Source organism: Chenopodium album, chromosome 10 (assembly GCF_948465745.1).
Source record: "Chenopodium album chromosome 10, dcCheAlbu1.1, whole genome shotgun sequence".
In the NCBI taxonomy this organism is placed as follows: Eukaryota; Viridiplantae; Streptophyta; class Magnoliopsida; order Caryophyllales; family Amaranthaceae; genus Chenopodium; species Chenopodium album.
In genome coordinates this window covers 2,647,949-2,719,866 of record NC_137843.1, presented here as the reverse complement: position 1 = coordinate 2,719,866, position 71,918 = coordinate 2,647,949, and the positions used below count along the sequence as shown (strand labels likewise).

Sequence of the window (71,918 nt, the reverse complement as noted above, 5' to 3'; positions counted from 1 at the left end):
ATCTTGCATTTTTCAACAGTGTATATTTCCTAGTATAGTAAACTTAAATTTTACAATTTCATAATGGTATCATTTGTGAAATAGAAAAAAAAACGATAAATAATTCAACAATTGAGAAGCAAGCTGTATAGACTAGTATCACACAACAAATGATTAATTTAATGGAATCTGGCATTGTGCATGTGTGAGTTTTCATTGGGATATCATGCTCAGAAAAATAAAGAAGATGAGAGAGAATGTATGTTTTACGACCCAAAAACTATAAAAAGGTTGCTCTAATTTGCTTTTGGACAGTTTTTTTTTTAAGAAAATCAGAAAATCAGGCTACGCACCTAAATACCTTTAGTCCTTTACCTACAAACAATGCAAAAAACAAAAACAAATGGCATCCAAATTGGAGTCTGCCAAAATGCATGCACGGAAATCTTTGTCGATATCCAATGAAACTTCGAATAAAGTACTCTATTTTATTTTTAGTTTTAAATGTATGCGTATGTTTTAATTGAAAAATTCACAACATATTACGTACTCCTTAAGTATAGTTAAGTATATAAGGTTGAGGTGATGGAATAGTGACATTGTTCTCACCTCATATCTCTAATTTCTAGAGATCTAGTTTTATGGGACTCATTTGAGGGATTTTCCTTATCACCCCCTCCTAAATGAGCCCCCTTCTTACCCAAAAAAAATAAAATAAAATAGCTATATATATATATATATTAATCCATGAAAATAAAAATAAAAGTTACATATATTGTTAATTTGTTATTATATATGTTGGCCATATTTAAAAAGTTACTTGTTTAATTTAATTTATGCTGAAAAATACTTGTGTGAAAGATATCTTTTGAGATGTCATTTTCCTATGAAGCTGGGATATTTATTATCCTTTGGCTCTGATTAAGACTCTAACTTAGGGTTATACTACTTATTTTGAATCTTGCTTTGTACGGGTATACATGAGCCTATTTGTGTTTGTTTATATTAGTGTAGTTAGATGACAATGGATTAGGTTTGAAGTGAATCTTCTTAATCCTAGATTTACATATATACAGAGTTGATATTTTATATACTTGGATCTAGGTTTGACCAAAATTATTATTGGGCCCACATATTCAACTTAAATTAATTAGATCAAATAGATTTAGATACTAATGTTAGAAGACCAAATCATATAGCTAGGACATGAACTACTGCAGAAAGATAGATGTTGATGACCATTATATTTGCTTTTAGATATACTCTACTATAGTAATAAATTAGCCTTTTAACCTGTGCCATGCATGGGTTTTATATGAGAAAATTGAGAAGAAAAAAAATAAACGTTAACAATTTTTTTGTCCTTTGAAATCTAAATGAATGATTTAGGAAAATATTGTATTCGTTGCATGTGTGATTGAAAATCAATCAATTAATCAATTAATTTAATGAAAATTAAGGAGTAAGGGAAGAAAAGAATTACTTGTTTGTGAATTGAATAGGAAAATGTTACTATTAACTAACCGCAAATGGTTATTTTGAAAATTGTTTAAGGACACTCAAATAATTAACGTCTTAAAATATATATATATATATATATATATATATATATATATATATATATATATATATATATATATATATATATATATATATATATATATATATATATATATATATATATATATATATATATATATATATATATAGAAATGTATATTGAAAATTGTAAAATGTTCATTTTATTTTTTACTGAATTAAATTTAGCAAAATCAATTTTAATTTGGTAAATATATTGTGAATCTTGTGTAATCAATATTTATTTAATAATTGGCAATGCAAGTAATTAAAATAAAAGGATAAAGAAAAAAAGAAATCACAATAATGGTTTTGTAGTGAAGAAACAACTACATGTTAAAATTGTATGCAATAGTCTTATTATTAAAAATAGCTAGTATCGCATGTAGTGCAACTTTTATACTCTCTCTGTCTCATAATACTTGACACAGTTTTTATTTTTGTCCGTCTCAAATTACTTGACACGTTACTAAATATAGAATGAGACCACTAATAAAAAAAAAATTCACATTTTCTCTTTCCTCATTTACCCCACTTAATCTTTTCTTACAATATAAAAACACAAAAGAGAATCTTTTATACAATAAACAAATGTTTTAATGGACATACTTGTAGTTTTCTTAAACTACGGCCCTGTTCTCATCAGATTATTTTCAATTCAGTTTAGTTCAGCTCTAATAGGTTCAGTTCAGTTCAGTTCAGCTCCTAATTTCCTTCTCTCATAAAATATTCATTTCAATTCAGTTCAGTTCAGTTTAATTTAGCTCTAATAAGTTCAGTTCAGTTCAGCTCATTTCAGTCAATGATAACAGGCCCTACATGTCCACCCTAACGTCCCAAGTATTATTGGACGAAGGGAGTAAAACTCTAACTCAAAAGTTAAAACTTAGTATGTATCAATTACCAGTGCTTTGTTAAATACAAGGAGGTCTAAACACTACTTAAAAATTTATTGCCGAACACCCCTCCTAATTGCATTTTTGAAGAAATAGACAGATAGTACTGTTTATATATACTTGTTAACTTGTATAACTCTTCTCACACCCAAATTGGCCATATACCAACAACAAATTAAAAAACAGTGGAATTGAATTGCAGCAACTAAAACAGTAGAGTACATAGCACAATTGCATGCATATATCATTATTGTACTTTGATAAAATTTAGGACGATGTAGGTCCAACATTGCTGAAACTTGAGAAAGCTGAAGGATGTACATGTACTTGTACCATACATTATGTTATGTTAGCCTAGTGGTATATTTTAGTCGTATAATATAATTCTACCAGTAACTATTTAATGGTTAGAAAGTCTCCGACTCTTTGGTAAATTTTGGGATAACACGTGAGATGTTGCTCCTTTTATAGTTCAACGATAAACGGCTTACTAGTATATTTATGGGAGAACTTGTTTTGGTAATTTTAGATGCTATTGAGACTTTGAGAGGATAATATGTCAACTTGCCATTTCATGCAGAAAACAGAACTGTACCGTTTTCACCTCTTATGCTACACATTTTTAACGTTGTACTGGTATCTTGCTTACCCTACCCTCCAAGACCAATGCATGCTTTTGAGGTCGTCTTCATACATTCACTGCTTCTAATAAATTCCAATTTTTGAATATAGAGACAAAGATATTTTACTCTTACGGACTCTTATGCTATACTTATACGGTCTTACATCAGAGTTACAGGTTGTACGCGTGATTCTATTTCTTATGTAGAGTATATTAATGTTATTTAAATGTACTTTTTTTTTACCTTTACTTATTAACTAGTGAGTTATACTTTTAAAACTAAAGAAAAAAAACCACTTATATGAGATCAGTTTTACTACTTCAATATTTGAGTATGTAAAATTGTTTTTTTTTTTTTTAGAGAGCCACAAGGGCCAAGATCAGATCTTATGGAATAGGGAAGGAACGAAGCTCTAACTAGTTAAGTATGTAAAATTGATAACTGTGTAGCTAGTATTGTATATAGTAATGTGCCTAGTCCATTTATTGGGTAGAAAAGTATCCTTGAGACCAGCTATCACCATAAAATCATTCAAATTAAATCTAAGTACTTTTTTTTTCAAGGCAAACATACAAATTTACTTTGCAACATTTTAATCATGGTAAATTCAACTAATCAAGCCACCTGAAATAATCAAAATTTTATGATAGATGGAATGTTGGTTGGGTAGAAGTAATGGAAGACTATTAAATGGCTACTATAAAATTGTGCTCATTATAATAATATTAAATCTCAATCCTTTATTTTTAAGAAATGATCTTAACCATTTATTTATGTCAATAAAAAAAATATAAATTAGTTTTGAAAAACAGTAAGAAACACTTTTTTCCCAAGAATTAAACGTTAAATGTATAAAAATAATGTTATTTTTAAACGTCAAGATCAAAAGATTCAAAACTTATACCATCAATGGAAAATCAATGGAAAACTCCATTTCAACCTATATCTGTTTATTAAAAAAATGTCTATACTTAAATATATACAATACATGAGTACTCTGATAGCTCTTGCTGGTCATATTAAATTATCATTCGCTTTGTGTTTTTTCATTTGATTGGTGATTGAATATGAATTTCATGTTAACTGGGTTGAATGATTGATCACAAATTGCAGAGAATTAGTAATGGAAACTTTCGGTAGGAGTAGTTTATTTATTGGGAAAAAGCAATTAAAAGTTTTTTTTTTAATTTTTTTTTTTTTATTTTAAGGTAGTTATTTTGGTCAACTTAATCAATAATACTAATTTATGTAAAAACAATCAAGGGCGTAGATTTCATTGTTATAATGACTACAATTTTATTGTAGCCATTGCAAAACTATCCGAAGTCAATAAAGTATTTAATTTAGAGACTTAATTGCATACATATAACACATCTTTTCACTATATCCTAAGAATGCTAGCTAATTAAAAAATTTATAAAAAGTGGAATGTGATAAATATATTCAAATGATACGGTACGTCTATTCTTACTTTATACCACTATAAAAAAAAATGTACTTAAAGAATTATTTAATTTTGTCCCAAAAACAATAAATATTTGGACAATAATAACGCACTGCTGTAATGTGAATTTTTTGTGTGTAGGGTACGTAGATAAATGTAAATTAGGGTACCCCAAGAATTGTAGGGTAGTAGCCCATCCAAAGAGGGACGAATGCCTAAAATAAAAGAAACAACAAAACGAACCCTAAGCCAGTATTGTTACATTTAGAGGGTGTCTATTATATTGCAGTCACTCTTATGCCGTTATGGTACTCTTTTTCCATTAATGCCCCCATGTGTGCAATGTTTCCTCCCTATTTTATTTATTTTTAAAATATAATTTATTTTTAAAAAAAAATATGTAAAAATATATACAAAGTAAAATTTAAAAGTATATATATATGGAATAATAAAAATGGTAAGTTCAACTTCCTTGCGAAATTTCTATTCATCATACTACAATTTTGTCAATTTCTTCCATGCGTGTGCTACTACCTAGCTATTGTACTTATTATTATTGCTTTATTTCTCAACTAACATGTAAAATTTTTATGTGTTGTTTAATAAGATTGCAATCATACTAATCAAGATGTTTCTTGGGTCCTTAATTAAATATAATTGTTATTGTTAAATACTTAAATGTATCCAATGTAAGTACGGTTGATTATATAATAATGTTTTTATTTTGTTGCATCTATCTTGCATGCAATCTTCATGTTGAATGGATGAAACTAACATCACGTGTAGACTAATAGAGTTTTTATTTTAGCGTTTACTGTTTAATCACAATAATTTACTTTTGTGCGGTCAAATCAAATGAGCTTAGTATACACACAAATCCATTTTTATTCCCTTGATCTGTCTGAAAGAAGTATCACACTTAGTGCTGTCAAATTTCAAACCGAAACCGTTTAACTGCCCGAAACCGACCGACCCAAATGAGAACCGAACCGATTAAAAACCGAATTTTTTGAAATCGAAAACCGACCCGAACCGTATTTTAGTAAACCCGAAACCGAATCGACCCGAGTAATGGTAAACCGTTTAAGAACCGAACCCGTTAACAAACCGAACCGAATATAAACCGAACTGAATGAAAACCGAACCGAAAAAGAATCAAACTGTATCTAAACCGAAACCGGTTCCAACCCGAAACCGTTTAAACTGGCAAAAAAACCGCTTACACCGAACCGTTAGCAAACTGCTACCCATTTGCATCGAACCATTTAAAAACCGAACTTATTGTAAACCGAACTGGTTATAAACCGAACCGTTTATGAACCAAACCGCTTCTAAATCGAACCGTTTACAAACCGTTAGTAATCAAAACTTTACTTGGTGTCATGTTTGCTTTCAGACATCTGAGTTGGTGACTATGAGAAGTGGCTTACCAACTGCTCAGCATGATAAGCACACTGACAGCTGAAAACAGAAAAATCAAGCAGTATGAACTATGAAGTATGATTAATCATGTACTTCATAGTTCATATTACATGTAACATTTGATTAAAAGAAAAAGAGTATTAAGTTACAATCTATATACTCGTATGTAATATTTGGTAGCAAGACATGATTAAAAAAAAGGGGATATATTGAAACATCTGAAAGTTGATCATGTTACGAGTTTTGGAAGCAATTACATACAAATAGTTGGGAAATCTTCCTGCCCAACTAGGTCCTTAGCCTCACAAAAGCCTACACTAAAAATGGCTGTGCTATTTTGCTACAAGCATATATGAAGTCTAACAAAGTCCTAAAACTGTACTATAGCATCGAGACTAGAAATGTAACAAGCAAAATAATAAATCTTCCAGAATCATCTCAGGATCATCTTTGATCAGCTATCAAGACTAAGAAGCAAAACAATGTCTTCCAGGATCATCCCAGGATCATGAATCATGAACACAGCAGAACAGCAGAGACACAGCAGAACAGCAGACACAGCAGCAGCAGACATGGCAAAACAGCAGACACAGCAGAACAGCAGCAGGAGAACAGAAGAGCAGCAGACATGGCAGAACAGCAGACATGGCAGACAAATTGTCTTTGAAACAGCAAAATAAGACTATATAGTATATACTAGTCCAATTCTGTAATTGGGAGTTAGAATCAAGAAATGTAACAAAATCAGATAGATAATAATCATCCAAGATTATGCCAGTTTCACATGATCAAGCTCATAAGTTATTGACAGCAAAATTATTATGGGCTAAGACAACGGGGGATTTAAAGGATCACTAGACTGTGAGATTCAAAGAAATTGGGATAATCCCTGCTTTGATTTTAATGGACAGTGTTCCCTCTTTTGCTTGAACTCCTTTTTCTGAGCTTTTATACTTTTTTCTTGTCAAACAAAAAAATGGAAACAAATTTTGGAAATCCAATCAACCAATCCTGCCTTCCAGACTATTAAATTTTATCAGAAAAGGAGAAAAAAGCATATCTTGTTACCTATGCTATAGTGGAAAAGATACTCATACAGAAAACATAGTTTCTTGTTTCTCACAATAACTAAGCAGCCAAGTAGTGATTTCATGTGGAACAATAAAAAAGTATAAGATGAATTTCAGGAAAAACAGGATACCAATTTGATATCTCAGTATAAATTGAGACTTCCACTAAGTAAACGAAACTAAATTGACCGAGGGTACATCAAAAAATATATGCCAAGTAGTGATTATGCCTCTTATCCATGCAAGGAAATAAGGAATACATTTTGCTCTCCAGTAGACAAATCGATATTGCTCGAGCAGTGGAAACAAAGAAGTCAAAATATTAACAAAAAGTTGATGAAAATGGATTTACCCATGAAGCTTCTAATTTTCCTCTAAATATAATATTTCCTTCTTTCATTAGGTATTAAGCTTTAAAAGAGACTAGATGAATTTACAATTACATTACTGCAGAATCAGTAAACAAAACCAATATATCCTTAATTCCTTATAAACAAAACCCCATTCTTCAACACTTTCAGTCAATTCATCCATTCATCCCCAAATTTACATTTTCAATTGCCATGCATTACAAGAAATACATATACAAAATATAAATAATAAAAAAAAAAAAAAAATACCAATTCATACCATGATACCAACAAAACATATCAATTAAAATCTAGAGAGAGAGTGTGGTTACCTGAATTTGGAGCAAACACCAATGACTCAATGAGAGAGAGGCGCCAGGACAGCAAACACCGTGAATGAGAGGCGCCGTGAGACGGAGAGGCGATGAGACGGAGAGGCGCTTAGCCGTGAGAAGGAGAGGCGCCGTGAGGATGAGTGGTAAAGTGAGAGTGAGAGTGAGAGTGAAAGGGTTTCAAAAGGGTGAGAGTGGTTTCGTGTAAATCTAACCATTGATTTTTTAATCCATGGTTCAGATTGGTGATCCGTGTGTGTTGTGGGAGAAAGAATCTAACCATTGATTTTTTTAATCTATGGTTGAGAGTGGTGATCCGTGTGTGTTGTGGGAGAAAGAATCTAACCATTGATTTTTTAATCTATGGTTGAGAGTGGTGATCCGTGTGTGTTTGTGTGTTGTACATTTATCTACAAAAATATTATTCCCTCAATTCTTTAGTATTTTTTTGCCCCATTTGATCGGGATCAGTGCCCAAGACACGTATTAAAACATCTACTAGTATATCTTTATTTTCATACACGTAAAAATTATAAAAACGTTATATTAATAAAATGTATAAATAGATAAATTTAAAAAGATCACTAATGAGTCTATAACTTTGTACTAATACATACGAATAACGATGATACGAATATTTATCTATGAGATGGTTAGATGCCACGTGTTAATAATGTGTACATATGATCGATTGAACTAATCAATATTACCTTGTTAATTAGTCATTAGTGTTTTCTTTCATTATACAAATCAAAGCACTTGTAATATCTTCATAATTTCATGAAAATATATAATGATAAACGAGTCATAATTATCAGTCTTGTTGACTAATCAAGTATCGAATTACCAAATTGCAAATTTCCATTTCACAAGAAGTCAAGAACTCATCAAATCATGATTATGATAGTATGCGTAGTATATAAATGATTAAATAAGAAGCATATAATAACCTAATTGTATAACAATAATACATTAATACACTAACTCTTATAATCTACTTCGTAATAAACTAGTAAAATCAGTATGACTAAACTTGAAACAGAACATAATATGTATTTATAAAATCAATGAGAATTTGTTTATAATATGTTGCCTAAATATGAAATGATTCGCGACTTGCCGACTTTATATAAAACTTGTGAACGCAAAAGGTTAGCAAGTACTATCAAATTTCAAACCAAAGCCATTTAACTGCCCGAATCCAAACAACTCGATAAACAATTTATTTTTTGAAACCGAAAACTGACCCGAACCGTAATTTAGTAAACTTGAAATGGAACCGATATGAATAACGTTAAAGTGGTTAAACCATCGAAGAACCGAACCAGTTATAAATTGAACCGAAAAAGAACCGAACCAGTTAAAAACTGAACCGAAAAAGATCCGAACCAGTTATAAACTGAACCAAAAAAGAACCGAACTGTTTCTAACCCGAGACCGTTTCCAACCCGAAATTGTTTGAACCGGGATAAAAACCGTTTACACCGCACCGTTAACAAACCGCAACCCGCCTGCACCGAACCGTTTACTACCCGGACTGTTTACAACCCGAACCGAATTAAAACCGCTTAAAAATAAACCGAAACCGAATCGAACCGATAATTATTTAAACCGAACCAAAACCGACCTGCGAGACAATTAAACCGATTCCAAACCGACCCGATTAACTACCGAACCGATTTCAAACCGAACCGAAACCGAACTGTCAAACCGTTTTGACAGTGCTAATCACACTATTTCATTCCTCTTAGTTAAGAATATTCCATGATCTACTAAATTACCTAATCATAGATATCTTTTAATTATTCTCGCTCCTTCATCATCTTTCTACCATTCCAACAAACCAAGAGTGGTATGTTTGAAACTAATTTGATTAATTCGATTATATATGATTTATACTGGGTATCTCTACTATTTGCTGATAGGTTTCGTGATAGTAAAAGTATTGTGTAGAACGGATTCACGTGAGTCCGGTCATATAAATAGAAACAAGTAATTTTTTTTTAGAGGTCATATATTAGATTACAAATATCAGATATTAGATTACAAGTGTCAGAAATTAGATAATAATAGTCCGATATTAAATTATACTTATCAAATATTAGACTATAAGTGTCAGATATTAGGTCTTAATTGTCAGAAATTAAAATATAATGGTCAGATATTAGATTATAAATATCAGGTATTAGATTATAATTGTCAGATATTAGGTCTTATTAATTGTCAGAAATTAGAATATAATGGTCAGATATTAGATTATAAATATCAGATATTATATTATAATTGTCAGTATATAGGTTATATATATCAGATATTAGGTGAGGAAAAGATTGAAACAGCTCTGTAAAGATTTGTAAAGATAGGCTGTCAAAGCTTAAATTCATTCATGTATGCAATCAGATATTTATACAAGATGTAGGCCATAAATTAACTCCTAAACCTACGGCCAGTACAGGCAAAAGATAGAAATATGTCTAACTAAGATAATAGCAAATATATCAAGTATATATTCTCACAATTTTCCCGTAATTATCCTAACAAGCTCCAATGTGAATTTGTTACTGATGAAGTTTTGCAGTTCTAGTACAGGAACTTAAGTAAATCTGTGAGGAAATTTGTTTGCTGTATAATCCGGTAACAGAGGCAGGGTCGCCGGCGCCGGAGTATGGGTGGGGGAGGGCCGCCGACACCGAAGAATGGGAGGAAGAAGGTCGTTGGCAGGGGCTGGACAGTGACAGTGGAGGGGATGGGAGTATGCAATATAAACCGGACTCACTTGAAACGGACTCATACAAAACCTTCTCTTCGTGATAAAGGACCAACTCAACTAAAAGTTTAAGCTGATGGATGAGTCCAGGAATATGTTTTATAATCTATTACTTCCCCTCACAAAGGCCCTTTGGGCTTGAAATGTAGATGCAACACAGGCCCTTCTATACCCGACGCAAATTAATTCCGATCCACTTTGAAGGAGGGGTGGATGAGATTTGAACCTGTAACCTCTATGTCACGTTGGCTCCGATACCGTGTTAGAGAAAAACATCTCAACAGAGCTAGGCCCACGATATGGGACCTTAAATGGCTAAAAAGTTCACTGGGCAAGAGTAGGTCCATGTGAGGGGGAGTGAAGAAACACTCTAGCCCGAAAAATCACATGAGACAGAGTTAAAAAGAGACCTTACGTGTGAGGGGGAGTGTTGAAGAATAGACCTCTCAAATATCACCACATGTAAGTGTCTCACATTGGTTGAAGAAGAGAGAGTTAATCACTTTAATTATAAGTCTAAGGAACAACTCCTCCTATTGCCATATGGTTTTGGGATGGAACCTCTTTTGTAATTGTGAAGTAGATTCTCTCTCTTGATTTGCAGGTTCAATAGAGACGAGGTGTATGCACATAGTATGTTGAATCCTAAATGTATTTAAAAAAAAAAAAGAAAAAAGAAAAAAATTAGATAAAGGAAAACATATAATTGTTCGATGACCAAACTCTTTGTACGAATATTTAATTCACATATTTAAATACCTATATAAATAAATAAATAAATTTGACTCGGAATCAGTTGATCACCATTATCTATTTTTAAGCTAGTTAGCTAATATGACTATATGAGGTGTTAGTTGTTAAACCATAGGGAGTACAGTAGTACGATTAGTTTTACCATCACAAGAATTACTTTTCATAAATCTTATGATACCGAACATTTCAAGTAGATAATGGTACTCGCCCCGTCTCTTAATTACATTCTTATTTCTAAACTAGTTGTGGACCCGCGCGCACCCAAGTTATCAATGTATATTCTTGACTAACTTTGTTATCGGTATTGTTTCTCGAGTGATTTTTTTTACTTTTTATCATCCATCAAGACTTGTGGTTCGCCAAGTTATCAATGTATCTTCTCGACTGAATTTAAGTACCTTAATTATAGTTAGACAAGTTTAAGACTAATTTTTAATCACAACATATGTATGTGTTACAATTTTTTCTCGTGATTGCCACTTGCTAGTGACATTGAATTTTCATAAAAGAAACTACAATTTGCTATCAACTTATCAAGCATATTTTAAGTAAGTGGCGGAAGTCAAAATTGAATAGTGAAGGAATGATTAATATAGCCATAATTACTTGTTAATTTATGCAATATGGTCTTCGTATGATTTTGTAATTGGGAATAAGTTTGATGTATGAGGCACATTTATAGCGAGTTGATCATAATAGTAATTGAATATATTATTCTTATATTATTTGATTTGATTTAATAATAATTTATAAAAAATGAAGTAAGGCTTGACAGAGTTTAAGAAATTGACTCGTGATTTATATATATATATATATATATATATATATATATATATATATATATATATATATATATATTTTGGTGTTAGAGAGCCACAAGGGCGGGGTGAGAATCGCTCTCATGGTCTCCTAAAATCGAGAGGGAAGCTCTAACCACTTGAGCTATTCCTCACTCTTCGTTGCAAATAATATGTAACGAAGGTAGTATAAAAGCCTTATTTATTCCCTCTCATTTCAATGTAATTTGTTTGATGTTTAGAAATTATTTTAGCTAACATATACAATGTAGATGAATTTTATTCTGATGTCTTTCTTCAACACTTCAAATCTTGTAGTTAATATCTGAAGTGTCTCAAGAAATTCATACCACCTACCAAGCAAAATTGTAAAAAAAATTTGTAAGTTTGTAACTATAACAATAGCTAGTCATAACTTCGTGAAATAATACTAAGAAAATTTAGCGAAGAAACTCTAAGAATAAATTTTACAGAATGTGAAGAAAAATGTAACAAAAGGTAAAGAACACATCACATGTAAGAAAAAGGTACAAGTAAGCCTGCAATAAACTAAACACATCAAGCAGCCTCGAAGATTTTACAATAGATCTCTTGGGTTCAGTTCTCTGTCGCAGCATTGCTTTGTCACGCCCCTTCTGTTTCTAGCTACAACTTTTACCAAGTCTTCTCTAGCTGAATCTGTTTATTTGCCCTAGTTACGTTCTTGTTTTTCCCCATATGTGCAATGCTCTGACGTTATTTTCATCGTCTTAGGCTAGAAGCTAACAACAAATCAACCAGTAAGTATTCGGTATCACAAGACCTAAAGCGGTGTATAGTGAAGCGAGAAAATAGCACAAAATAAGCTACATATTTTAAACTTAAAAAAATAAAGGAAGCATAACAAAGATTTGATGTATGAATTTCCTCCCCTACATTCAGTTCAGTAAGTTTCTTGCTGCGAGATTACTAATTCACTTTCTAGTTTCCAACAAGCATATTGACAAAGATAATACCATCAAGTAGCTAAGTTCCCACAGCTGACAGGGAATAGGTAGATAACCTAAATTTGGGTATGATCTAACAAGTCTAATAAAATTCTCCATGAGAAAATGCAAGTTGCTGCATTCATGTCTCAAATTAATGAAAATCATCTATCTTAGAATCATACAAATAATTAAAAATTTAAACACAAAATGAAAATTAAGAACTGATGAGGAAAGTTTCTGGTGAACATATATCAACAAGAAGAAATTGGAGCATATAAAATAGGCAATTAAAGAATCAACTTAAGTTCAAGACACCATCAGCATTGAAGAGAGCTACAAGGGAGGCATAACCAATAATTAGTAAAGCAAGAGGTACCAATTATGTACTTGTTTGCAAGTAAATGTTTCGACCAGTGAGGACAGACTCCACTGCTTAGGCACACCACCAAGCTTAAGGATAAATGATGAATGATGCACATAAGTTTTTTAGCCTTAAAAATATTCTTTTTCTCTCTAAACAAGAAAATAATATCATTTGCATATACATAACTTAGCAATGTGGCAGTCCTGGCAGAATAATCTTAAGACTGAGAAACAGTCACTTTATACAATATAAAAACTAACCTTCTCGGTACCGAGACATCCCGTCCTTGCAAAATCAAAAACTTCAAACTCTTCAAATATTTTGCAGATGAAGCCACAGATAGCAACATTTAGAGGAGCATTGACACAATAACTTTAGAAAGCCATGTACTAAGCTACTTTCAATTACTACACAATGCAAACATTGAAGCAAGAGTTCCAGGCCATCTTCAGACAGTCTTTTATCACCCGAAAAAAGGGAAAGAAAATCAGCTTGTCCCCTCAACATTGCCCTAATAGATACATGAAATGCGAAAGTAATAAACAATGACAGAGACAACTTAAGAACAATTTCTCATGCATACTTTTTGATCTCTTCCTCTGACATGTCTGTAAAGAAAAGACCGGTCTCTCCACGCAAAAAATGCAAAAACAGGAAGCAAACAAAGAAGAAATGAAACAAGATCAAAAGTTGACTAAGAAATGTAATTGACAAATAATAAGCAGATCATTACCTTTGAAATTTTATGAAGACCAGATTTAATCTCATCAGAAGCAGAACGACCTAAAGCAATCTGCATGACTTTGTTCGATCTAAGAAAGAATCTGAAATTGCAAATGGCAGAAATTGATCACTAAGTCATAACCAACACATAGAACAACCAGCAAGATGCATGACTATTAGAAGTAATATTGCTTCATATGATTCTCGATGAAATAAAATTTAGAAACCTAGCTACACGTTGTAATACAAACAATCCCACAAGTTTGCTGTCATTATGTCGTTTATGTACAAATTTTTCAAATTTATATTACTCAAAGAACCACCTAAATTACAGTGATTGACCCAAAAATGGTGTGTTATATTCTCCAATTCTGATTTAAGATGCTACTGAAGTTTAGGACAATGAAATCCCATCTCTTAATTTAAAGTATTTTCCTTAACACCCTTCTGTCTAGCCTCAATTACTATGACCCAGATAACAAATCAATAATCCTACAATTTAAGAATCTAACTTCAAAGATTAACGCATACTAATTAAAAGAAAGGGGAAAAAATGACAAAAATAAAAAAGATTATTTGACATGAAATTGGGGAATGTAGGTAACAAACAGTTTCTTCATTATCTTAAACAGCCCAGAAACTGAAAGCAAATTAGAGAACTGGTATGAGTAAATAAATCAATAACTAACTCACTAATTCAGTAAATTAACTCACTAATTCACCAAATAACCACATGGTACTTTGTAAAAAAGCCAGCAAGCCTAATCAATACTTTATCTAAAGTGACAGTGGCTACAAGCTGCTTCATGACAAATCAACCATAGCAATCAGGTGCACCATCATATAGCTTAATATGAAACATTTGGGAAGAAGAGAATGACCACCCAATTTCAAAAACCAAATATTCAAGTCAAGTAATATAGATATATATTCATCAAACTTCACGAAAATCTCTTTTATGTCCATTAAATACCTATTCAAAACCACTAAATCGATGAACTCCAATGGACACTAAGAACTGAGCCTCAAATGAGTCATAATTAATCCTAGGATCATTTTCAAATGTGTTAGTTTCAATTATACAAGAAATCATAGAAAATTTTCAAAAAATAGTTGAGTCGGACACTTGAACACATACCTGTGTCGGCCATGGGTACCCTAGTCCGAGTAACATAGGCAATATTAACCAATAAATATTTTTAAATTAGAAACACAATTAGAAAGACAAATAAATTACTACTGAGATGATTCCAAGGCTTGATAAATTAAAATTATGCCGAGTAATTAGGAGATTCAATCACTAATTTGTTTGGTAAAATTTTTACAAATAATAAAATAAAATTGAGCACCCTTCTAACCTTCATTGCAAATTTGCAATGGTAATACCTGATATCTTGAGAACCCTTAAATTGACACACGAATGAAAGAACAAAGAGCCTAGTGATCAATAGTCTCTGGCAATCACTCTCATTTCATAGTCCAACATAATATTACAATGAAAAGACATAGGAAAAACACAAATTTGATTTTTTTTGCAAGTAGTCACTGATAATCACCATATCCCTCTAATATCAGTGTAATGTAAAACTACAATTATTTCAAGGTTTTTGAGAAAAGCTACAAAAAATGTGAGGAAAGCTACCTGATATAACGTTTTTGTGAGCTTTAATCTATTTTAAGCAGCCACTATTCCTCATTTAATATATATAGAAGTTGCATGACAAGCTCAGATGTTATGAGCTCCTATCTTTCCTGCATATTACAGACAGAGAGAATAGTTAACCAATAAGTTTAGAAAGACAAAAGAAGCGTCAAGCTGTCAAAAAAAAAGGAGGGAAAAGATTTTCAATTTTCATGGTGACAAATCCTTATTCAGCAGAATTCACTGAAGGAAATGCAAACATCTATCAATCCTTGTCTTAAGGGACTAACATCTCATTGTGATAGCAGAAAGATGCCAAAAAAGTAGTAAGCATACAACTAAAAGACTGAATTCACAAATACTTTAATAAATAACTTTTTAAATTCAGGAGTAACTTATATAAGTATGAACCAGAATAATTAATTGAGATTGAAGAAAGATTACAACATACGCCCTTTTCCTAAACTTTGCTTCTACCACCAACGACTTGTAGTGATTAGAAAACCATATTTTTCATAGCATATGATATAAATGCTCAGATTATAGTTATGAAAACATGAAATTTTCTTGCCGAGTAAAACTCGTGCTTAGGGCTTGACAGAACAGATTTCTCATTGTATGCATTAAGTAGCTCTTTTTTATGACTCCACTACATTCAGAGTCTCAAACTGAGATCTTCTTCATTCGCTAGATATCCCAAGATCATAAGTCTTTCTCTAATAGATGTTGTTGTCTCTGCTGAAAAGCCTTTGACTTTCTCAGTCTCATCCTCTATCAATCTTTGATTTAGGAAATAAAATGTACAGTTTATTAGTACATGCGAATTAACTACCTCAAAGAAAAGAATGACAGCAATTGAAATCAACTACTCATAACAGTCATAATCAATGTTTATCTACTCATTCTTTTTAAATTTTATCCAAATTCTAGTTGAGAAGGAAAGTAAAGCTCACTTCTAAAGAAAAAAATCCAGAAATAAGCAGCTGCAAGCTATCATCAAAGGAAAAAGTGAATGGTTAAAGCGCCCAACTTATAATTGGCGAATTCGTAGGCCTACTCGAGAAGCTAATTCAATAGCAGCTGCTAATATACTCCGGAATAAATTATAATTGGTGAATTTGTAGGCCTACTCGAGAAGCTGATTCAATAGCAACTGACTAATATACTCCGGAATAAACTATAAAATTTTCTTCTACAGATCAGTTACAATTAATCAAAGTTCATTTAGAATCATTAGACAAAAGAACAAATATATTGTACGAGTAAAATCAACCTTCAGGACCATAGATACCAGTTGGGTGACTGCAAGAATTCAAGATCTTGCAAAACAATAATTTACTTATTCCAGAATTTAAATCGCAACATAACACTACAAAATCACAATAATTACATTAATCCAAAACAAGAATAACATCTCAACCAAAAAATAAACAGAAAGGGAAAAAATAAAAACAGAGAAATTAGAAGGAAAATAATCAATTTTTTAGACTTATAGAAAAATAAATCAAAATCAAAGGGAGATGTCCGAAAACAATCAATGAAGGAAACTAAGAATTGTAAGCAAAGATGAAATTGGTAACAATCACTTTATAAGGCCAAAATCAAATCAAATTGAGATGTCCGAAATAAAATTCATCAATGAGATGACCAAAATCAAATTCTTCAAACAGAGAAATTTGTCCGAAATCAAATTGTTACCATTGATGAACACCACAGTGATCATTTGTAAGCAAAAAAAATTAATAAAAAGGCCAAAAAGAACTTGTTGTCGTACCTCCATCTTCTCGATCTCCTCCAGAGAGCCAACATGAGTGTTTGATCGACAGGAATAAATTCAGAAAATCAGTTGTTTTCCTCTAAATTCAAACACAAAAAAGGCGATACAATTCAAGTTCAGATGAGAGAGTGTGAATCAAAAGGAGAGGAGATATTAGAGGATTGAATCAAAACAACATGAATCAAAAAGGGAAAAGCAAAATAAGAGGATGAGAGGAAAACTGGGAAATCCAAAACACCAGAGAACTTAATTGCAGGGCCAAAACTGGAAATTCTCTGTTCCTAAGCTACAGTACCCCGAGTACTGTTCATAAGCAACAGTAGTTTTGTTGCTCATATTTATAGAAAGGGGTAAAGATTTACACGGAAATTAAGGAAATTGGAGTAACCTTAAAACCCATGATTAGAAAGTATAATGGGAATTACAAGACATTTATTGATGTATTTGAATAAAACAAAGATAGAATGATATTAAATGAAGCACATGTCATCAATCTTTTGAAAAGAAAAAAAGACCAATCACATTTGTTTATAAAAAATAAAAGGACCAATCATATTCAATTATAGTGTTGCACATGGATTCAGAAAATATGAGTGAGAAAATTATGGTTTCTATACAACCATTAATTACAAAATAGAAAAATAATAATTAAAGTAATGTCACATCACAACTATTTAGGGATAATTTGGGGATATTTGATAAAATTCACTTACTATAAAGAGAAAGTAGGAATGTATTTTTGAAACACCCAAAAAGAAAAGCAAAAATGTAATTAAGGGACGGAGGGAGTAACTAACAATCCATTAATGACACCTATCAAAATAATACTATTACATTAATGATAACTACCAACCGATTACTGTTTGTAGTGGAAAAGTGTAGTAGCAAAACCACTTGTAACTTGAGGAACATGCAATCTGTAGTTATACCTTCTTTTTAATTACGGAGTATGCCTTTTTAATTAATGTAGCTTCTTCTTCCTCGATACGCTTTACTACATTTTTGTATCTCTTTCTTTTATAATTTTTTTTTTTAATCACATACAACAACCTCCATAAAATAAAACACAACATATTTTAACTTGTAAGGTTTTTTTTTTGGGCGTGACCAGTCACTTCATATGGCAAGCACACACCCAAACACTGATCTGATAACCCTAGACTAATTGATTAACCTTAAATCAAATACTCCATAACCCTGATTATACAACTCCTAACCGAGTAATCTCGATCATATTATATGGTTAGCCACATAAGAATTTTTCTGAGAATGTAAAAGTTAAATTGAGTAAAACTAAAACTTATTGAGGAGCCCCGGAAAAAAGAAAAACATATAGAGGAGACAAATTTTAAAAAATTCATCAAGGGCAAAAATGTCAAAGCAACCGAAATAAAAATTCCACAGAAATTACGTTTAAGACCAATTCTTTACCAAACAAGAAAAAATTAGGAAGTGATCATAACCACACGATTGTAACGGAAAGGTTTCCCCGTTTTCCTTTGTTTATTACCACACTTTTTAACCGACTATCACCGGTCATTTCAACAACCGTACGTGGCATATTCTGATTAGCTAATACCATATTTGGCCTAATCCCATTTGCACAACGGCGCCGTCAATTCCCCCCCCCCCCCCCGTTACCGTAACGGCGTTTTGGACCACTTTCATTTTTATAACCCCAAAATCTGAACCGTTGATACGGAATCCCTTTCTCTTTCTCTCTCTACAAAAACCAAACACTTCTTCCCATCTCTCTCTTTCACAGTTTGACGAAAGGATAACAAACAGGAGAGAGAGAATTTGGTTCAGAGAAAATTATGGGGAGATATTTGGGGAAATGTAAAGGTGTAGTCGGCGAAATTGCCGTCGTCGGAGTTCGAACCAGAGCTCGAGCTGCCCTAGCTATGGCGGCGGCAACAGCTAATACTACTACTACTACTTCATCTCCGGCGAAGAAGATCAAGAAGGTTTCCAAATCGTCGTATAATATTCCTCAGCTAAGGAATCGGCGGAAGAATTTGTCGGCGCGGGAGAAAACGACATCGTCGGAAGTTGCGGCGGTTGTTGATGAAGAAGAGGTTGCGAATTGCTCGAGTAGCGAGGTGATTACGACGGCTAGGTCGGATTTTCCGCCGTCTTGTTGCTCAAGCAATTATGATCAATTGAGTTCAAGCGAAGCAGAAGAAGTTGTTAAAGATGATGATTGTTTGGGAAATAGTACAGCAGATCCAGAGGTAATTTAATTTATCATCAGAAATTAATTTATTCGATATTATTATCATTATTTCTCTGAATTTGTGCAAGGATGTTGAGAATTTTTTCAACTTCCAAAAATATTATAGCAGCAGCAGCAGCAAATAATTAATTCTTCAATTCTGGTTTTTAGTGCTGTCTCTGTATTCTGTATAAATGCTTGTCGTTTTTTTTTTTATTTTTTTTATTTCTTTTATTTTTTCAAATAAGTCGGTGGAAATTATTTTGAAAATTTTGATTAATTGCAAATTTGATGATGAACAGGTTGAAAGTGCAGCTGAGACGTCGTCAAAGCAAAAGGAGGAAGAGTGCCATAGAACAGAACTTAGGTGAGAGAAATTCTGTAAAAGATTCTCTTACAATAAAACTGTTATATTTCATTCAATTTTATTTAGTTTTTTCAAAATTTAATTAAATTTCATGTGATATAAGTTCATCATACGTTTTATATACAATGTACCGGAAAATTTGAAATTCAAAACGAGTGATCTTTTAATTCATCTTTAAATTTAATTTAAAACGTCTGGCCTTTATATTCTCCCTCTCTCCTCTTTTTGTTATTTTTCTTCTTTTTTTTCTCTCTCCTAACTCGCCATGTCAACTCTCAGAGAAGCTACAAAATCAGACGGCCAGGATTCTCAGGTGACGAAATCAACGGCTCAGATCAGGATGCCGTCTGATTCAGAAATCGAAGAATTCTTTGCTGCTGCCGAGAACGATATCCAGAAACGCTTCAGCGATAAGTAAGCCAGAGCATCCATTATTTCCTTAAGTCAATAATTTTCAAAATTCTGAAATCTGAACAAAACGCGTCGTTTTTTCAGGTACAATTTCGACATAGCAAAGGACCTACCATTAAAAGGTCGTTACGATTGGGTTCAAATAAAGCCATGAACAAAGAAACTGGTGAATAGTGATGATGATCATGAATGAATTACTGAATTCTTCCACAATTAGCCGCTGAAAATTGCTAAGTAAATTTTTAATTTTAGCTTTTTCTTTCTTTTAGTAATTGATCTAATTTCTCAACCCAACAAAAAAAAAAAAAAAAAAGAAATTCAGTAATTCTACTGTTAATTATTAGCAGTTAGTTTATCTTTAAAATTAATTTTTAGTAGAATTATTTTTTGTTGATGGGAAATTGAAGAAGAATACATTCGCTAGAAGAAGAAGAAAGTAGTGGGTAGTAGTACTAGTGGGGTTGTACATTCTGTCTCCTTTTGTATCTTCAGTAATAGTAGTATCTATTACTCTTTCAGAGAAGTCAGTTGATTTCAAGTACAAAAGAAAAGAACCTCCCTTACCATTTTTTCAGTCTAATAAATTACAGTAAAAAAAATTTAATTTAAATTTTTTTGTGGTTGTGAAAATTAAATTTTGTTATTTTCCGGCCTCCAAAATTGGGGGGTGTCTAATGTCTGATTGATTTTCTGTTAAAATCTGTACGATCAAATGCAGTCAGTGCTGAATGCTGATGGATGGTTGCATTCATTGATTATCTTTATTTTTTTTTCTTCCCCGCAACTTCCTCGCATAATATTTGCAGAGAGAATCTATTTTGGGAATATGCGGTTTTTTGTTGTTTTCTTTACCCGTCTTTTTCTTGCCTATTCTATTTTATTATTTTACTCTGTATTTTTTTTTTCATTATAGTTAAGAAAATACAATTATGAGAAATTGGGGTGTACTGTAGAAGTGTGAATAATTAAGAGTAATTGATGGTCGTCTTGGCGTGTAAGTTACGGACACGTTGACAAGATTAGGAATCTAATCTAAATTATACGATGGAGTCGCATGTGATTCAGAGACTTCCATTGCCATGGTTGATTAAACAAAATAATGTATGTGATTATGTGAATATATGTACAAGTATATTATTACTATTATTCGAAATGTATTATTTGAGGAGCTGGCGATGACAAAATTGTTTTGGAATATTTTGTATGATGATTGATTAGTTATATCCTTTTTTATACAAGATGAAAAAAGGGGCTTTGAATTTATATACGGAGTACTACAGAAGAAGGAAAAAAAAAAAGAGGGGTAAAAAAAAGTGTGAAAAATTGTGATTCTGAATCAGAGGAGGGGCAGATGATTGAGGTCCAAGCATCACACGGAAAGTGTGGTGAATATGTGAAAAGGATGTGCCAGTTTACCAATAATAGATAAAAAAGGTAAAGTGTGAGAATCAATTAGACTACTCCGTATAAAAGTTGCTTTTTTCTCCTGTTTATTTTCTCTTCCTTTATGTAATTATGTCACTATTTCCGTGTGTGTGTGCAAACATTCATGGTCTTCCTAAATCAAAGTTATAAAAGATGACTTTGATTGATTCTTTTTATTTCAATTTTTGGACCTTCATTCTTTATCTCTCCTTTTAATTTTTTTGTACAATGAACTACGGAGTACTTTAGTACAATTTTGTATTACTAATTACGTTTATTTATATTCTAGTCGTTTTCTATTCAAAAAAAAAAAAAAAAAAACTAGTCGTTTTTCATTTCATTTGTATTTGTAAATTTTGCTCGAATTGTTTTTACTCTATCTATACTTACTATATAATAAAGTAATCTCCAAAGGGGACACCTGGCACAATTTTGTAAAAAAATTTCCCTCTAAAATGCTATTTATATAATTTCTTAAAAAAATTCTATTAATAAATTCTTTGATAAATTTTATTTATATATATAATATACAACACATAAGAATTTAAATGATAATTAATAAATTCAAATTTGAAAAAAAAATTGTTACTCATTTAATTTCAATTAACTCTATTTCAATTTATTATTATTATTAATAAATCTTTATAAATCCGTGCATTGCCTGGGCCAAAAACTAGTGATTAAATAAATTTATTTCGTGTTTTCTTGATAATTTTTATTTATTTATAATTTTCTCTATTCTTTTCAAAGTTAAATAACTTCAATTGATGGATTGTCCCAATAGTTCACTTTTATTGTTGCTACATTAATGGAGATATAGCTTATGGCCTGTTCTGATTTACTGAAGTGAACTAATTGGAGTTGAACTGAGTTGAGCTGAACCGAATTGTTTATGAGAGAAGGAAATTAAGAACTGAACTGAAATTAAGCTGAATAGAACAGACCCTTAGTAAAACAAAGGTACTATACATTTGTTATATTGTTTGATATGGAAGGAAAAAAAAAAAAAAAAAAACCTATTTTGAGTGACGCGTTGATGACAATACATCATCATCTATAATGAGAAGGTTATGTGAAGCAATGTAAATCGAACCAAATCCTCATCCACAATGGTATGAATGTTACAAAGGTATCAGAAATTAAGTAGCTAGAGAGGACGACTTTGACTGCTCATCCATTTAGTATGAGCTTATAAATAAATGCAATGATTATTAAGCCTTGCTTTACGTTAAATTTTGCATAGAAATTCTTATATGCAGAGCTAATGTACTAGGGTAATATATCCGTTTGTTACAGGAACATTGATACATACATTACTAATGTCGAGAAACAATGACTAATATCGATAAATTATAATCTTATTCATAACCCTAATTTTAAAGCGTATGGTATACGAAATTTTATTTGGATGACCTTTCTTTTAAATGAATAGTCATTCTCATACACTCTGTTTCCTTTTTTTTCCTTACTCTATAACCATAAACTGTTTTTTTGTTATTGATATGGGATCACCAGTGATGAAGGTGTATTAAATAGTTACACTTTGGAAGGTGGTTAGAGCTCATATAGTCATATGGACATGGAAGTGGTCCAAAAACTAAAAAAAAATAAAATAAAATTATGCAAGATCAAAGAATTGAGAAAATAAAGAGAAAGAGAAAGAGTGGGTGGAGCCCACTTTTGGGGGGTAGAAAGAGGAAGGGTAGGGTGTGTAAATTGGCAGCAACATACTCCGTAGTTATCATTGCAATTCATCTTCATACTTGGACAATTCAGGATGAGGCACATGCCTCAGATTCTCTAACTTTGTCTCTTGGGATTAACAAATTAATTCACACCCAAACAACCTTTATTTTTTTTTTTTATTTTTTTTTTTTAAATAAACACTAAAACAACACATTACCACTTATCTTGGGTTAATACTATATGTAGGTTCGAAATAAGGGATAGTTATGATTAAGATTTTCAAATTTTATGTGTATTTTTGGATTTTACAACTAGAATTTGTATGTGAACATGCATGTATTATTATTGCATTTAGGTGGATTTTCTTTTAATACTCCGTATTTGTTAAGATGTACTCCGTACGTGTTTAGCATAAACAATTTGTTATTAATACAATCGTGCTAAATGCCTCAAAAGCATTTGAACTCACACCTTATACAAACTAAGATCAATTACTCGCTTTCTTCCATTTTTATAGTCTAAAAGATTTAGCTAAAATTGATCTAACATGTATGAGTTTATATTTCAAATTGAAGAAATTTGAATATAAGATATATGTAGGAGTATTAAAAAAGAAATTTGGAAAAGCACTTCAGTAATTTAATTAAAATATATACAAGAAAAGAAAATGGTGATGATGATTTATGATAATGAAGATTTTCTGTTAGAAGGAATATGCGCAAAGGATTGGTGTTGGCAGGGGGGTGGAATTCTATATATACTACAGAAAAGGTGGCTTGATTTAGAAATTGTTTAAGAAAAACTGTATTTAATTTATTCCAAATTTAATAAATACTCGTATAAAATTATGTTGAGTCTCAGCGAATGAAGTTTGTCATACTTCATAATGATGATGCATTGATGCATGTGGATGTGGGTTGCTACTTTTACTTCCCTGCAGGCAACACTGTCCACCTTTTTTGGCACTGTTAAGCTCTCTTGTTTTTCTAATCATTAAAACTCTTTGTTGTTTTTTGTTTTTTTTTTTCCCTTTTTTTTTGGGTACAAATTTTAAAATTGAATATGGTTGAATAATTGTATATCTCCTTCCCCTCAATTATTCCCATTACTTTATCATTGAAAAATGATATTAATAAATATCTTCTCCTTATAATTGGATATATAAAAAATATATAAATATGTCCTAATGACATTCATTATAGAGCTGTGTTTGACTTTGTCAGGTGTTACGTTCTTTCATACTCTGTATGATATAAACTAAGACTCTATTATATTCATCTTATTCTCGATTACTTTTAAAGATTTGGGGAAAAAAATTTAGAAAAAGTTTAGCTCAAAAAAGAGGGGGAGGGGGGGGGGGGAATTAGAAAAAGTTTATCTCAAAAAAAAAAAAAAAAAAAAAAAAAAAAAAAAAGGCACGCATGAGTCAAAGATTTAAAATTAAGGCTTATTTAAGTTCAATGTACATCTAATACAAGTTTAAATTTAGCAAAGTATAGATTTTCTAGTATAGGAAAGAAAAGTTCAAATAACTTTAGAGCAGTGAAATAAAAATTAAGTGGATATAATGCAACACACTCTGTAATAATATGTATGACTTTAAGTGTTTTTGTGTCAATTGTAGAACAATATTTAGGTAGTTTATCTGACTCTAACTAATTATGAGACATTAAAACTTACATCAACTCTCAGATAACAAGTACGAGTAGTTGCCATTAAAATGGATTAGTCACATCTTACATTTATTTTTCATACTAGACTAGTAGACTTTACCCAAATGTAACTAAAATACAAACTGTGTTTCAATGTTTGTGCATTCTACCTTTATTATCCATATTGTTGTTATGTTATGATGGTATCAAATTACAAGCATCTTTCAAATTTATAGTACACGTACAACACTACTACCTAGCTATATGGTCATACATGATAGTATGATACATTTACTTACAAATATTTGTGACACTTCCGGTGCTAGTAGTATGACTAAGCTAGTATCCATCCTTAGCTTCTAGTACTATTGTTTTTTCTTATCACTAATTGTGTTACAATTTTCGTTAAATAGTACGTGATTAGTGAGAAGTTATTTTAAAAATAAATAAAGGCATTTTGTATACGTATAAATAGTACGGAGTAGTAGTAAGGTCATGCATGTGCATGTTAAAAATGAGTATTACGTACCTTAATAATTCTTTATTTTTAACATTGTCATCGTACACCATAATTATTTATTAACTTAGTACTAACCTTTGATTAGTTGGTTTATGAGTTATCAACTTCAAATGTCAAAGAATAAAAAAACAAAAATAAAATTCCAAAAACAAAAGATCAAATAAAGGGAGTTAGGAAGATCCAAAACCTAGCCCAAAACAAGGAGATAGAAACATGCCCTATAAAGGACAAGTATATATCATCAACATAAACCAATAAAATAGCGGCTACTACATACATCATCCAAAATCTGCATAACTTCAATTAAGTATTAATTAAGTCATCTATCTATGGGTTAATTAATATGTCTGATTCAGCAGATTTTACCCGATTAATTGGAGAAGTTGACCTAATTTAATCTATGTTTTTGCATTGATTAAACAAGTGGATACTACTCAGTCTATTTTAACTTTAATTTGTTCATTAATTCACATTAGTATATACTCTTAATTTAGGGCTAGTTGAAATTTTGAATAGTAGTACTAGGATTACAGATTCCTTAGCAAGAAAATTCATTGGTTTGTATTCTCGTGATCCGGGAATATTTGATAATAGTATCTTAAACAAATACTCCATATTACACTATTATGGATTTTTAAGGGTCTAATTTAGCAGTTGATGTCCACTACTTCCTCCAGCTTCGTTATGCAACCTTACAAATTTTGGAAATTCTACTATAGTCATCCTTAAAATGACTACCATTGTACTTAATTTTCACTGACCGATTTTTTATTTATTTTTTGTTGGGCAAACTAATTAAAAAATGGTAATTACATCAAATGTAAAATCATTGCATACAAATGTAGTATATAATCACACTAAACTTAACAGGGTAGTAGCTTATACTCATATTAGGCCATAAGTTATGCACATTTGAAACTAAAAAAAATTAAATTATAAAAATTTTGGACACTCAATAAGATTCTATTTTTCATGTATACATATCTATGTGTTTAAAATGTGTGTCTGAATGTTTGGAAGAGTGGAATCTTATAGTTTGATTCTCTAGAAATATGTAATGCCTTGCACTTAAGGGTATCCAAAATGAAAAATACTTATCTTGGTACTTAGAAAGGAAAATGTCAGAGGATGGAAGGTGTTATTAATTAGGGGTTTGACGTTGAAACTGAATCAATAGCATCTTCTGATTTGGCGGGTTTGATTAATTTGGCTAAAAATTATGTAAAATTGAAACCCCCAAATTAAAACAAACATAAAATTTATCATTCTTTTTGTTTAGTGGAAATTAAAACTTGTCCAAAATGTAGCCCCACATTCTAATTTTACTGCCTCGCTACTTACTTGTAGATACTAAAATTGTCGACGTGGACATACCAAGATCATCTTCTATAAATCCAACACATATAAATATAAATGACCTTATATACCAACCAAGCCTAGCTTCGGGGTCCCTCAACATGGATGAATGCATGGTAAATACATATTGAGCTTATTATTCTATTAAATAATAATGGTATGTTTTACTATACAAAATACAGTAGTAAATTCTATCCTATAATAAACATATACTCGTAGCTATTATCGACAGATTTGTGAGTACTTGATACAATAATAGGGAATATGTTTTTATGTGACTTTATAATGATTTCTTCAATTAACGTTATGACACATAAAAATTATCTCAATAATATCACCGTGCTTTTAAATAATTTTAAATTAACATATTTTAAATATGATACGGAGTAGTATTATTCTTTATAGAACTTAATTAATCATCAAATGTACCATAATGTGCTTGGCAACTAGTATGAATTTCATCGCACAATAAAACATGCATACGTACTTGGTAATAAATTTACAGAACCATCATTATATTTTGTCATTCTCTTGGTGCTTGCCAACGTTATGCTTTCGAAGTTGTAAACATCATATGATTAAAATCCATGGACCATGCAATGGCTTTTATTTCATTACAGTACTTACTGTAATATTTTTCCCACCAGTCCAAAATTATGTTACTTCGTATGTAACTTATGTGTTGGATGTATATTAATATTATATACTCCGTAGTACGTACTTGCTACTGTATTGGAAGCTGCTTCCAAGGTGACAACTTAAGAACGAACGAATCCAGGAGATCCCAAAACCCTTTTTTTACTCTGTATACCCTTTTATTCAGTTTTTGGGTTAATTTCCAATTTAATTGATTTTTGTATCTGATATATATATTAAAACTTTTTTTATTTTTATTTTTATTTTTTTATATCTGATTAAATCGCGGGTAAATAAAGGGAGTTCCGAAAATTAAAGTAATAATACTTTCGGTCCATTACTTATTTAATTAGAACAGAAGTATGCGATAAAGTCATATCTTTTACACAATATTTCTAACGAGTGTTCATGAGCACTTATTAAAGAGTGACGTCGCGAGAGTACAATTTACCCTGTTTAGTATTGGTGAACAATCGTGCATGCATTCGTGATTTTAACCACCTCAAATTGACTAGGACTGAGGAAGCAGTTAGTATCCCAGTGTCTTAAATCTTGGATCAAGCGCAAGTAGTACAACACTGTCAGGGTTGCAGCATTTCTCAAGTGGAGTAGAGTAGAGTAGCTTAATTTCAGCCAAAGATGACATCTTTCATTCCTTCATCTGAATAACACAAGCCTGCACCACTGACCACCTTCTGTTCTGCTCCTATGTTTTACATTCATTTTTTTTAACTTTGTTTAAGACGTTAAGGGCTTGTTCACATTTATTGAATTGAGTTGAACTGAAATGAAATGAATATTTTATGAGAGAAGGAAATTAGGAGCTGAACTGAACTATACTGAACTGATTGGAGCTGAACTGAACTGAAATTAAGCTGAAGTGAATAGGCCCTAAGTTACTCCGTATTACACATGTTTTAGCTCGACTATAGGTATTTTAGCTCGGTCCTACAAACAAAAATGTTATCAATAGATCGGGTTTCTCTCCAATAACTAACTAGTCATCATAGACTTTATCCATCTACTCCGTATCTCATTTTCTAATTTTTTATATACACGGTACATTCGCACTTATTTTTTCCTAAATGGTGATCCTTGTAGATATAGTTCATTATACGAATCATGTAGACAATACATGTTTTTTTTTTTTTTGATAGGCACAGTACATGTTAATATAGACATCCTCACAAAATTTAAGGATACACTTTTAATTTTTTTTCTTTCAACCAAATATTCTGATTGGAGTTGCATTTTCTTCGTTGACAGACTGAAGCTTCCCCCCCCTGCTCACCTGTTGCATTATACTTGTACAACCCATTTGTTGATAACATAATAATTATATGGTCCATGCAAACAAAACAATTAATTGAATGAGGAGCAGCAATTTTCATTACAGGTATTATTTACTTGCGTGCATCACTTGGCATCTTTTGACGAGAACTAAGTTTTGTATCTTTACTAAATGATGACAAAAAGTGTTGATCAACCATGATGTTAACACCTTGTATCATTCTTAATTAATGCCTTTCTAAAATTTAAATTTTTTTTACCGTTTAATTCATCCGTGGTCCTAATTACTGATGTAAAATTTGTTTTTAAAATTAGTAAACCAAAATCCATCAAGAAGCTTAACGAGAATGATACACAAACTATCTCTTTCTTTAACTTTATAGTAGTACAATTTTAGTAGTTGTTGGGTGATTAATAGATGAGGGTGAGGTCCGCAATTTTGGTGTCGGGGGTAAGAAAGGAAATTTCATTACTTTAAACTTTTAAAGTACTCTGTATAAATAAACCACATATGAAGAGCAATTTAAGGCAGACAAAAATTAATGGTATGATGTACAATATTTTGTACAATGCCCAGGCTAACTCCTGAAGCATTTAGTCCACCACATGATGTAGCAATATCTAGCCAAAAGTATCCGTTCTTCGAGGAATAGATTGTTACATGTATTCGGGAGCACTTTGTATGATGATCCTAAAAGTAGCATTACGAGTGCACATATTTTGGTATATATACCCGTCTACTGGTGCATATGATATAGTCTAAAACACGTAATTAACCAAGTATTTGATATGGTTACAAAGGACAGGAACCGTAAATGGAGTTTACTTTTTCAATAACATCCCAAAAGAGTACGTTTCGTAATATTCTCAAGCAACCAGTTCATACATTATAAACATCTAACTATGCCATGGGCAAGAATGTCAGAAATATATGTACTCTGGAGAGGTGTGTGTACAAGAACTATCAACCACCGAAGCATAAACAAAGAATGCCTATATACTTGCAGATTACATTATATACAATTGTGAAAATTAACAGTGAATTTTACACGAGTTCCACTGAAGCGATGGATCTTACAGACTCATACTTGATTGAGACGCCTTCCTTTTCTGATTGATAAGCAAGTAAATCTTTGACAAGTTGGCGGTATTTCCTTCTGTATGTGGGAAGCTTTGACATGCTTCTCGCCATTCCAGCCATCCTGCCACAGTGTGACATCATATTATTATTAACTGGAATTAGTTTCATGCCATACTCCTTAAACATGAAACTAGCATAAATGCAAAGATAATGTGGCTAAATTCTTTATCACCTCAAACTAAATTAAAAATAAAAATCTTTTGGGCAAAGAGTTGCAGATAAGTAGTGCAAATAAAATAAATTCAAATAAGGTAAGATAACTTCAAATTAAGGCCAAAATTTTAATAATTGGACTAATGAGTTAATTAAGATAAGAGCTTTTCAGGAGAAAAGATCATAGCTTCTACAGCAATCCACAAGAGAGGGATCAAAACAAACACATAAGTCACCATCACAGTCTAGTTGAAGAGATGCAATTTTTTATTTTTTTATTTTTTGGTAAACAAACACACAAGTACACTATAAGAGATGCTCAAACAAGAAATTCATGGGAAGTGCACGACAGTTGAATTCAACTGTCAAAGAAAACAAGTTCTGAAGGACTTGACAGCTTCAGCTTAAGAGTCGGGTAATCTAACAAGGATTGCAGTCTTAATCATGTGTGTTCAAATCTGTTGTTCAAATCAATGCAGTTTGACCAGTTCAAATTAATGGCCAATAATTACAGGTCAAAGAAGCAGCAACTTGACCACAATTCAGTCCCAAATATGTGGATTCAATATGTTCCTCACTTCCTCGGACTCTACATTTCACCTCAAGTACTCATGGGTCGGATCCTTAACAATTAACATGACATGGGTATCATACTCATGTCCAACTGAGTTAGCTAAGCATGGGTAACTTAGTGCAAAGTAAAGTACACTGAGGATCTCTAGATTCAGGCACCAACTTAATCTTCACAGGTATATTCAAATATACAACCATACACATGTTACTGCAGATTAAAAAAAATAAAAAAAAAAGAACTTATATCATGAGATCAGAGATTCAGAGGTCTTTTGTGGGTGGATGAATGGATGGAATAACTAAGCAATCACTACTTCACTAGGGAAGTAATCTGTATTCTGGAACGGTATTCTTATGGCAATAAGTTTGGCCACATCACTATATAAGAGTAAGAACGACAAAATGTGTAGCAATACCTTCTACTAATGCCTTGGATTTGAGCAGCTCTGAGGGGGTCTTGAGGAATCACACAGCCGTTTTCCCAGGCCTCCATCCTCTGGGGATGGCTTCCGAAAAGAAGCACTCTCTCCAGATATTGCATTTCACCATCACCCAATTTCAAAGTCTTGATCTGCTCCTTTAACACCATTAGAGGGTTGAAAAACCAATCTAATAGTCTATCATGAGGTCTATTCTCTTGGTTCACTATCACTTCATCAAGCAGCAGTATACCATCTGCCCCGGCCTTGATGGAACGCAAGAGAGTATCCAAAGCTGAATAACTAGGAAGACCAACTCCAACAATGGGTGCTTCATGGCTGTTCTTTGCCTTTAGCCATTCATAGAGATCAGTCCGGGTTAAAACATTAGCATCAAGAAGCTCTCTGCCTTTTATTTCACATGTACGCATCATGTTTCCCCACACCTGAAGCACAAAGTTTATACGAGTAATAAGAAAACAGAATTTCAAGTATTTAAATTAAGTTGGTGCAAAACATCAGAATAGATGGTTAAAATTTTTCAGACTGCAAAATTTCATCCATCTACTCTACTTGCAGTGACATAAGTTTTCTGTTCATGTTGTTACAGTAGTTGCCGGTAAAAAAAAGTTCATAGCCAGTTGGAATTTACAGAGCCTGCATAAATTGCTCTGGCACTACTAATTTTTGAATGGATTTCTTAGATCGAATAAGGCATCAAGTCTGAGCAAATTTGTAATCCACATTTTAAAGATCCAATACACAAACAGAATTTAAACCAACAAAGTTGTAGCAAGGCAAAGAAACATTTAGCAAAATATTTCTTAATACCAATGATAAAAGCTTAGTTCTAAATTTCTCATCACTAATTGAAAAAAGAAAAAGCAAAATTTTCAACTGACTGGAAAAAAGACAGGAGATAAAATAGTTAAGAGCCGGAAAAGTATACTTGGACCATCTTCACTTCATGTATTGTTTCCCTGACTGATCTAGAAGGTCCCAAGCTTGGCATAAGCATTGTAGGCGGTTCCATGGAAGCTGAGTTGAACCGGTCACCACGAACAGTAAGTTCTGATGAGTTAGTAGCCTGCTTCTTTCTGTATCGGGGCCTGGCTGTCAAAATTTGGAATGATCAATAGACATCCGGATATATAAACCACAGGCAGCAAGAATAGTAACATTTAAAGACTCATATCGACATATAGTAAAGCCAATTAGCAAATCACAGATTATTGGCAGAGCAATTACTTTGGTAGTATAGTTCCTTCTCTCAGGTAAAGCCAATCATTAGTGTACTCATCAAATTCAGCAACCATTGCAACTACATAAGCAAGGCCTCTCCGGAAAGATCTTTCCTATAGTCATACCAAGATTGAAGGTTATTTTGTACTCCGTATAACTCAGGGCCAAAGTGGAAAAAGTTGAAATGCATTTAATAAGACCAAAAACTTTGAAATACCTGATATACAACAATTGAACCATACAATCCCACAAAAACACTTGAGAAGATAGCCAAAACAATGCTTCCAATAACAAACAAGGGCCACAAGAGAATTGTCAAACCAGCAACAGGGATACAAGCTGTTTCAAGGAAAGGCCCCTGACGACTAATAAGGTCATGTGTTAGGCGCTGCCATCCTTTAAGCAACATTAAAGGACTCTTTATTATGGCAATAGCAGTGTAAGAGGGAACATCAATGATTAGACCCATCAAACCAACAACAATGATTGCCGGTACATGAATAAACCTGCAAGATAACCAGTTCACATTAGCAACAACAATTTAGCCAAAACAAAGATAAGTTATTCATATTATGGTGCACAATCCATGACTTGTATGGGCTAAAAATCAAAAAAGGTGAAAGAGACAAGGCTTAAATACAAATTTCAAAAAAGTTTCATGTTTAGAATATTATAATACGAATCAGATTAGATTCTGATCAATGATCATCACCCACCTAAGAGTCTGAAGCTCATCCGAGCTTGTCGATTCACGAACCTCCTTCAAGTAAACTGGATATGAATGAATGCAAATATCAGCAAAATCGCGGACAACAGTACAGCTTCCTTTGATAGTATCCCATGTTCCATCCTAATTTTGGACAAAAAAACAGTTACATGATCAACTCAGAAAGGCAGTATAATTGACTCAATCCCATATCACACAACAGGCCAGTTTCAGAATATTTACCACAATGCAATGCAGAAATTTATTAGATTCAGTCTCTTGTCTGAAGGCCTCAAAAGCTGAAACCCAAGGAGTGAAAAATCCATATCCCACCCCCACAATTACACTTCCTGCAATACTCAAAGCCAACCAAATAGCAGCTAGAGCTGGTAAACCCAACAAAATCGCTACCTTAAGCGGTACATCGAATCTGTTCGTGCTGTAATCAAGCAATTTACACAAAACAAACACCAGAAACACTAATCAAATTATGCCTCTTTAACCAAATTAACACAAAGTAATACAGTAATTAAGGCAGTGCAAATAATTACTCACTTTACAATGGTGTAAAATGTCCAAGCAACATGTACAGGGAATAAACCCAGAATTACTGCAACATTTCCTACAATCAATATCAGTCCAGCAATTGGACCCACCAGCAAACCTACATCCAAAAAACAAAAAATTAAATCAACTGGATATTACACATTTATAATTTCTTGATCAACTTACTCAAATTAGCATTTTTATAAATAAAAGTTTAAAGACTAAAAAACCCAGATCAAATTTGGAATTTTGAGTAAAAAAATGAAAAAATATAACAGAAAAAGATGAAATTAAAAACCTTTAAGAGCGCCTAGAAAAAGGGCAGCACAGAAAGCAAAAACCACATATATGATCTTCAAAAGGCCTCCCAAGTTATTGTTGTTTGACATACTTGTATTTTGCATATTCACTTAAAAAAATTAAATCAAAAACATCTAAAAATACTTTGTTAAGAACCCAGAAAATAGAAATATATATACCCAGGAAAAGTGGGAACTTAAGAAGACAAGAATTGTTGAATACTAAAACTTGAGAAAGAAGAAGACGACGTTAGACGTGACATCCAAGAAGGTAATAAGAATAACAGATATACAAAATTAGAACACAAAAATACAAAATAGACTAAAATTGGCAATTTAATATATTAGTCAAATAAATCTGCTAATAAATTTGGAGTAATATAGTACTCGTATAAGAATATTATATCCTAAAAGATTTGGTAGATAAATAATACACGAAATTGATGAGTTGCTATGATAATTAATGAGTAATAGAAATATATAGGGTACCTGTTTTTTTTGGTTGCAATCACATGAAAATGATTAATTTGCTGCTAATGCTGTTGTAGTTTCTTCTAGAGAAGGGTTCAGATGGAAAATTCAACAGGGAAAACTGAAAAAGTCCAACGCTAAATTACTTTGACTTGACTCTTTTTATTTTTTAGTCCGTATTTTCTTCAATAAATGCATAAATTCTGTAGCAAAGTACAATTTGGAATTCCTGAGTTTTTCTAAAACAAACATCCATTTTATTTCCTTTTAATTTATTTAATTTACAGATTATCTTTGATAGAGTATAAAACACGTTCGCAAGCCTCAATCATCTGCTTAAACTTTTGGTTGAGTTGGTCTATCAAAATGGTATCAGAGCCAGTGTGACACAAAGGTCACGTGTTCGAATCTCATCCACCCCTCACTTTCAAGTGGAATATTAAACACATGGTATGAGGAAGGCCCCAGGCTACATCCAGCCATCCACACTTCTAACCCCATGGGCTCTCATGTAAGGGGGCGTGATAGAATGTAACACATATTTGTAAGTCTCAACCATCAACTTAAGCATTTAGTTGAGTTAATCTTTTAACAATTTTTGCCTATAAAAATTTTGACTATAAATTTTTTTAATGCTTAACGATAGAAACTTTGAGAGATAATCATCGTTTAAAATTTTTAGGTCATGAAATTATATTTGAATTTATACTTTATATACTTCTCACCCCATTATTAATGGACACAATTTAATTTGGTTTTAACAATATTCAATTTGTTAATTTTTTTTGTGCTCTACTTTCACTTCTAAGTCAGAATCTACAATCATGCAACCAATTTTACATGTAGTGATTATTTGTGACAATAAACCTTAAGTATGTGTTTCTTAAACTTAGGCCTTGTTTAGTTCACCTTATTAAAATAAGTTCAGATCAGATCATCGTTTTATGTGTAGTTTTAAGGCCATACTTCGTCAGTCCGTTATAAATATGATAATGTCTATTGGCCATTATTTTTTTTTTTATATTTTTTAAAGGTAAGGAGAATTCCCTTGCAAATTGGGGAGAAATAAGGGATCCAACTTGCTTGGGGTGAGAATTGATCCCCTCTCACAGAGTGGAAGGAGGACCTCCAGACACTAAGCCAACCATAATTTATGGTGTCATTTTGTTAGAAGAGACTCATTTGTCATTATTATCTCCATGGCAATCACAATCCACTACCTAATGTTTTTTTCTTATAAAAAATATCCATTAGACCAATTCTATAAACAAAATTTTTTTTGTCATATGAAATTATATAGTTTCCAAAATAAACTCAACCTAGTGAATGAAAATCGAAACCACTTATAGAGCATAAGTTTACGACTTTACCATTATAATTCTTTTTACCAAGTCGTAGTCTAAATGTACATATCATCATCATCATTTGAAAAAATAATTAATACGAGTAATTATTAGTCGTATCATCTTCAACCAATTTCAAGGGCAAGTGAAATGAAGACAAGAAGGCTACATTAATTGTAACTGAACTTATTTGACTAAGTACAATAATTTGTATTCACTAATTTGACTAACTTATCATATAATGATAAAATTTTGAAAAATTTGACATTACTTAATAATGGTGTAAAAATGTCCAAGCAACTGACGCAAGTAAGCAACATGTACAGAAAAAACAGGCCCAAAATTACTGCTACTTTTCCTATGATCAATCATCAATGTAGAGCAACAATTGGACTAAAGCACCCAGAAAACAAAATTTCAAATTTGAAGCAAAACAGAAAAAATGCCAAAATAAAGATCAAGAACAAATATCTTTCTTCTCTGAATTGCTGCAACCCCATACGTATTATTGTTGTATTTTTAACACCAATAAGGAAAAGTCAAATCAATTTTTATTCAGTTTTTTTTTTTCATTTTTTTTTGAAAAATTTAAAATTTTTATTTTCTATTACCGATCAGAAGAAAGTCATCATGAATTCATAAGCAATACTTTTGACTTTGACTTCTAGTTTTGGATAGTATTTCCATTTGGAATTGGAAACCCTCTCCGTTTTATATACTTATGGCGTATGCCACTATACCCTAACGAAGACAAAGAAGATAGACCTTGCAAATGGGTTGTTCGAATCGGGTTATTTTGGATATGATTTGGGTCATGTATCGGGTCGGGTCATTTTCGGGTCAAGGATGTTTAGGTCATATTCAGGTCGGATCAAAATCAGGTCAAGTCATGTTCCGGTTGTTACACTTGTGAAGCAAGCTCAAATCAATAATTTTATATTTTATTATTGTTATAATAAGAATTATCAATTCGGTTTATGAGCTTGGCTATGGTTGAAAATGAACAATTTGATTTATTTTTGGCACCATATATTTTTAGTTCAATTATAAAGTAATTTTAGTTCGGGGTATTTCGGATATCGGGTCTGCTCGGGTCAATTTCGGGTATCGGATTTGTTCGGGTCAAACACTTCGGGCCGGGTCAGTTCGGGTGTCAGTTCAGGATCTAGTCAACTCCGTTTTCGAGTTGAGTATAGGTCGGGTTGGGTCAATTTCGGGTCGATGTTTTTGGGTTGTTTTCGGGTCATGAGTCAGGTCATTTTCGGGTCGGGTTATCGGGTCTGAGTCAGTATTGCCATGTTCTTTTGTATTTTTCATAATAATACGAGTATTAAGGTATTCACTCAGGGGAGTGTTGAAGTATAAACTTTCCAAGTAGAACCTTCTTTAGTTTGTGAAACGGACAACTTGTATGACTCTCTCTCTTGGTGACGAGTGCGGCACAAACCTGTATTTAACAAATGTATCACTTTTTATAATTGGAAGTTTTTTAATAAGTACATACTTCCAAATTTCCAATGCAACTATTCCTATTTATTAAAATATACTCTCTCCGTCCCATAATACTTGACACAATTCCCATTTTTAATTGTCCGTCCCACAATACTTGACACGTTATTAAAAATCAAATGTGATTACTAATAAAAATATATTTTCCACATTTTCTCTCTCTTCACCTATCCCACTTCTACCCCACTCTATTGTTTTCTTATAATACAAAAGTACAAATTTTATACAATAAACAAATAATTTAAATGGACCCACTTGTAGTTAAATCCACCACAATGTCCCAAGTACTATGGGACGAAGGGAGTATATTATATCCAAAAACAAATTATTTTTTTCAACATTTTTTTTAGAGGTAAGAAGAATTTCCTTACAAATAGGGGGGAAATTGAAGAATCTACTTATTTGGGGTGAGAATCGAACCCCTCTCACAGGGGTGAAAGGTCAACTTCCAGCCGACTAGGCTAACCTTATTCTCATTTTTCAACATTGATTTAATGTTTCGATACTAGATACATGTGACATCTAATATTGCATTCCATTATTCTTTGAAAATCACGTATAATCACCAAATGTAACTATCATCTACTCGTAGTACCTAGTCCATCACCTCGTTGACAGGAAGCTTGCTTATGTTATTATGATATTGATTTGACTTACTACTCCTATACACCACACCGCAGTCTGCAAAAGTGAGAATTGTGTCCGTACAAAGAATCAAACTCGGACTTCACATCCAAAAAAATCACAATTTTATCACCTGAAATTTTTTCAAATTCTGCCATGAGAAACCCAGTTCGTTCTTCTTCTTGTTCTTATTAATATGCCCATTAATTAGTTAGCATTTTAAGTCATTGATTGTTAAATGTGGGTGCTTTTTACGTGCAGGGCAAAATAAAGAAGATAACTTTTGAAGATTTCCACCAGAATTATGTAAGTGTGTCTATAAATTAATTCATCTATTTTTATATGAACAATGTACTACCCAAAATTCAAACTTTGAAGTAATTTACTGGTTTATACTACTGGGTTGTTGATTTTTTCGCAGGGATACAAAAAAAAAATCGTGGGCTAATAAGATTAGAAGGAAATATATTCGATTATCTCAGGTGGGTTACTTCAAAATGACGAAAATTTGCAAAACTGTAGACCGTATAATAGTAATTTTGTCAAATTGTATGTTCTTTGTTTGGAATTCTAGCTGAATAAGACATTTGTTTGATAAAACGATTTAGATTATTATAGTAATCCCTGATCTTACGAAAGTTAGTAGCTTGGACAGGTATTAAGGAGATGTCATTTGGTTGAAGCTAAAAGAATTCAATCAAAGAAGATTGTTAAACATCCGGTTATCATGCTATGGTTGAAGAATTGGAATGTTTCTAAGGGTTGCTGTTTGGTTAGTATCTCAAATATGTTTTAGGCTTTTTCACAAAGTATGTGTTGTTGTTGTTATTCGAGGTGTTTTAATTTCCGACTTGGTTCCTAATATTGATGGTGTCATAGCTACTTTCTAAGTCCTTTTGTAAGGCGCATTTACCGGTCGTAGATACTTCTATGGTAGTCGAGGCAGAGACCGGAGAACGATACGAAGTCAAGTTTCTACCACGATCTTGTAGGTTAAGTGGTGGGTGGAGAAGATTTTCCGTGAGTATGAAATTGGAAGAAGGAGATGCTGTTGTTTTACACTTGGTTGAAGTTACCAAATTCAAGGTAGTAGTTGATAAAATTCTGTTATCTGTAATTTTCATTCCTTGTTTGTCCTGTACATTGATAGTTCATCTTAATAATGGTTCATTTCTGGATTATTTGACATGAAATTTAGATCAGCAATAGTAGTGCAGATTGAGGCCAAGTAACTTATGCGCCGTGATTTGTTTTGTTGTTAAGCTTTATAAGTTTATTGCTCCTAGGCCTTCCTTAAATTGGTCAATCAATATTTCTTGATACCGTGTTCTAGATCTTCACATAGGTGAATGCAATTATGGACATTATGGTAATGTATTTAGTGATTTGGAAATTATTATTCAACACTTTTATGATGAGAGTAGATGACATGATTTCCAAATCGCTTTTATGAGGAAAGTAATGACATCTTTCATCATAAACGAAAACTTGTGTATGGAGGTTTACAAGATGAGGTTGTAAATTAATGAAATAAGTTGGAAAAATGTACGTAGTAGATATTGAAATTACTGATGTTCTGTAACAATAGCAACTGCAAGTAAATAGTGTTATCGGAGATTTCAAAAGTATGGATTATGACTTCATTTACCGCCAAGATACCAGCTTGAGGACACAACTATCTCTCTTTTGCTATGTATATATTCTGTGTTATCTTCTCTTTCCTAATAGTATATATGACTCTTGTATACGCGTGTGACACTTCTGAACAGCTTCTTTACCTTATAGTAGCTAGCTTCTTGTCTTAATAAATTAATAATGACCTCTTTCCTCACAAATTTAACCTAGCATGTCTCATTAGACTCAGTTAGAATTGTTCTAACATAGCATGTATCTTAAACTCTATCCTTCTACAGGTATACATCATAAGGGCAAATTCTGCAGATGAAGTCAATCTACCTGTACATGTCTTTAATTTAGTCAGTCGTGTAAAGAGAAGTGTTTCTAGTAAAGCAGATCACAGTCAGCTATTCATCTATAGGAGAGGGGAAGTACAAGAATATTTGCAGGGGAAGCAAAGAGAGTTCAAGGCTGACAAGATACGGGGAAATGATATGCGTGTATCTCAGGTGGGTATGAGTATTTATTGAACCCTTTAAGTAGTACGGCGTACCTTATTATAGCCAACAATTTTTTTGCTGATGAAAATTTGCTAATTGTTGAAATTATTATCTGTTGTCATTATTTGATATCCTTTGGCTGTAATCTAAGAAGTGATATGTACACTGTAAACATCTTTTCTTCTGCTTCTTTTGTTTATGAGATAACTATAATAATATCTTGATCTCATGAACTTTTGTAACTTGAACAGGCATTAAGGAAATCCCATTTAGTTCAAGTATTAAAGCTGATTGTTGGACATCCGGTTACTGTGAAATGGTTGGTGAAATCATACATTTCTGGCAGTTCTTTGGTTAGTATTTCAAATCATGTTATAAGCCTCTTTATCAATAAATGTGACAAGCTAGTATTTATATGGAGTGTAGTTTCATCTTTAGGTGCTTCTTACTTGGTTCTTTTGATGGTGTCACAGCCACTTCCTACGACATTTTGTAGGGCTCTTTTACCACTGGAAGATGCTATAATGATACTCGAGACAGAAATTGGAGTGCAATATGAAATCAAGTATCTGGCGCAATATTTTATACTCAGTGGTGGCTGGAGAAAGTTTGCCATGGATATGAAATTGGAAGCAGGGGATGCTATTGTTTTCCACTTAGTTGAAGCTACCAAATTTAAGGTAGTTGTTCATTGTACACTATAATTAGTGACTATAGTTTGTGATGTTTGCATTTCTTATTTGTCCTGCTCATACTAACGAGATCAGTCTTCAGCACCAACAGTGGGAATTTCAACCTTGGGAAGCATGTCCTTTGCTTCCAATATCCTTGATAATGTTATCTGTAAAAATCGGGTTTTGAGGCTTACCAACAGTGGTATTCACTTGGTTAAGGTACAACTATCTAAGATTAAGTAGATATAGAATTATCAGTGATAATTATGCACTTATATATGCACACAGTAAGTTGCAGACTTTGACATGACTGTTGTTGGTAACTTAATCCTAGCTATCTTCTTGTCATACTAAGCTCTAGATTAGTAGATTTCAAATATGGTCACAACATTCAAGTGTAATCTTTAATTATTTAACAATCAATTCAACTCTTTTGTAGGTATACATCATAAGAAAGAATGCTAATGAAGTCCGTCTGCCTGTTCATATCCTTGAATTACTCAGTCATGCAGAGCGAAGTGTTTCATCTAAAGAAGATAGCAAGCACCTAATTGTGTATAGAAGACGGAAAGAAAATCAAATAGCAGAAAACCACAGTTGCAAGAGTGCGAGACTCAATTCCAGAAATGCTGAAGGCTCCTTGTTACTTAATGATGGGATACTTTTCAGTAACATCAAAAGCTTTGAAGAGTTCAAAGCTGCCATACACGAGTTGATTCAAAACCACAAGCTGCCTCACTACGCCATTCAGGAATATTATGAACTCTGCTGCAGTCAGAATGCATTTCTTCATGCTGATTTATTCAGAGGAATCAATACAAGAGTATATAATCAGATCATACTTAGGGCCAATAGAAATATCATATTTGACACTGTCAACTTAGCCAATATATTGAGTACTTGCAAGCTCTCCACCTTCCTCCATAAGTATGAATTAATGGACAAGGCCTTAAAGACCTTTGAAGCTCTAGGAATGAATGTCAGCTTCCTCCGTGCTCGTCTACACCACCTTAAGAACCTTGCTGTCAGTTCAGAAGGCACATCAGACAGAAGTCGATATGTAGTAGCATGTCATGAACGTGGACGTGCAAAAGGTGAAGTAAGGAAACTCGAACTCATACTTGCTAAGTTACAAGCATTAAAGTCCAACCCTTTCGAGGATAAACATAGAGAAGGAAATTCCTGGCTCGAGGATGTTAAAGCCGAGATAAGTAACCTCCAAGGTTTGATTGCGGAATTAGGTGAGTTTTGTTCTCAATATGATGCTCACATTGAGACATTAAAGTTAAAGGCTAAGGCTCATGAAGTGAAGTTTCAGGAAGAAGTTAGTGCATCATGGTTGCACTGTTCTAATTGGTGAGCACATACTGATTACTGAATGCACATAATTGAAGAGAATATATTGATGTCATATTTGGTTAATTATGTTTGTAAACCTTCTGCTGTGTATAAAAAGGTTATGTAATACAGTAGTAATTGACTAACTCTGTTTTCTTGGTAAATAATAACTAGATATGCACTATACAGTACCAAATTTTATCATATTAGCGTAATCTAAAGTCTCTAAAATTCAGACATTGTTATGGTCTGCTTCCTTTAGTTGCGTGACCGATTAACCGTGCTAGAGGCTTCTCTGAGTGCTGATACTGTAACACACACTTGTGTTCATTGTTCCTAGTCTCCTACAATCTTCACCAATAAAGTGAGTGACATCCAAAATTAAGGTTTTTCTTCAACATATTCTGGTTCAGTGGTATGCTGGATCATATACTCCGAAATATCTAAGAAGAGGCACCGTTAAATGTTTTTACTAACAAAGTATGCTGTTATTAGTATTGTATTGGAAATTGGATTGACATTTTTTTATGTGACACTGATTGACAAAAACATTGGTGTTACATAAGAGAATCAATTAACTATTTTTTTTAGTGGTAAACAAAAAAACGTTTTTTTTTTAGATTGGTTGTCTGAAAAAAAGCGTTTTTTTTATTTAATTTTTTTATTTGGTTGCTACTAGTTGCCAGTCTTGCCACTTGAGTGCCTAAATGCCTATTTTTGAAATAGCAATGTTAAAACTAAGTCGACCTAATTCGGACTGTAACTAATCTGATTAGACTCTAAGAAATTTTGGACGTAAACTCAATTGTAACTAATCTAAACTCAACTTGAAAATGAATTTGACTCAATCCAGGCTAAACTTGACTCCAATTTAACCCAACCTGAATTCAACATAACGGTAATTTAACCTGGCCTAAACTCAAATGGACATTAGTTTAATTTAATCTGAACTCAACTTGATCCTTAATTTCTGTACCATAGTGGAAACCACATTTATCAAATTTTATTGACTATGTTACCTACTTTATTACTCCGTAATTATAACGGATCTCTGTCATCAAACCCATCCAACCATGAGTTAAACTCAATTTGATAAAGGGGAGGCCATAATTAAAAAATCTGGAGCAAGGTGAAACGGTACGGTTTGAATGAAAAAATAAAGGAAAAGGTCGATACTCGTACCTTATATGGGTAGATAGTCTAGATACGGCCTTAAAATAGGAACAAAAAAGGGGTCCATGACTCATGTGGTGGAGCAAGGTGTCAAAAAAAGGAATCAAGTACTTGTTTGTATTAAACGGGGGTGTCAACTGTCAAGTGGTAGCAATTGCACATCTATCAGCTACTTGCCTAAACAATTCATCGCAACATTCAACCCAAATTCATACAACCACCCATTTCTTCTTCTTCTTCTTCTTCTACTATTTTGCTTTAATTATTGTATCATCTGAATACTATAATAATAATAATGTCTGTTCCTCTTATCCCTATCCCTTTCCAAGTTTGTCTCTCTTTCTCTCTCCTTAAATTACAGTCAAAACACCCAATTTAGGATTTTTTTTTTAAAATTTAGTAAATTAGTAGCAGCATTTAAATTGATTTTGATTTGTAGGAAGAAACTAGTAAGGAGCGGAAGAGTAAGAGGAAGTACGTCAACAGGACTTGGTCTTGTTCTTCTTCTGATATTTCTGTAAGTTGTTATTCATTCTATGATTGCTTACTACTCTCTCCGTTCCTTTTTTGTATTAACTAATGTTTATCGATGAATAATCATGGTCCGTCTTTTAATCTATGTTAATCGTAAAGAACATGCATTTGTTAGGATGATTATGGTTCCCGGGGTTAATTCATGTTTAGCTGATTCAACTATTCGTTGATTTTCTTACTAATTACTTCATCCATTTCTTATTAGTTGACACGTTTCTTTAGTCACGTTTGTCAATGCGCAAATCTAAAGGTTAATATCTTTTATACTGAAAAATTAATATTTTCAAAATATATACGGGCGAATTTAACAAGTCCCAACATGACTATATTTTTTATTACGTATAAATCACAAAATACGGTCAAAGGAGAATGTGTGAGTAGTGTTAAAGTCAAAACATGTCAATTAAAAAAACGGAGGTAGGATATGACATTGCTTTCTATTTTCGGATATCATCAGAAAATAATTGGACTGACCCGTCCCTTTACTTTTCAATGGCTGTGTGCCTGTGCATATGTCCGAGACTGATTTTAAATATGTAGGGGATGCATGGATTTTAAGATTTAGGGAGAGAAAGATAGAGACCCGTGTGACAAGTACTCCGTAGTTTGCAATTTTTATGGAGCCGAGGTTTTAATACGATTTCCGTTTCATATTATTTACAATGATTAGACATTTTCCTCTTTACTTTATGTCAAATCGAGAGGTAGTAAATAATATGGTCTATACGACTAGTATAATGTTTGGATACCCTATTTGTGAGGTGGTTGAAATTTTTTCTAGATTGCAATCAACCTTTAGTACGAGTAGTAATTTTTTGTGCTTTTGACCTGAAAAAGTTAACCCCTTCTCTCCTACAAATAGTGTTAAGGGAGAAATTCATCCGAGTAAATAAAGAACAAAAAAAATATTGGATTTGGTACAATCAGAAGCGTTCTATCTCTGAACACTCTTAACATAATATTTGGTGTCATTTTGTACCAGCATACATTTAATTTGTGCTGCTATGTATTATATACAGTATAGTATGTACATTTCTGTCAAAAGAATCTATATAATGGTACATTATTTGGTGCTGTTATGTATAGTATGCTGGCACTCTAATCCTACATGAAATGATGAAAGTGCATCCTAATATGCTCTGGTTGACGTTACATTAAGGACATATTAGTGCTCTAGATAGAAAAAATTTCCTTACTTTCAAATCATTGAGATTTGAGAAAAACTTCATGTCGGTTGAAGGTTATAGTACTGCATAAAGTAAGCGAAGCTAAGTGGGTAGGGACGCGACAGGGGCTGGGGTCACGTAATTAGTCCTTTAAATGACTTTTTAGAGAATGTTACTTTCATTGCTGTTCAAATTATTGGCAAATCCTATTAACATATTCTTGTTTGCCTCTTGCTTTTATTTAATTTAAAGTCAAATAGTTTATTTCAAAGTTCTTACAACAGACTGGTGAATATGTCCTTTGCAGGGGTTATGGCATCAGCACAGGAAGCCCAAAAGGTTGTTCTAATTGTCTGAAGAATTCAGTTAAATTTAATCATCTATTGTCTCTATGATCTGTTATTTCTGACATAACTGCTGGCTGTTTTCTTGAAGATGTAAGCTTAATGTTCAGAAAAATCTCAATGTGAAATCTAAGTCCTTTGTTGCTACTCAAGCTGAAGAACTTCGATCCAAATTGGATCCGAGATATCCAAGCTTTATTAAATCTTTGGTGAAGTCACATGTTACTGGTGGCTTTTGGATGGTAAGCATTAGTCTAGTAATATGTGAAACTCCTTGATTTGGCTATTGCTGAAATTTGTATTGCTTATTCATCCAATTTGTTTGATTTTTCGGGATACAGGGACTTCCTGCGCCATTCTGCCAGAAGCACTTACCACCGAAAGACACCATCATAACATTGGAAACTCAAAGTAAGAAGCTATATAAGACAAAATATCTTGTAAGAAAGACAGGTTTAAGTGGCGGGTGGAAAGGATTTGCTATTTCTGAAAGATTGTTAATAGGAGATGTTCTTGTGTTTCAGCTAATAGCAGACGCCAAATTCAAGGTAATCTTGTCTTAGGCATATCTTGTTGTTTCTTTGCATGTTAAGTTTGATATATCTGCAAAGGTTGTGCTAGCTACTTCAGACTCTAGAGAATTCGATAGTATGGTAGAAATATGATGAGTGTAAAGCCTATTATAAAAACATGGAATGAGCAAAATTTGTGAGTTTGGTGGGGAGATAACAAAACTAATCCTTCATAATTTATTGCAAGTCTTTCAGAAAGAAGATTTGGTGTCGTATTTATTTAATTAATTCATCTGCCTCAAAAAAATAAGGGGAATGAACAAATTTTGAACTAAAGATCTCGATTTTGATTACACTTGTTTCAAGCACAACGTTAAACTAGCAGCTGGTGAGCATAGCTTTGATTGTACTTTGATCTTATATTAGCTATATAAAATCCTTCGTAGGTCTACATAGTAAAAGAATATAAAGTGACTGAGGTAGATGGAGCTTTGTTCCTGCTAAAATTGGATACTCCCGAAAAACAAAGTGATCCTGGTAGGTTTGTCTCAATTTTTAATATACTTATAACCCCTCTGTCCCAGCTTGGAGTTATCATTACCCGTAATAAAATTGTTTTTCCAGCTCGATGTTGGGATCCACATTCACTACATAATTTCTCTCTAATTTTCTTCATCCTGTCCGTATTCCTTGAGCTGGGATGGAGGTAGTATATCCTAAAGTCTCAACCATACTGATTATTTCAGTCTGACAACTTCACCACAGGAGCCAGAAAGTGTATAGACTTGCCTCAAGTTGATCAGAGAAGTATGCAGCCACCTGAAAACTCAGAAAGCAACAGTACTGAAAATTCGTTTAGATCAAGAGTTGCTGATGGTTTCCCGATATGTGAAGAAGCAGCTTTAAGTCCTAGTGCTGTTTCAACATTTGATAACTTTAGCATTGTAATCAATGACTTGCTTAAAGACTATGAGCTCCCTCGACATATTAAGTGGAGCTACTATAAACTGTGTTGCAGTCAGGACAGTTTGCTTCATGCCAATCTTCCACATTGGATGAACCATATTTTGATAGGTGGAGTCATAATTGAGACTGTTACCATCGCTGATGCTTTAAGACAGTGTGATCTTTCAACTTCCAAGGAAGAATTTGCCATTTGGGATAAGACTGTAAGTGCCCTTGAGCTTCTTGGGATGAACAACGGTTTTCTGCGTTCCCATTTGCACCATCTTCAAAGAATTGTGCATGATCCTGAAGTAGCCACCTACAAACAAAGATGTTTAGAGCTATGTTCTGAGAATTCTCACGCAGAAGATGAGATCAGGAGTCTTACGGCCAGACTTGCTGAATTGAAGAAGGCCCATAAGAAACGTGCTGCTGATATCGATAATCTGAAGTTGAAGATTAACAATAATGAACTCAAGTTTCAGGAGCAGGTACATGCCCCCTGGTGAATTGGTAATAACCTTCACTACGAGTAACGGTAGACAAATCCTGTCCAATCCCAGTTCTTTACTTTTTTGAAAGCCACCCTTAATTAGAAGGGAAACCCCAGGCCAGACTTTTTCTAAATATTAAAAAATTGCCCGGTCCAATCCAAGAGTGTGATTTATCGTAGTTCCTTTCGCCAAAAGTTGCAAGGAAGATAGCTGTGCATTTTGATAATGGTAGTAGATGTTTACTTGTTTCAAATTGTTGTGTAATTTGTAATTTTTTTTTTTTTTTTTTTTTTTTTTTTTTTTGTAGCTTTTGCTCTGAGTTAAGTATAAAACAAGGGACTCAATTCTTGCAAAATGTGGGGAAAGGGGACTCTATTTATTTTATAGAGAGAAAAGGGACTGGGCTAGAATGAGTTTGGATTTTCGGTGGGTTCTAATTAATTAAGGGAAAGAATTGAGTCCCCTTGGTTAAAGAATTGAGTCCCCTTAGTTAAACAATTAAGTCAATTTGGTCAACTAAAAAAGAGGAGTATGTTTTTTTTGTTTTTTTTTTTTTGGTAAATATTTTAATTTAAGACCAATAAAAAAAAGAGTTCCTTACTCTTTTTGGAACAAAAATAAAGCATAAAATTACAATACTTTGAATGTTTATTTTCTTCATCATCTTCATTACATCCTCGACCTTCTAACTCTACATTTCTCTTTAATTAAAATTATGACCATCTCATAAACTAACTCTGACTCACGTGGACTGTCAACCAACCTACCACCTAATATAATCACACCCATCCACTTGTTTATAGTTTGGGCATATTAGAAATCTCATAAAAGGATGCTTGACTTTCTTAGAAACTCTCCTTAATGACCTTCTATTGCAATATACACTAGGCTTATCGATAATTTTTTTTTTAAAAAAAAAAAAAAAAATTAGGGCCCTACAAGCCTTCACTAAAATTACGATGTGTGCTTCTACTACAAATGCAAGACAAATAAGCTACAAACCAGAGAGATGAAGAACATTAAAAAATTATTAAAAGAATACTTTATTTGGATAACAAACATTAAAAAAATTTCAAGAACAAAGCTTTTGTATTGTTGTTGTACTTTCTTAATTTCAAACAGCCATATTTTCAAAACAATTGGCTTAATGAAGGGATTGAATTTGTCTAGTTTAATCAAGGCAATAATGAGGGGACTTAATTCTTCTTGGGTTAAAGGCGAGTTAAGGGCCTGTTCATATTTACTGAACTGAGTTGAACTGAACTGATTGAAGCTGAACTGAACTGATTGGAACTGAACTAAACTGAATTGAGCGGAAATGAATATTTTATGTGAGAGGGAAATTAAGAGCTGAACTGAACTGAACTGAACTGAACTGATTGGAACTGAACTGAACTGAACTGAAATTAAGTAAATGTGAACAGGCCCTAAGTCACCTGAAAATACCTCCTAACACCAGAAATTTAACCCTAGTCCCCTTTTCCTCTATAAAATAAATAGAGTCCCCTTTCCCCACATTTTGCAAGAATTGAGTCCCCTGTATTATACTTAACTCCTTTTGCTCTGATATAATATATAAGGAAAAAGATATATGCAACCCTAAGGGCGGCATATAAGAAGCTAAAAATGGAAAGAATTGACAATAAATAAACAGTTATTACACCGATTTACTCGTGAATTGTTGATAAATTCCCAACTTAATACTAAAGAAGGAAGTATATTAAATGCTTATATGCAGCCCTTAGGGTTGTATATAACATTACCCAATATATAATACGGGTAGCTGATTAGAGAAATGCTCTTTGTTTTTGGATGTTTTGAGCTACTATTTCGGGAGGATTAGCAAATCCCATTAATTAATTGATTATGTAAAGAATTAGCAAATCCCACAACTTCACAAGTACTCTCCTTTGTTCTTTTGTTTTACGACCTATGCGAAATTTTATGCGATTGAGTTAAATTTGTTACAGTAGAATATTATGCGGGTGTGGTAAGTTTTATATGAGACAATATTAGGTATGGAGTGTGGACTGTGAGTTCTTTTCTTTAGGGGGTGTTTGGTTCAAGCATATTAGGTATAAGGTATGGGTTTGGAATGACCAAAACCCATACCTTGTGTTTGTTTCTTGAAATTTCATTTTTCAAACCCATACCTCAAACCCCCAAGGTATGGGTTTTTGAAACCCAAGGGAGGAGGTGGGTATGGCTCATACCCATACCTTTAGGTTTAAAATTAAAAGGAAAACCATCATTCCTAGATAAAAACCAAACACATGAAATCAAGTATCAAGTTCCAACCCCATACCACCCAGGTTTCATTCTTCATTCCAAACCCATACCATTGTTTGAACCAAACGCCCCCTTAAAGTGTTTTCACATTGATGTATATTGATTTATCTAATAAAAACCGACTAAAACTATATTTTCTTCTAAAATAAAAAAAAAAAAATAGATTTAATACACATTTGCCTTATTAAAGAATTTGGAATGAATTTCATATCATTACCCTTGTATTATACTATACAATAAAATAAGTAAATAGCTGATAGAACATTAGTACTCGTAACATTACTCACGAAGCAAAGTTTGGTCTAGTGGTAACTCTGGTAAGTTTGTCACCTCAATCAAACCTCACTAGAGGCAATTTGGGGAGGAGATTTCCTTATTATTTCCTCCCATTTTTAAATTGTCTAACCCGCTAACCTGAGTTAGATTGACCTATAAGAAGTTTCGATCCGATCTCCTTATCCAAAAAAAAAAAAAAAAAAAAAAGGGTTACAGTACTCCCTTTGTCACATAGGCATTACAAATTAAGGTGGAGGGATAAACTTGTGACATATCGTGTATACGGACTCTCAATTTTAACCCCTGATTTTGGGGAGGAAATGTGGAATATTCAATTATGAACTACGAGTAAATGGAAGAGTGAGCCAAATGTCAAGAAAACGGTAGAGAATTAGAGATCGCTGACGGAATTGAAGTCGAAGCAATTAACATACTCTGTACTCTTTCTTAACCCTAATTCCCAAATTTTGGTGTAAAATCTTTCATTTTTAAACACTATTATCAAATTTAGCTACTGAAATTGTTATCAGGGTCAAATGAAGACAACTGTTGTCAAGCTTAAGAGGAAATCGTCAGCTTCTGCGCTCAAGGTAACAAATTTTTGCGATTATTATCATAATTGTAACTTTAATTTACTCTAATTACATAGGATCAAAATCAAATTAAATTATTGTACAAAATTGATGAAATGTATGCATGAAGAAGTTTGTTACTGGTTTATAATTTCCTATTCTTTAATTTTTGATATTGGGGTTGAATCGCAAGAATTTAGCAATTTACCCAGTCAAATGGAGTATGAAATTAAGTGCGAAGGCACCAAATTTCCGCGGGAAACAACGTTAATGGTGGATGAAATAGCTTATAGTATTACATGGACTACAACCAAAAGAGAGGGACACATGTGACGAGGAGAGAAATACTACCTCCGTTTCATATTATTTGCAACGATTAGACATAAAAATAATATGAAGCGGAGGTAGTATAGAACTCACTACTCACTCCGTTTCTGAAACTTCGACTTGGCATCCTCTTGTTTCTAGGAAAGTAGGAAAATGGCGAGTATAAATGTATAACAAATTAAAAAGTGTGTGTTTGGTTTGATGTAAAATGCTTTCATAGATTGTGTGAATTTTGTGTGTAAGGTGGTTATTTGATGCTGTCAAAAATTGAATAGATTAAAATTAGTCGAATTTTATAAAATACTCAACTCTCATAATTTGGTGGGTGTACAAAAAACTGTGTTTGTAAAAGTAATAAATTTGGAACTTCCTTAAAAGAAAAGTGTTGCGATTATTATGGAACTGAGGGAAGTAAAATTTCTAATTTGTTGGTGTGTATTGAAATAATTAATTGATCTGTATTTTACAGAGTTTACTCCATCCACACAAGGAAGTCAAGAGGTTAGTGAAATATCATTAGCATTACTTTGTAGCTCAATGGTCTTGTCATTTATTTTATACTAATTGTCAACATGTGGGCACTTCTTTAATCCGTAGGCAAAACGTTAAGTCATCGATACTCTGTCAAGCTGAGGAGCTTCGCTCTAGATTAGCGGTTCAATATCCTAGCTTTGTAAAAACAATGGTGAAGTCCCACGTTGCTAGCTGTTTTTGGATGGTTAGCACTATTCTATTTAAGTCCCTTTTTCATGTTGACTATGTTACATGTACTTTTCATTTCAATTAGAGGACACCTGTAGGATTCTTGCAGCTCTAGCATGGGTATGAATCTGGCCATTTAGATTTGGCTTAAAGCAGGCTGTAATTTGGAAATGGCTGAGTTATACCTTTGGATACTTACCCATGTTAGATTTGTGTAGCATATTCCATGTAATGTAAAAGCTAGGCTAATTCTGATGTTTGAAGGCCAGAGATAGTGTAACCTGTGCTAACTCAGTTTTATCTTCATTAGGGGCTTCCTCTTTCTTTTTGCAAGACGAATATGCCACAAAAGGATACTTTATTTAACTTGGAAGTTGAAAATGGTAAGCAGTACCATGCAAAATATCTTGCTAGAAAGTCGGCATTAAGTGGTGGTTGGAGAGGATTTTCTGTGGCTGAAAAACTGTTAGAAGGTGATGTCCTGGTATTCCAACTAGTAAAGTCTACCAGATTTAAGGTAGTATTTTGGATATGTATACTTTCCTTTCCTCATTGTATTTGCTGTCCTTCACAGTCTTGATTCTTGACTGCTTTGTTTATTAACTTTTATAACATTGCACGTGTCTAAGCTTAAGAGTGTCAATTCAATATTTCGTTAATATGAATGGGAATTGCAACTGGAAGAGCATGAATAGAAGACTGGAAGTTTCACCTGGATCGATAATCCTGGATACAATGTTGATGACTCAATCTGTGGCTACAGAATTGTATGCCAAGTAGGTGTGGAAACTGTGGGATATAACTTAAAATCTGCTTATGCAGAAGTAGATTTGAAGTTAGTAGAAGTCTGAGAGAAGCTATGTTACACGTGTCAACTTTAAGTATCTAGAAGATTTTAGTGGAGTGTCAAGATGTCCCTATTCATGATGGACTATGGATTTGGCCTATGTAGATACTTGAGGAGAGGCACCATGTGAATGATGAAGGACTAGTACAGGAAGGCATTGTTGAATGGAGTCTTATACTTGTATTTGTTTATGTTCTGAAACTGTATTTGTTCTTAGGCAGATCCAACGTTATTATTTGTTATTGTCAAAAAGCTCACAACAAGTTTAGCATAACTAAAAGAGCCTAGTTGTCTAATTTTGTCATATTTCAGACTTCCTAAACTGGTATTGCATAAAGAGTGGGAGATTTGAGTGGAACTCAGTATAGTCATGTGTTTTGTTGAACAACTCAGCTTGGGAAATAGATGATGCAAAGATATATCTCTTTTTTAATTGTGGAACATCTCTTCAGAGGGTGAAGCTTTCTCTCTGAATTGCTTCTCAAGCTGAATTACATTATCTGAGTCATATAGTTTTCATTGTTATTTTCGTGTGAAAATCCTTATTGAATCTGGGTTTTATAGCATCCTCAAATCTTTTGCAGGTATACATACTTAGGGAAAGTAACCTGACCGAGAATTATAAATCTCGTGTTATACAAAGTCTCCCAACTGAAGTAATACGAAGTGGTATTGTTGACTCAATTTACATCTTATTCAAGTCATTTTTGTATCGATTATATCTTTAAATGGAGAGTGATACTTTGATTTGATTTGATTTATTTATTTATTTTTTTTAAATTTTTGTACGAATTTTATGTTCAGGTCAAGAAGTGGGCACCCTTGAGCATGCTATTGAACATCGACCTTCTTCTCTGTCTGCAGTAGCTCAAGATAAAGACCAAGAGTTTCTCTCTGAAGATGTTCCTCATATTTTTCAGCAGGCAGAAAAATTAAAAGAGAGATCTGGATTAAATCCTGGAAATTTCAAACATGTTTTGCTATCTGATTTCTTTGTTATTGATAGTGGTATTGCAAGCTTTGAGGAGTTCCAAACTGTAATTGCTGAAGAAAGAGTATGACCTTCCTTATGATATCAAGCAAAGCTATTACCAACTTTGTTGCAGCAAGGACACATTGCTTCATGTCAATCTCCTGAAAGGCATTAATCCTTTTTTGATAGCTGGAAGCATCATTGAGACTGTCAATGTTGCTGCTGTGATAAAAAGCTGTAAGCTCCATAACTTTAATGATGAATTGCCTATATGGGATGAAAAACTGAAGTCCCTCAAAATGCTTGGGATGAATGTCGGATTTTTGCGCAGTCATCTAGACCGCCTTCAAAGGATTGCCTCTGACTCTGAGGCTGCCAAGAACAAGCAGCAATATCAGAACCTATGTGCAGAGCATGATGTCTCTGAAAGTAAGATTAAAGATCTTGAAGCAAAACTTAACGAGGTGCTTAGGGTTTTTGATAAGCGTTCTGGTGATGTTGAGGAGCTGAAATTGAAGATTGAGAATCACAAGACCAGGTTTCAGAAACAGGTCAGTGTTTCATGGTGGTGATACTTTCTTTCTCTAGTATATACTCGTTCTAGTTATATATACCTGTTATGTGCAGTTAAATCTCCTTATGTATGTCTTGCATATGTATAGCCAAGGCAATTTTGCATTTTGGTAACGTTAGTGCTTTTGGTTTACCAAGGAAGCTTTTTGTAAATAAGGTCTCTACTCTCTAGGATATATGAAGTACATGCCAAGATATTGGCTTATTGTATGGAAACAATATAGAACTAGCGGTTTACAAGTGATTTGATAGTAATATTGCAATGTAGTATAGATAAGTACGGAGTAGCTGAAATTGATCACTTTGTCGTAAGGAACCTACATATTTGCAGTGGCTTAGCATCTGTTAGCTTTTGGGGGAATTTTTTATGTGAACCTGTAAAACTCTTCAGTAACTGAAGTGGTACTTCTGGTTGATCTGAGATGTGTAATATAGTATTTGGTCGAACATATTTGAGGTTAAAGAACTGCACTTTGGCTGTATACTAAGGGAATTTATCTTATATTCTAGTAGTGTGATCTCATTCAAGCATAGTTTAGACAGCAAACTAATGAAGTCAAGAAACCATGAGGGTAACATGCTTCTGAGTATTATTAAGGTTTATTTGACTAAACTAATTAAAAAAAATTCTAGTCTAAATCCATCAAGCTTTGCTGAATGTAGATCTAGTAATATTGACCCCTATTATACTCAAAACTGGGTTTTCCGATTTAGACTGGTCGAATTTGATCTAGACCCAAAATCTAACTACTACAAACCTGATCAATCTTTCTAAATAAGACTTATTTTGCTATAGACTCGAGTTGAACTGTTGAAGAATAAGGTTAGCTTATATTTTTGGACGTTTTCTGTGGTAGTTGTCATTATTACAGTATCATTATTAGCCTCTTTACCTGTTTAGCTTTACTTTGGTAATCTACACCTTGTTTGAGGAAGTCAATAAGCAACACCATATTAGAGTACACACTTGGGTGAACTTAGAAATACGAGTTAATAACTTCATACCATCTTACTCAAGTTTTAGATGTCTCATACCTCGGGCTCTAGCGCTAGAGTTATTATTTTGTACAAGTATTACGGAGTACTAAAGGTAGAAACTATTCGGGGTAATAAATCATCGGGACTATGTGGGAGTAGAGTACTGTATATGCAAATCTGCCTTAAGAAGATAAGAGTATTCCTTCAACCTCAATTCACAATCTAAAAGGTGCATGTGCGTTAAGTCTAAATCATACTTTATTATACGTTGTAAATTTGAGATCAAAGATCCAACAATTGATAGTATTTTTGTTTTTTTAAATGGCAGCAATCAAATGAGTGTTGAAATAGTGAATTTGGGATCCATTATTTACTTTATTTTGGCTGCATTAATATGGGGTTGGTTATTTTTTTTCTGTTATTCCGCAAAGACGTACTCTGATATTATTTGGTTATTTATCTGATTTGATGGTTTTATTTTTTTATTTTTGACTTGATGTCGATTTTTTGGAACCTTTCTTTTTGAATTCCCATCACCTGGTCGAGTGAAATCTTTTTAATTTGTCCGAAACCAAGATGTTGCTTTTAACTTATTTTCACAAAATTCAATAATGTCACTGGAAATTTTCCGTTATCTTACATCACAAGTGCAATTTGTGTAATGAGGGTGATGGGTCCAAGTATATTCCCTCTCTTTTCATCATTTATTTTCCTGTTTGTTTTTTTGGCTTATCAAATAGTGTACTTGTTAATTCACCAGTTTTAAAGTTCGGGTTTATTGCAAATGAGTTTAGGTTTGAAATCCGTCTACATTCATACCTGAAAAATACGAGTATATTTGCATCCGTACCAAAAAGAATACCTTCAACATCAATTAGTTAGTACTTCCTAGTTTTTTGTACCCATCTTGTCCATCTACGTCCATATCTAAAACAAACTTACTGCGTATATACAAACTTACATTAAGGTTGTTTGCATCAATTACCTAATCAATACCCATCAACATCTATTTTCAAAACCCCATTTGCCTCCCTGCCTTAAAGCAACCGTTTGCATCAATTAGCCATCAAAATTTCCAAATCCATCGACATCCATATATCTTACAACCTTGTCTTATGAATTCCGTCTTCTTTAATTAGCCTTTATACCTAACATAATTACATCAATTTACCTTTTAACTCTCTTTCCTCAAAATTCAAATAAAACTGTCATTTTAACGATCAATTTACACGTATTGAGATATTCACACACACAAACGAAATTCGATTAAAAAAAGTATCGAGACAATGAGATTAGGACTATTATGATGATAATGATGTTATGATCCGCAAAAGGTCTGTTTATTAGACCAAAGGGGGGAAGGGTAGTGTTTGAAAATCAAAGGTAAACTAGTTGTTGATTACATACCCAAGTACATTAGATTGAAATGAAGGTACATTACAAGACCCAACTACAAGTAGAACAGATCTAATCATCCGAAGCTCCGAACCAATAGGAAGAAAGGAAAGAGAGAGAAAAACCTGCATACAATTTTTTTTTCCCCTTTTGTACATGAAAACACCTAAAAGGACAAATTTCTAGGACAGAAAACACTAGAAAGTCCCCCAAAAAAGGTGATTAATCAACCCACTAACCCACATATTAGCATCCTCTAGATTCCATAATAACCTCCTCTGAAAAATTGAAGGTAAATAGAAAAAATAAAAATAAAAAAGATAAAAACAGTCAAAGTTGCACCTTCCCTCTATGAACAGTACACCAAACTGATCTCTGTAATTAAATTCCTATCTCCATATCATTGCTACTTGAACCTTCATTGCTCACCATTTCCTGAAAATTCAACAAATAAACATTCAGAATTCAGTAAATCTAGCCAGGAATGTGACTATTAATTCCGGATAGAGGAAGTATTCCCGTGTTTAGTAAAACTAGTGCATAATTTAAGCTGAAAAGTGAGTAAAAGGTTAAAACCTGAGGAGATTTGGCAGGATTTGGATCTTCAAGTGAGAAAGAAAACCTTTTACCAGAATCAAAAGAAACATCCATTTTCTCAGGCTTTTTAGACCCAATGTGGGACTTTCTAAGACCCAAGAAACCCTTCCATCTATTAGAAGAAGAACCCTTAGGAGGCTTAAGAGAGAAGCCAACATCATCATCATTAACAAGAAGCTCATCTCTTAAGGTCCTCTGACTGTTTCCGTTTCCGACACCATTTCCGTTGTCTTTGAAGGGCAAGAGCCTGCCTTTAGAGAAGAGTTCATCAGCAGTAGTAGTGAGGATATTAGAATTAGTAACAGAGAATTCAAAATCAGAAGAAGCAGGTGGTGCTAATTCTGATCTTGTAAAATGATGGAGATTGTGATTGTGAGATTCAACAAAGTCATTAGAGAAAGATATTCTAGGGCTCATTGGAGGAAGAGGAGGCTGAGAATGAGGAGGATGAGAGTTGTTGTACATCTCTAAACATGCCATGAGAGAGTGAAAGAAAGAGAAAGAGAGAGAATTGGTGCACTGAAACAAGAGAGCAAAATAAGGGCCTGTTATTATTAGTATCAGCACAGCATTACCAAACAAAAAGGACTTAGTTTTTTCTTTTTTTTTTTCAATGTTAATTAATATTAGATGGACCCAATATTAGTGTATTGCCCTCTGTTTCTATCCTCTTCCTTTAACCCCACTTCTCTTTCTTTCTCTCTCTTTGGGTTTCAGTATTTTATATCACAGGCTTTAAGGCTGGACAGAGTAGGAGCCTTTGAAGTTTGAATGCTTTTCTTTATTTTCAATTTAGGTTTTATTTAAGGATATAATAGTGTAACGTAGCCCTTATGATTATGTAAAAGCTAAATTTAATAGAATTAAGATAAAGATAACACACCCTTTGAATTGGATGACTTGTCCCAAGCGGTTTTATTGTGTTTGAAAGTTGGTATTAATGTCCAATAACGGGGCTTGGCTAGGGATTTTGGGATGGTTCTAGCTTTGAGAGGGTTAAAAAGTATACATAAGGGTTAAAAAGTATATATACTTCATATGTGATCATTCAAATTGAACCTAACTACTACATTAAAGAATACTCCCACGTATAGCCTTTTACAAACTTATGACATGTTCTCTTCACCTGAAATAAGGTATTGTGATCTAAATTCTATTAATTTGATTAAACTTTGACCATATAATTTGAACTAGTGTCTTCCGGTCAGATTATACGGAATAGTAAAAAACAAGTACCCCATGATAAGTTCACGGTGAAATGAATATATTTTTACATTCAACGCGCCCGGGTGATGGTAGTTGTTTTAAAACTGTTAATGTACTTCATGCATGATATGATGTTGTTTTGGCAAGACATAAAAGTTTTGCATTGAATGGCTAGGTTCATGGTTGAATTCATGACTCATAGAGAAGATGCTCTGTTCCTCCTTTCCTTTGCTTCTTGTCCGGATGCTCAGCCTTTTAGGAGCTACGGAGTACTAATTTGATGCCATTATCATCAATGGCTCTCTTTTTATATCAAAGTTTTTCATATTTCTGAATTCTGACCAAAAATAAAAAGAAATTGGTGTTACTGATAAATGGTGAATTACAAGTGAAATAAATGATTGGGAATTTATGTGGATGTATTCAGTCCACAGCATACGAAAATCCAAACAATTGGTCCACAACATACCAAGAATTCAAATTGAATTTCATAGATTAACCAAGAAACCAGAAGATCAACATGCCATAATTCATAAAAAGGCAGTATGTTTGAGACACTAGTACATGTGATTATATGCACACCAAGTACTGCAGTACTATGGTAGGCCCCTTTCATATGGTTTCTCAAGTACATATAAATCAATGTATTTATTCAGAACAATCATAGGTTAATAATCATGATTGGACCATAATGCCTTCTAACCCCATCATTTGGAACATTAGGTCTGTATTAGTCATACATGGATCGTCGCCTATTCATACATTGACTAGGCGAATACTCGTACTAATTTTGAATGTGTGATTGTTAATAGTCCAATACGTAAAGTCAATTAGAGTAAGTGAGGTGGTAATAATCTAGCTGTGAAATGGTAAGAGTTTGAACAAGAAAGATGGGGTAAATGAAAGGAACAGGAGTGTATTAAAAGAAATCAGGGAATTTATGAAAGGAAATTGGATTGTTGTTGCAAAAGAGGAAAAAGGGTTTAAATGTGATTAGCTGGGAAATATAGGAGAGAGAAAAAGAGAGAAGGATGTTATGATTTTGATTGGGATTTCTTTCTTTGTATTCTGGTAACAGTTAACCCAATAGGAGTTGGGTTGGCATATTGTGTAGGGGCAGAGTTGACCGAACTTTGACTTGTAAGTAATCAGAATATGAGCTGGCGATACTGACTCATCAAACTCACCACGTGATTAACCCATTGGTCCTTTTTTTTTTTTTGCTACTGTACCCCTTCTATTCTTCATTGGATTTTTCCATCTTTTTTTTTATTTTTTATTTTACTGCATTGATCTATTTTATTTACTCCCAGATTTTTTTTATTTTTGTTTTTTTTGTACGGATTATTGGTATTACACATTTGCGCTATTGCATACCAAGATTAATTAGGATTTAGGAAAGCCAATATTGATATTAATGCCCATTTTTCTTATGGAGAATTTTGTCATGCTCTTCATCTACAATAGTTTACTAGCAATAATCTTGGCATTGAGCTTGATATTCGAAGAGTGTTATTACAAAAGTCGATGAGTGACAACTTTTTTTTGTAACTAATGAAAGATTGATGCAGAACTTTAAATGAATTTCATACTCCCTCTTTTGTACATATTTTGTAATTCTATGAGTTGCACATAATTTAGGACTTTATAATATAAATTGGCTTTAATGAAGCATTTTTGTATTCTGTTATGAGCTTTATATTACATATTGAGGTAAATAGAGCAAATTTATACATAATAGTAAAAAGGGTTGGAATGAATTTTATAATACTTTGTATTAACTTATAGTATGAAGTACAAAGAAAAGTGAGATTAATCTAAAAGAATATGAATATTGTTTGTTAAAAAAATAATTATTGAGAATACATCATGATTGTCAAGACTCAAAAGTGTATACTGTATGATTCACCAATTCTGAAAACAAAGTTAAATAATTAGTCCATTATCTTAAAATCAATAATAAAGTAAAACATCATTGAAACCCACTTTAAAACTGAAATACTTTTTGTAATGTAGTGAATTAAATTGTTGGATTAGATCACTCTATAGGGTAGCGGCCGAAAGGATATAATGTAAGTAAAGTAAAATGAGTAATCACATGATTAAGCATTAGGTGGATTAAGGAACTCGAATAGGGAAATGCCACGTGGTGGATTCCCCTTAATTAAAAAAAGGATTAAGATGGATGACTAGTCAAAGTCATTAGAAACCTGAAAGTTGTATTTTAGGCTTGGCTTAAGGCTGCTGTCCATCACTTTGGTCCCCCAAAATTGAAGCATTTTTTGGTGTTTTCTGTATTAGATTAACACTACTTCTTTTTCTTCCTTTTTGGACCGTATATTACAGTCCACTTAATTTTTTAATTATTGGTGAAGTATAAATCGTACTCTAAGTACTGTATTAGTTTAGATTGATTGATAATTAGAGAATTAACAAGTCTAAATATATAAATATAGATCTCGAAAATCAATGTGAAATCTGAAAAAATTCAGAGGGTAAGATAAATAGGAAGGTTCTTACGAAGTGCATGTAACCAATCACATCAAAAACCCACCAAAACCGTGGGTAATTGGATCATTAAGTAATATTCTGGTGTAAATATAGAATATAAAAAGCTTGGAATTTGTGTTATTTTTTGCTTGTGTAACAGTCCAACGGCTTACTCGATGCTGAAACTTCACATGTCTGTTTTCTTATTTGGCCTTCCGCTTAATCCACAGCCCAATGGAAGACCCCCCCACCCCTAGGCAATTTCGATTTATTACTTATCCGTTTGAATTTGAAATTAAGGTGAAGAGAATACACCTTAGAACTATTACTTCATTCGTATTTTAGAACATTAGCTCTCATCAGTTTGGATATGTAGATACGAGTAGTCGTGTATAAGCTTATTTTGTTATACAAGAAGCTAGGCTTGCTTTAATTTTTTAAATGTAAATTGTCGAATAATTCATGTCTATATCTTCTTATGTTTGTATATTGTTTCACTACGGATTACTTTGAATTTTTACACTTCCACTATGATAAAGTTGTCTTCCTTACAAAGAATTGAGTTCTTGGTCAATTACATAGTATATCGAATATGGATTAGGTTAACACGAAAAACCAAATTTGTACGTTTAGAAATTGATGACCTGGAGTGAGTTTAAGAGCATTAACAGAGGATGCACTTTTATTATCATCTACTATTTAACGTACATGTTAGGACCAAAAGGTTAGAATAATGGTTTGTGTATATCGTGATAAGATTGATAGTCGTGATGATAACACTCATCACGCTTTCCTTCATTTTGTTAGTTGACTCATATTTCACCTTTGCACTATTCGCATAATTTAGTTTGACCATCTTTAGTGATTAAGGAAGAAAATAAGTTTGTTGGATTTAGGACATGTTCACATTTACCGAGTTGAGCTGAGTTGAACTAAATAGAGCTGAAATGAATATTTTATAAGAGAAGGAAATTAGAAGCTGAATTGAAGAGAACTGAAATTAAGCTAAAGTGAAAAGACCCTTAGATATAGTCATTTTATGTATATTTTTAAAACACTAAGTATAATATTATATAATTTTATTCATTTATAATTAAATATATTGATGGAAGAAATTATACGTTGATATCTATATGTAAAAAAGTTGTGTCTACTAAAACATTTGGTGCGTGGAACTGTGGAAGCACTACTTGGTCAAACTGTTCATTTGTCTCATGTATGGGTTTGCCAAACTAAATGTCTAAATGTGCCATTGTGTCCAGATGAGTGCTTCTCATTCATCCATTGGGCTACTATAGTTAATGGGCCTGCATAAGTATGCACTAATTTCAAGTCCAATGGACTACTGCTCAATTATGGTTTAATTTTCAATAAAAGGCCCAAAAAAAGTTAATTGATCTTCAATCTTCATGTAATCCCAATAGTAAATTAGTAATGTCATGTGTGATGTGTCTCATTTGTTTCTCATTCTAAAAGAGTTGATAAATACAGTAACTATTTGGAAAACATTACTCACGTAGCCACGACCTTAAGCTCCAAGCCTTGAACGAGCATTCTCAAACTTTCAAGGTTTTCAAATTATTTGAAGAAATGAAATATGTTAAAATATGTCTTTAATTTGTATGCATGTATTATTGTATTAACGTATCTAAAATTACTTATTTTTATTCAAGGTAGAAAATAATGTCCTTAAATAAAGGCATTAGCTTTATCAATTGTTTAGTAATTTATGTACTTTAAAGGGTGATTCCGTGATTGTATTATTTGTATAAACTAGCTGAATTAATAATGTTGATCTACATCTACATGTGTTTTATTGAAATTGTCACCAAATTTAGCTTCTCTTATAATCTTTCTATATGCAGTATATTCCTTGTTTTCTTCAAACCCCCTTGTATCAATATTAGTATATTACACAAAGAAGTAGTGAAATAAATTTTCGCAGATATAATCATTTACTTGTTTTTTTTAAAAAAATGATACAGAGTACAAATTATGAGTAATATAATAGGATGACAGAGTATGAACTGATTAAGATTGCAGCAACACCAAAAAATTGTAAGTACTGTATTTTTATTTTATTTTTTTTAAGTTGTAATCTGTAAGCTTAACAGTTAAGATTTGGAAGATCAAAACTTGAAGTACACTAATTTCAAAGCCTTAATTTAAGCGCACACACGTTTACAAGCACACAAAATCTTGCAAAATGCAATGAAAAGGCACAAATTCTAACTTCTAGGCAGTTTCCAGCTCAATTTACCTTGATAAACAATATTCATATAAAGTATATACTACGAAACTAGAGTAATAGTAGAGTATAAAACATATTCCTGTGCCTTAACCATCAGATTAGGCTTTGGTTGAGATGCTTTACTAATATGGTATCATATTTCACTATATATATCATGGTATAAATTCATATATAATGCACAAAATCGATAAATATGTATGCATCATCATTTAATACTGGTTCCACAAAACAAACACAAGGACTTCCGTACCCTGCACCACCGATGAACAATATTGCCGCGGGGCAGCCATATTCGTCGCATTACAATGGTTCTTCTGTTGTTGGCCATGGGACGGGTCCATGGTCTACCGGACTATGTCACTGCTGTGATGACCCTGCTAACTGCTTGGTCACGGCCTTTTGTCCTTGCATCACCTTTGGCCAAATCGCCGAGCTTGTTAATCAGGGTGACCCTAGTAAGTAGTACACTAATACTGCTCAATTGATTAGCCTTTTTTCATTCTTCACGTTTTGATCTTTCATGGATTGGTGAATGCAGGTTGTGCAGGAAGTGGAGCAATATACGCGTTGCTAATGGGATTCTCGGGTTTAGCATGCTTATATTCATGCTTCTATCGGTCAAGGTTAAGAGGGCAATATGGGTTGGAGGAGTCACCTTCTGCTGATTGTTTGGTTCATTTCTGCTGTGAGCCTTGTGCACTTTGCCAAGAGTATCGAGAACTCAAGAACCGTGGCTTTGACATGGGCATAGGTAACAAATTTATTTCATGCTTCATCCCCCCCAAACAAACATGTTGAATTCTCGGTTCAATGATGCTCAGTTTGAACCTTAATGACTTTGCTGATTTATCCTCAAATAGTTATGTTCAACATATAATAGGATTAATAGCTAATAAGTAAAGTAGAAACTAGCGAAAAACTGAAAGACAAGTAAGGTTATGTACTTATGTTGTGTTAGATAAGTTAAATTTAGGAAAAATAAAGTGCAATGAAGTTCACAATTCAAAGGAACATATATACTAATTGCATACTCCATTTTCATTCATTACATTAAATTAGTAATTTTAATGAGGCTTCGGATTTTATATTGTAACAATTCTAATTGAATATAATGACTTGTATTATTGCAACTTATGAAGGTTGGGAGGCTAACATGGAGAGGAAAAGGGCAACAGTGGTTACAGTAGCTCCTCCTGTGGGCATTATGATGCGCTAATCGATTAGCAGCCAGATGTTATGCACTTAGTTAAGATTTTGGCTGAATTATCCTGTGAAAATAGCCTTGTTCAACTTAATCCGATCCCTAATATTAGTATATGTATCACTTTTTATTTAGTTGTATGTAATTCATCATCAAATTAAGTTCATATGCTAGATGAATAGCATTTTATATTTATTCGATCAAAGTATGTGCATAATCATCTAGAATAAATTCAATGAAGCAAAATACATATATACTCGTGTTTAAGTATATGTAAAAATTATAGAGTATTCATGGAATGATGGAGGAGTGATGACTATTTTTTTAGTACGCGTATCATTCTGAAGTACACCAATCAATATTAATTAGAATTGAATCTCAGCTCAATGGGTACACTTCGAAATTAAGAAATAAAAATACAAAGACTAGACATAAGTACATAACCATTGAAATTTGTTAACTTATTATCATATAGTAGTACGTATCAAAAAAACTACTATATCAAAAACACTAGAACTAAATTTGATAACTTAAAAATAAAATATCGGCTTAACTTATTATCATGTAATAATACGTAACAAATTAAAAAACTAAGTTTCGTTAAAAAAAACTAAGTAGTAAACTTCAAAGTGGTAGTCATCATGGTGGTAAATTCAGCTAAATTAATCAAGCCATCACCATCGTTATCAACCTCCCTAATCATCTTCTTACAAGACTCTAAGCTATACATTTGCCCCATCCTCCTTAATACTTCCATCAACTCCTTAGCACTTATCTTGCCATCACCATCAGAATCGAAAATTCGAAACGCGCTCTCTATATCCTTAGACTTCACCTTATTATTATGCAACTCCATGAACTCTTTGAAGTCGATGAACCCATCTCCATCCTTATCGGCCACTTGGAACGCGTTGGCGGCCTCCACGTCTGAATTGACCGTGACTCCCTTGCCGTTGATGGCCCTTAACATAGCCTTGAATTCCTCCTTAGAGATCTTTCCATCTTTGTTTCTATCATACGTTTCGAAAACTCGTTTCATTTCTTGCATGTTAGCTTGATAGGTTTTGGACTTGTTGACGTTGGATTTTTGTGTAGCAAACTTAGAGTTGCTTATTTGGCTACTTGTTTTTGTGAGAGAGGATTTTCTTGAGAGGTTGATACCATAGCTTTTGAGAAAACTCATTTTTGACATACCTCCTTTTTTTTTTTTTTCCTTGTTTCTGGATAGTACGTGTGTATGTGACTACTAATTTGTGTAACGTGAATATCTTTATGTGATTATGGTTACCCCGAGCCTAGCTCCCGACTATATATATACACATCTTGATAGTTACGTAACGTAACATACGTTGGTATGTATGAGCATATTGGATTTTGGGGCACTACGAGTAATGGATGACAGCATAAACTAAAAGTTATGCTTATCTTGTAATTCTTTGTAAAAATGGAATTTTAAGGAAATTTCTTGTTCAATCATTTTGCATTCAAATTAGAAAAGCACAGAATCTTAGGTAGCTTCCTATTCAATCAATTTGCATTCAACTAAGTAAAGCTAAGGAAGAGAATATGAGCACTAAGTAGGTCAAAATTTTAAAAGCTATCCGTAAGAATACTTTCTTTAATAAGTGGTTAGACGACAATAATAAATACTTCGTATCTACTAGTTGAGATTGATAAACAATTGATATTTAGCAAAATAATGACTATAAACTCTAATAACGTAACGGATAATCACAACTAAATTAAAATAAAGGCACCAAACAGGTGAAATATATGTTGTATTCAACTCATTGATAAACAACAAATCAACATAGAATTAAATAGGAAAATACAATCCTATACTACCTTCGATTTTTATTAATTGTAACTTTAGAATATTTTATATCTTACAAATAATATCCAAAAGTTGCCATTAAAAATCGGAGGTTGTAATTGAGAAGTTAGGATGATAAGAATGGACATGTAACGTACGTTGGAGTCTTGGAGATCGAATATATTAGTAGTACGGAGTAATATGGAAAGCTTACGCAGATTGTGAGGTGTGTAATTTTTCTGTGGGTAATCAAATTGCTGCCACTAAAACTATCTAGAATCTAAAAAGACAAAGGCAAAGTCGTAGATGCTTGAGAATGTTGAACAAAACCAGTACACATTATATTTAGCTTAATTAGAATATTTAAAGCAAAAAGATATAACTTGTCCAAATAAATCAAGAAGTACTCTTATTGATTATACTTTAATGTAAATAAAGTAACATATTATTATTATTGATACAAATTCTTAAATGCTCCTGGTTCACACTAATTTATTGTGGACCACTTACATTTAGAGACATTATGCTTGTTTTATTAATAAAATAAAGTCACTATATTAAAATAAAGGTTATTATGTTGAAATAAAAGTCATAATTTTGGTGTTATAAAGGCTATAAGAGGTTTTTTTTATGAATTTTTTTATATACTGGTCAATATAAATAATAAAGGTCATCATGTTCAATGTAACGTCGTACTTTAGATTCATAATACTACTATTAAAAGTCACACAACTTTTAATAAAGGTTACTATGTTAAAATTAGAGGTCACTATGTTCAATATAATGTTATTTGCGTACATATAAGTCTTGGGTTCACAATAATATTATTGTGGACCAGGTCTAAGCAAGATTTTTTAATTGATTGGGTTTGTCTAATCAGGAATGTCGGAAGTACTCAACTAGCTCAAAATTATTTCACACTTCGATCAACTAGCTAGCTTAAAATTTGGAAAGGTTATTGGAAATTAAAATAACTAGTTACCCTCTTCAAAAAAATGCATATAGATAATGCTTAGAATTACTCTTTTGCCAATTCGTATATCGAATTCTAAAGTAGTACAAAGTACAGTAGTATTATTTTAGTTGATGATAGTATTATTATTATACAAGAATAAGCTAAGTTAAAAGAGAAAAGTTTAGTTGTTAAACGGAGCTATTAAAGTCGATATATTGCTCCTTACAATTCGAAAAAGTATTCAATTAATTAGAGGCTAAAAAAGGCTTCACCCATCAACTTGCAGTGTAAAATTGTAAAGATAAGAACATTTTGCCTTTTTGATCTTTCGTTTATTTAGTCCCTTTGCTAAGTTCTCATCGATTTCTCAACCAACTCAAATTATAAAATTTCCTTTAGTGCTACAAATAATATTCTTATGCATATGTCCGTTATAAATATTATTGATATGGAGAATAGTTGATCATCACTTAAAATTCTATGTGCAAAATTAAAGGGGTGCATGGTACAAACTATAGAGCATAGAATCATAGATGAAACATAGACATTAATAAAAAGTGGTTTAAAGTATCTTGTATATTATGTATCACATAAATTAAGACATATAATTGGAAAAAATGTTAGAAATAAAAATTAAATACCAACCTCACTAAGGGTCTGTTCTCATTGACTGAACTGAGCTGAACTGAATTGAACTTATTAGTTAGTGATTTTTAACTACAGATTAGTGATCTTTGATTATTTATTATTATACATATGTGTATATACAAATATACATATTAAAATATTTAAGAAAAATATACTATATAATTAAAATATTTATGGAAAATATATTAAAAACATGAAACCCCAAAATATTTTCAAAACATATACTATTTAATTAAAAAATAAAATATTATTATGACAAAAGAACACAAAACACTTTATAAAAAATTATCACAATTATTTAAAAAAAAAAAAAAAAAAAAAAAAGCTAGAACGAAATTAAACAGAGTCACCCCCCCCCAACTGTATACCACTCTCTTTATTATTCTAATTAATACAATGTTATTATTATTAATTTATTATTATTATTATTATTGTTGTTGTTGTTGTTGTCGTTGTTGTAATAAGAGCTTAAAAGAATGAAATTTGGCTTTATATCATTAGCAATATTATTAGACATAAACTGAACTGAATTGAAGTGATTAGAGCTAAACTGAACTGAACTGAATTGAAAATAAATGTACGAGAACAGGCCCTAAGTTTGAGAAATTTGGCATAACACAATAATACACTAGATGCACATGTTAATCTATCCATTCGATCATTATGTGTTCATTATTCATTATGATTCGATTAGGAAACCACGTTATATATTATAGTTTGAAATGATACATTGTCTTATCTATTACAGGCTTGATAAGTAACTGCATGAGAGACTGCGTTAACAACCCTTGAAAAATTGGACAGCTGCAATGCGGAGTGTTTAGAAGATAGGAAACTGGCCTTTTTTAAATCACAAAAATTTGTCCCTTTTATTATAGAACAAATAAACGTTGGGTGAAGTACATCCATCACCTCATTTATGAGTAATACATATAAGCCTATAATAGTTGGTGAAATAATGATAATTATGCATCACATTATTGCACTATTATATGATCACTTTTCCATTTTATCTTCTTTGCCTAGCAAGTAAGGATAGTGTGCATAAACATAGAAAAACTTGACAATATAGAAAGATGGTATCTCCATTAATCAATATGTACATATATCTTTTTTGGTACCCCCTCCCAAAAATAATAAAACTCAAAGAAACCAAAAATGCCGAAACTAGGCACAAGGCCAAAATTATCCAGCTCACAAAAACCTTTTTCTCTTTAACTACTACTAAATTATGTACCCCAAAAAAAATAAAAGGAAAACCAAAAATATTATTGGACAGTTTCATTTTTAATCATCAATGGTGCTTGAACATTTTCATCATTTTCTTTCTCCAAGAATTGTGATTCAAGATCATCATTTTCTTCTTTTTCATTTGATTCTTCAAAATTGGAACCACCAGTGAGTTCTTTGGCCCGTTGGGCTTCACAGGCCCAATCAGTTCTTACCAACATGATTGCCATGAAAAGTGAGCAGGCTACCTGGGCAGCAAGCAGGCCTACCCAAAGGCCCAATAGGCCCATCTTCATGAAAAAGCTCAATGCAATAGCAACTGGAAGCCCAACTCCATAAAATGACCCTAAATTGATATTAGCTCCAAGTTTAGGCCTAGCACTACCCCGGAGCACCCCACACATGGTTGTTTGTGGGCAGTTTCCAAGCTCACACAACCCCAAGATCGGCATGGCGGCCGCGGTGAGGGCAATGACCGCCTCGTCGGACGTAAATGCCCTTCCCCAAAAGTTCCTCATTGTCACAGAAAAGGCCAAGGCAAGTACACTAGTAAAAATTGCACAACATAATGATATATTAGATGAGGTCCTTGCCTTATTTGGTTGGCCAGCACCAAGCTCGTTACCAACCCTAGTAGACACCGCGAGGCTAAGAGAAGACGGGAAAATGTAGATAAGCGAAGTGGCTTGGATTAGTAGCCCCATGGTGGCAACAGCATCCGCGGCATTAGGCAGTAGACCGGACATAACAATCATGAGTTCGTACCACCACCATTCCAAACATACCGAAATACAATTTGGAATAGCTAATGAAAGAATAGTAGACCAACCATAGAAACATTCAAAAGACCAACCTTGCCAAGTCTTCTTGTGGGTCCCAGTAATCATGATGTAAACCAGCATGACTAATAGTATGTTGAGGTCCATGATTGCCGTGGAAATGGCCACCCCTCGAATTCCGAGGCCTAGGTAGCTAACCATGACGTAGTTCACTGGAAAGTGAAATGACAAAGCTACCCCGGCGCTAACCACAAGAGGACGTGTCACCTTTTGTGACCGAAGATAGATTTTTATAGGGTTGATCAAAGCCATGAAGAATAAGTCCGGGAGGCAGTAAGCGAGGTAGGTGGCGGCGACAGAGCTAATAGCCGGGTCTTGACCGAGTAAGACGAGGATAGGCTTAAGATTGAGCCAAAGAAATGAGATTGGAAGGCAACAAAGGCATAAGATGACAATTGTACGTTGAAGAGTATGACCCATTAGAGTCCATTGTTTGGCACCGAAGGCTTGGGAGGAGATGGCGTCCATGCCCATGGCTAACCCGGATAGGATCGAGTAGCCGGTGATGTTTGCAAAGCCGATAGCGAGCGCACCACCGGCTAAAGCCTCCTTTCCTAGATGCCCCATGAAGGCCATTGAAATGGCTGACTTGCCGTAGGTTAGTAGACTGCTTAAAATCAATGGAAAGGCTATGTTGTAGAGTTGTCTCACCTTAATCACCACCTGTTTATACATTAATAATAATATAACTGTGAGATCATACAATTTGTGTACATATGTTTGCAACATTATTAATTATAGTACTAACCTCGGAGATTTTGAGCCGGGAAGATTGCGGCGAGTGGTGGTAGGGAAGGAGAGGAGCTTGAGAGGTGTTTTGCTTGTGGTTTTCCATAGGTTGGCTATGGTTTGGAGTGATAGTTTCCAGGGTGCTAAGTGCTTGCTTAAAACCGAACAAATATGCACTAATATAAAATATATGTGTTGATGTTACGTTGGTGCCTTAAGGACTAGTAAGTGATAAAGAAAGCGAACTAGCTTCGGTTGATAAGAACGAGCTAATTCTTCCCTTAAAAAAAATAGAGTTCCAAAAATTATAACGTGATTGTTAATACGTTATAATAATAATAATAATAATAATAATAATAATAATAATAATAATAATAATAATAATAATAATAATAATGATGTATGTGATTCTATACTTACACCTTAATTTACAGAATTAACCAATTAATCTTTTCTATTGCGTCCCGAAAAAAATATATATATATATAAAAAAAAAAAAAGTTGAATTCCCAATATATATTTTACGTATATTCTTATATATATATATATCGTGGTCTTTAGTTCCCCCCCTCACGCTCTCTTACACACACCGACCCTTGATACAAATATTTCCACCTTCTACTTGGGGATCTCTAGTTGATTTGGTGATAGAGATGAGTAGAGAGTGAAGTAGTAAAAGAAGGGTTAGTTGTTATATGCCGTAGAGAGGAAAGGGGGGAAAAAGGACGAGTGAAGGGATACTTAAAAGAGGAGAGAAGTGGCAATTGGAAAATTGAGACACTACACACCCTACAATTTCTCATTTTCTTGTCACTTTATATAGTGCTTAGCTAGCTGGTGGACTAAGCTAGTGGCTGCCTTTTCACAAGAAAGGGACAATTTTGAAAGGTCCTCTCCTAAAACATTTTTCTCCTGAAAGTTTATTCAATTTAAACTTCTCCAAGTGTTTGAAATGCTCTTTGTAATTAATTAATTAATCAATTAAATGACATTATTAAGAGATTGGAAGAGTCTTTAATAGTTACATGGGGAGAGTGTTTATATGAATTACGTTTTTGGCCCAACCCATGTTTATTCTCAATCGAGTTCTAATTTAGTTAACAACCTTTCTAATAGGGCGATTATGTGTATATATTACAAAGTGTTAAGGCTTCTGGCTTATCTTATTCCTTAATGTCTTATCGATGAACATCTTTTTTAAACAAGTAATTGCACTACTAAGGACTCGATAATGAAATGAATTCGATGTTGAAAAAAGATTAAGAGTTTAATTAATTACGCAATACTAAAGACTAATTAAAGATATATAGACAGTCTTTAGTTGGGTTGAAACTCATGTTCGACTGTTAGTTGGCAAGAAGCTTAGCACACGTGATATTTAGGTGCAGTAGTACATTATTGATGTCAAATTTGATGAACAAGTTGAGTAGCAGAAATTAGTGTTGCAAATCGATCAAGTTGAGTAGCTAATTTTGGACATTGTATTGTTTTTTTTTTTTTTTTTTTTGACAAAAGAACTTACAAACCAACAACAAAGAAACTAAAAACGTAAACAAAGTAAATCACGCCGACGTGCCTTCCCTGCCAAACAGTGAGCTTGAGCAACCATAGACCTTGGAACCTTCTGAATATGACACACATCCAAAGCACCAATAACTTCC

The 71,918-nt window shown here is 32.9% G+C and overlaps 6 protein-coding genes, 1 long non-coding RNA gene and 2 pseudogenes across 9 annotated transcripts; 5 read left to right on the top strand and 4 right to left on the bottom strand.

Annotated features, from left to right (window-relative positions):
* Nucleotides 1-12,427: 12,427 nt before the first annotated feature.
* Nucleotides 12,428-17,798, bottom strand: LOC145561937 (uncharacterized). 2 transcript variants are annotated; one of them, XR_014094237.1, is made up of 5 exons: nt 17,483-17,798; nt 15,709-15,818; nt 14,077-14,167; nt 13,604-13,854; nt 12,428-12,772 (listed from the first exon to the last, which is right to left on the bottom strand). It is a non-coding gene; the product is annotated as an uncharacterized LOC145561937 (long non-coding RNA). The 2 variants fall into 2 exon arrangements; XR_014094238.1 differs by having other exon boundaries at nt 13,604-13,800.
* Nucleotides 17,799-19,187: 1,389 nt separating this feature from the next.
* On the top strand, nt 19,188-21,091 carry LOC145561936 (uncharacterized). Its single transcript, XM_081622071.1, has 4 exons — nt 19,188-19,719; nt 20,003-20,067; nt 20,347-20,481; nt 20,563-21,091. Exons 1-4 carry the CDS (start codon nt 19,303-19,305, stop codon nt 20,630-20,632), a joined length of 687 nt encoding a protein of 228 aa, XP_081478197.1. The 5' UTR covers nt 19,188-19,302; the 3' UTR covers nt 20,633-21,091.
* An 8,774-nt stretch (nt 21,092-29,865) lies between these two features.
* LOC145563104 (putative membrane protein At3g27390) lies at nt 29,866-34,266 on the bottom strand. Its single transcript, XM_081623514.1, has 9 exons — nt 34,122-34,266; nt 33,833-33,941; nt 33,521-33,716; nt 33,288-33,421; nt 32,789-33,077; nt 32,578-32,684; nt 32,279-32,438; nt 31,327-31,775; nt 29,866-30,245 (listed from the first exon to the last, which is right to left on the bottom strand). Exons 1-9 carry the CDS (start codon nt 34,225-34,227, stop codon nt 30,089-30,091), a joined length of 1,707 nt encoding a protein of 568 aa, XP_081479640.1. The 5' UTR covers nt 34,228-34,266; the 3' UTR covers nt 29,866-30,088.
* Nucleotides 34,267-40,344: 6,078 nt separating this feature from the next.
* Nucleotides 40,345-42,220, top strand: LOC145562944 (B3 domain-containing protein Os01g0234100-like). The gene is made up of 4 exons (XM_081623360.1): nt 40,345-40,353; nt 40,438-40,539; nt 40,660-40,866; nt 41,300-42,220. The coding sequence occupies exons 1-4, from the start codon at nt 40,345-40,347 to the stop codon at nt 42,218-42,220; spliced, it is 1,239 nt and encodes a 412-aa protein (XP_081479486.1).
* Nucleotides 42,221-43,514: 1,294 nt separating this feature from the next.
* On the top strand, nt 43,515-48,004 carry LOC145561935 (B3 domain-containing protein Os01g0234100-like). Its single transcript, XM_081622070.1, has 7 exons — nt 43,515-43,699; nt 43,811-43,888; nt 45,379-45,410; nt 45,507-45,657; nt 45,757-45,963; nt 46,374-46,464; nt 46,693-48,004. Exons 1-7 carry the CDS (start codon nt 43,667-43,669, stop codon nt 47,379-47,381), a joined length of 1,281 nt encoding a protein of 426 aa, XP_081478196.1. The 5' UTR covers nt 43,515-43,666; the 3' UTR covers nt 47,382-48,004.
* Nucleotides 48,005-50,159: 2,155 nt separating this feature from the next.
* Nucleotides 50,160-54,165, top strand: LOC145563103 (B3 domain-containing protein Os01g0234100-like; annotated as a pseudogene). Its single transcript, XR_014094510.1, has 7 exons — nt 50,160-50,368; nt 50,462-50,521; nt 51,300-51,331; nt 51,428-51,548; nt 51,843-52,049; nt 52,964-53,048; nt 53,184-54,165. The product of XR_014094510.1 is annotated as a B3 domain-containing protein Os01g0234100-like (transcript).
* Nucleotides 54,166-56,215: 2,050 nt separating this feature from the next.
* LOC145563101 (uncharacterized) lies at nt 56,216-57,461 on the bottom strand. Its single transcript, XM_081623512.1, has 2 exons — nt 56,875-57,461; nt 56,216-56,733 (listed from the first exon to the last, which is right to left on the bottom strand). Exons 1-2 carry the CDS (start codon nt 57,373-57,375, stop codon nt 56,680-56,682), a joined length of 555 nt encoding a protein of 184 aa, XP_081479638.1. The 5' UTR covers nt 57,376-57,461; the 3' UTR covers nt 56,216-56,679.
* Nucleotides 57,462-63,035: 5,574 nt separating this feature from the next.
* On the top strand, nt 63,036-64,238 carry LOC145563100 (protein PLANT CADMIUM RESISTANCE 2-like). Its single transcript, XM_081623511.1, has 3 exons — nt 63,036-63,297; nt 63,381-63,593; nt 63,982-64,238. The coding sequence occupies exons 1-3, from the start codon at nt 63,036-63,038 to the stop codon at nt 64,056-64,058; spliced, it is 552 nt and encodes a 183-aa protein (XP_081479637.1). The 3' UTR covers nt 64,059-64,238.
* Nucleotides 64,239-64,421: 183 nt separating this feature from the next.
* Nucleotides 64,422-65,317, bottom strand: LOC145563099 (calmodulin-like protein 30 pseudogene; annotated as a pseudogene).
* Nucleotides 65,318-71,918: the final 6,601 nt, after the last annotated feature.

Bases quoted from the DNA above. Each gene is read 5' to 3' on its own strand.
- LOC145563101 (XM_081623512.1), bottom strand. From the start codon at position 57,375: ATGGCATGTTTAGAGATGTACAACAACTCTCATCCTCCTCATTCTCAG. The intron at 56,734-56,874 runs GTTTTAACCTTT...TTGAATTTTCAG, and splicing joins ATCCTGCCAAATCTCCTCAG to GAAATGGTGAGCAATGAAGG.
- LOC145563100 (XM_081623511.1), top strand. From the start codon at position 63,036: ATGTATGCATCATCATTTAATACTGGTTCCACAAAACAAACACAAGGA. The intron at 63,298-63,380 runs GTAAGTAGTACA...TGGTGAATGCAG, and splicing joins TGTTAATCAGGGTGACCCTA to GTTGTGCAGGAAGTGGAGCA. The intron at 63,594-63,981 runs GTAACAAATTTA...CAACTTATGAAG, and splicing joins TGGCTTTGACATGGGCATAG to GTTGGGAGGCTAACATGGAG.
- LOC145561936 (XM_081622071.1), top strand. From the start codon at position 19,303: ATGGGGAGATATTTGGGGAAATGTAAAGGTGTAGTCGGCGAAATTGCC. The intron at 19,720-20,002 runs GTAATTTAATTT...GATGATGAACAG, and splicing joins ATAGTACAGCAGATCCAGAG to GTTGAAAGTGCAGCTGAGAC. The intron at 20,482-20,562 runs GTAAGCCAGAGC...TCGTTTTTTCAG, and splicing joins CAGAAACGCTTCAGCGATAA to GTACAATTTCGACATAGCAA.
- LOC145563104 (XM_081623514.1), bottom strand. From the start codon at position 34,227: ATGCAAAATACAAGTATGTCAAACAACAATAACTTGGGAGGCCTTTTG. The intron at 32,685-32,788 runs GTATTTCAAAGT...GTATGACTATAG, and splicing joins GTTCAATTGTTGTATATCAG to GAAAGATCTTTCCGGAGAGG. The intron at 31,776-32,278 runs GTATACTTTTCC...TTTGTGCTTCAG, and splicing joins ATGAAGTGAAGATGGTCCAA to GTGTGGGGAAACATGATGCG.
- LOC145562944 (XM_081623360.1), top strand. The intron at 40,540-40,659 runs GTTAGTATTTCA...ATGGTGTCACAG, and splicing joins ACATTTCTGGCAGTTCTTTG to CCACTTCCTACGACATTTTG. The intron at 40,867-41,299 runs GTAGTTGTTCAT...ACTCTTTTGTAG, and splicing joins TTGAAGCTACCAAATTTAAG to GTATACATCATAAGAAAGAA.
- LOC145561935 (XM_081622070.1), top strand. From the start codon at position 43,667: ATGTCTGTTCCTCTTATCCCTATCCCTTTCCAA. The intron at 43,700-43,810 runs GTTTGTCTCTCT...TTTGATTTGTAG, and splicing joins TTATCCCTATCCCTTTCCAA to GAAGAAACTAGTAAGGAGCG. The intron at 45,964-46,373 runs GTAATCTTGTCT...AATCCTTCGTAG, and splicing joins TAGCAGACGCCAAATTCAAG to GTCTACATAGTAAAAGAATA.